At 37.4% G+C, this 72089-nt stretch overlaps 1 protein-coding gene, 1 long non-coding RNA gene and 1 pseudogene across 5 annotated transcripts in view; 1 reads left to right on the top strand and 2 right to left on the bottom strand.

Moving 5' to 3' along the window:
• Positions 1-3483, bottom strand: part of LOC139975702 (solute carrier family 22 member 13-like) — a 26116-nt gene extending 22633 nt beyond the window's left edge. Inside the window, exon 1 of the mRNA XM_071983803.1 lies at positions 2377-3483. Coding sequence (XP_071839904.1) covers positions 2377-2781 — 405 coding nt within the window. The 5' untranslated portion in view covers positions 2782-3483. The remainder of the gene's footprint in view (positions 1-2376) is intronic.
• A 37630-nt stretch (positions 3484-41113) lies between these two features.
• LOC139975707 (uncharacterized) lies at positions 41114-56775 on the top strand. Of its 4 annotated transcripts, none has more exons than XR_011795854.1 (8): positions 41114-44759; positions 46173-48444; positions 48845-48951; positions 49708-49929; positions 52600-53492; positions 54049-54638; positions 55525-55740; positions 56458-56775. It is a non-coding gene; the product is annotated as an uncharacterized lncRNA (long non-coding RNA). The 4 variants fall into 4 exon arrangements; XR_011795856.1 differs by having other exon boundaries at positions 46173-48951; positions 52600-52844; positions 53378-53492; XR_011795855.1 differs by having other exon boundaries at positions 46173-48951; positions 53378-53492.
• A 2868-nt stretch (positions 56776-59643) lies between these two features.
• On the bottom strand, positions 59644-59720 carry LOC139976581 (U2 spliceosomal RNA; annotated as a pseudogene).
• Positions 59721-72089: the final 12369 nt, after the last annotated feature.

The raw sequence follows: 72089 nt of genomic DNA, 5'->3' as shown, positions 1-72089 counted from the left end.
TCAGATTTGCAACTCAGTCTACCGAAAGTAAACTTGTGAACTGTGTGCCCCGTACTGATGTTTTCAGCCACTTTTTGTCCCAGGTCTCTTTTTTTTCTGGAAACTATTTTCCGTCAGGAAAAACATGATATCGTTTTCCCTTCCATGATCCCCTTTCTTGATTACAAAACCAAATGGTTGGAACTCCGGCAATTTGCACCAACTTTCGAACAATGTCCGAGAGCAAGTGTAGACTGAATTCATATGCAGAGAGGGGAAACGTTAAACTATCGATGTGACTCGCTGACGTCATTTATGAAGCGCCCTCGTTATTGAAATTAACATAATGGCCGCATTCACAGTATGTGTGGAAAAGAAAGAGATCGAAAATTCCTGGAAATTCGGGGAAGGTAGTTTTGAATAGTTATTTCACAGAGGGTGTAAAGAATATAGGTCCCTACTAAGAGGTCGGTGCAAAACCCAAGGTTTACTTCTCCTTCATGGTAAAGTTAGACCATGCATTTCTATGTAGCAGCCCTATAGCTTAAAAGATGGCACCAAAAGGCTTAATATAATAAAGAATGATATTTGACCACCCACCTTATTACATTTAGAAAAACGTGTCGCGGAGAAATTAGAAACTGCCTTTTGCCGAGAGGAGTGAAAAATATGCAAAAGGAAAATTTGTGAAACCACTGAGGTGTAATGACATCTCCAATCGTCTCACTGTGTTGATGTTCCTATGTGGTTCAATCAAGTCTAATGGACGGATATACATATAACGACTAGTATATCCCAGATCCGCAATTTGCAATTAGCCTAGCAAAGCATTGGGTATCAGATAAAATATAACATACTCCATATAATTACCCACATGTCTTCCACAATAAAGTAATGGGCAATTTTGCTTTTACGTGGCCCTGCTCTGCGGGATCCAAAACGCCAAACGGCACTACTCAACCATCCCATTCTAACGACCAAAACTCAAGTCATGCGAGCCAAAAAGTAAATAAGTCAAGTGAGCAATTGTCACTAAGTACCGGCTTGCAGAAGTTCTTTTTACGTGACCCGCCCTGTGGTACCCAAAACGTCACGGCCAAACGGCACTGACTTCCCCTTCCCCCCAAAACGAAACTCACAACTCAAGCAAGAAAAATCGCCCAACGCCCAGCGGAGATAAACAGCCCCCACCTTCCACCCGAACACTTAAAAAGGCTACAAACGGACGACCAGCCAGCAGCGAAACAAAACAAACCAGCACACCAGCGCCCGAAGAAGGCAGCCCCAGATTATCGGCGAAATCACTTTCAACCTGCAGGCGAATGGCATACTTGACCGCCTCTGTGACTGTCTGCCAAGGGGATATTCTTCCCCTAAAAACGATATCACACCTATTCCTCCAAATATGTTTTTTCCTTCTTCAAAGTAACAGAGATACAAATAATACGGCGGAAAACACCAACGATTAAACAAACAGTAACAAATTCCTACCTTATCTTCATGATATTTTGAAATCATATAGATGAAATTCAATGGCACGCTATCTGATCCATTCGTTTCAGATGTGCTGGTCTTAATCTTTTTTTTTGTAACATGTACTGGTTATCTTTTCCTAACATGTTGGTAGCAAGTCTGAAATTTGTTAAACGAAAGGCACCGCCCATGGACAATCGATAGGTTTCATACAGAATTCAAGCATTTCTCGCATTTAGTAAAACTTTCTTTGCTGTGTGTGTGTGTGGACATTTTGATATTAGGCTGTGAAGGTGTGATGTTATTTTCGATAAATTGGGTATCATGTTCATTTGCAGTATGCTGATTATTTTCTTGACATTGTAAAAACGGATAACGTTCTTGAACAATTCTTTCTTGAATAATTGAAAATCGAACTTTTCACGCCTTCTGTTGCAAGATGGACGTAGTTACAGTGTTTATCACGAAGAGCACTACAGTTTAGCATTCAAGTGCACGCGATGGCATGGTCGTGCGTATGGGTGTGTGGCTGGGGGTGGGGGGGGGGAGGGTGGGTGAGTTAGGGGTGGTCAATCAGGTTGTTTAGACTGAGCCGTGTTTTTCAGTTTTGGTTAGAATTGTTTGTATGTGTTGTTTTGAGAACAGCGAGCAAGACGAGCGAGTTAACAAAAACTAAAAAAAGTTACAATGCAAATTCCTGTATTCATAACAACTGTTTGCTCACAACAAAAATACTACATATTGCATGAGACTGGCTCAGACATTAATATAGAATTACATCTTAAGTACATCTACAATGAGGTGGAATCATGGAAACGTTATCAATTAACTATATTCACTAAAAGCCTTCATAGAAATAAAATAATGTTAACACTAGGAACACCATCTTTAGATTACAATATGATTAGTATAGAATATACTTACATCCTGAACAATAGTACTCGGAAATGTACTTCGATCGTACTCCCATCCTTCATCACACGGGATCACATTCAGCTTCGTGACGTCATCACCAAGATCTATCGCTGTTTGGAGGTCGATACCACTGACGTTGTATTTCGTACATTGTTCGTAACTCGTGTCATTGTCTACCATGGGAATGGACAGAGCTTTCTTAAAGTCCTCACAGTTTAAATCAGCATCGTCGATGTCAGTCGGACAATCTTCGTTCACCCAAGATTGACACCAGTGATCGCTCTTTCCGGCGGTAAATACTTGGATATAGAGGTGTGTAGTATTTATGAGAACCATGAAACTAACCAGAAGTAGGAAACATTTTTGGTACCGGCCGAAGTGGCCTACCACTTTTAGAAGTGCCTCAAAATCCATCTTATCGAGAAAATATCACCTTCTTACGAATCTACCAAGTGGTCTCTGTTGTTGTTGCCCAAAGCGTATCTGAAATAAGACTGAGTCTCATTCAATGGTTCCTATGATTTAAATGTAGTAAAATAAAAACTGTGTCAAAGTTGTGGCGCTATTGCTCTTTTCAGCTTTTGCTTAAATTTCTAACTGCGTTGAAGTTGCTGTTATCTAATGAAAATAGGGGTATTCGTGGTGTTGTTTCAGATAAGCATGAATTTATGTATGGTGTTATCAAAGGATTGTCGGTATCTAGACTTCCACGTATCAATGTGACTTGTGTATTAAGCTATACAACGCAGTTAAATCACATCTTTTACCATTTCAACTATCATATTTATAGCAGGAGTTTCCTTCGCCAGCTTTACAGGAAACCTTCCGATTTTTTTAAACTATAGATTTCTTATCGTTATTATTTCTTATTTTCGATCAGAAAACTGGTCCCGCGCAAGTATTTGTGTGTGTACATCTGGGTTAGATACGTGCAGAATATCCACTTCGCCGTTGGCGATGACCGATGGAACAAGACACTCGCTCTGTATAAGTAGTTCAACAGCAAGTAGTTCAACAGCATGACGTCACTTTTTTCGGTCCATTTGTAAGTATGCCCTCACTGTTAGATAGAAACCTTTGTTACTCCAATTACGTAGAATCCATAAGGCGAGTATTAACATCGAAGCATAAGTTTGTTTTTAAAAAAGGAAGAAAATAATGATAATAACGATAATGATAACGATAACGATAACAATAACAAGTATCAAGAGAAAAAACGATAACAGCTAAAGCAATAGAAATATATATTTGGCATATCATATTTGAATTCCCGGAAAGCCATGTGTCCCAAATTTATTGACAATATTTACCAGGAAACAACCAGAAGTGAATGTATGCTGTTCACAGGATGGTAATCAATTCCGAATCCGAATCGTTTATTTACAAGCATATATTATAGCAACCAGGCTCATAGTTTTCTTTGCGTTATTGTTTGACATATAAGTTCTTTATTCCCTATAAGTTACAACTTATGAGACAGTACAATCATGAATTATTATACATTGGTTTGTACTTAATAAACGGGAACCAAAACGTCACTGCCAAACGGCACTGAATAAACCAACCCCCTCTCAAAACAAAACTTACAACTCAAGCAAGCGAAAAAAAGGCCCACAGTGACAAACAACCCCCACCACCCTCCCGTAGAAGGCAGCCACAGATAAACCGCGAAAATCACCTGCAACCTGAAAGCGAATGTCACACTTCACCGCCTCCAGGATTGCCTGCCTATGGGAAAATCTTGCCTTGGGTTGTTGGGGGTTTGTCTCTGCTGGTTGGTGGGCGTATTTACTTTTTGGCTTGCTTGGCTTGAGTTTTGTTTGTCAGAGTGGGCTGCTTGGGTAGTGCCGTTTGGCCGTGACGTTTTGGATCCCGCAGGGCGGGTCACGTCAAAAGCACAGTTCTGACTGAGTCTAACTGAACGAAAAGAAACCAAGAATAAATTAAGAGAGACACATATGTACAGACAGTCCATTTGAACAGCAAGGAGCAGTAATATCTGTACATCTTAATGTGTTAGAAGTTTTGTTTCCATTTCAGTTAGCTTCTGAAGAAGATCCTGCTAGGATTGAAACGTGGCACGACCCTCTAATATTTTCATATGTACATGCACACACTGTTTGTTGTAGATAAGCAGTTTGATTTGTTTTTTTTTCCTCTCACTTTGAAATAAAATTTGAAGGTCTGGGAGGAAAATGCTCCCATATAATACACGAAACCTTTGCTCTAAGTCAACAAAAAATTCTCCTTTCCGTGTTTATAATTGTAACTTCATAAAGCGAAGAACACAGAAAAACACTTATAATACACTTACAGGTACTTATAATGCAGTGAACAACCGTAAGACATACATTTTGATCATTTCTCTGGCATAATAAACAACAGGCACGGACCCAGGAGTGGGTGGGGTGTAAATCTTTCCTCACCCTTTTACAAACCCACTCTCACACACACAACACTTACCGCGCCGCAACATCCTCTGGGTGCACGGAGGGCTCAACCTGGAAAGGGTAGGTAGGAGCAAACCTACAAGTACCACACCTTACAGGCCTTCGATTGTTCTGTAACAAAAGACAATGTATTTCTACAATGTATCCATCAATCATCATACGATTCCCATGTATGATTCACAGCAAAAGTGAATGGATAGAAACGTACTGATCTATATAATGTATATATACGGTGATATTACGCTCCACCGAATCTATATTGTTACACGCATCCAACCATGGAACTTCACAGCGATTTCATACCCATTAAATTGAGGTGATTATCACGCTAAAATGAACATACAGATTGCCAACTTGGCTTTGCTCGTGATTTCCCGACATTGTTGCCAGTTTGTATACTTAACCGTATTATAACTATAACTGTTACGGTAGAAGTGAAGAAGAATAAAAGTGAGTGTGGGGTAATATCTGTACAATAAGCATTGGAGTGATCGAGCTGACAGCAATGTTTTATCTTTTTAGTTGTTGTAAATATGCATATATCACATACAGGCTTCTCGGCCTTTTGGCTAAGATCATGTGTATCTGTATCCCTCTCGAGGGGAATGGTGATGCACACCCGACGATGATCACACAGTCACAGTCCCGATGCAAGGGGACTGGGGTTGTGAGCGGATCAGTTGTTCGGTAGTTTGGTTTTCGTGCCCAGGTTCTTTCCTGGGCGACTTTTTCTTAAAAAGTATATCTCATACAGAAGAGTTAGGTGATGCCTTCATTACAAGAAACCTTGCACTGTTTTAATTCTTAACTTTGTGTAGTTCTACAAACAATCCTATAATGAAGTTACAATAGAGGAGACTGAGTTTTGTAGATTCTATTATGATTTGCATTGTTTAATCGCACCCTTACCAAATGATTCTCCTCAATTCAATGAAAACTTGCAACCCCATCACGAATTGTACAAGACGTTTGTAATTTCGTATCGATTTTACCGCTATCCCCAGTGACATATTCATTCCTATTTGCATGTCTGAAACAGTTTGGCAAATCAGGACCGTATGTATGGCACTGTATAGGCAACGTTAATAAAGGGGGCTCGTCCAGTGAAGTATCATACACTAATTATTTTTATGTAAGGTACATACAACCGAGGATCTGTTGGTTAGTTTCGAGTAAATTTGTTACGGATGCATCCTTACATTCATGCAGACAACCACCCATTCATGCGTCCATCCATCTATTTATCCAATTATCTCTGTATCAATCGATCCATCGATCCGTCCGTCCGTCCGTCCGTCCGTCCGTCCGTCCGTCCGTCCGTCCGTCCGTCCGTCCGTCCGTCCGTCCAATCAACAGAAAATGACATTTTAATGCAGATTATTTCAGACGAGAGGAAATATATATATATATGCCTCTTACCGTCTATTTACACGAAAACTTATATATCCTTACAGGTACAAATACTTTTTTGCACAAGGCAATAAAAGGTCTTTGCTCATGATAAACATCTCGTCTAGCAGAATACCGATTAGGAGTATACATATTACAAAGGCAGATATTACCCTGTGGATACTTGAAAAGAATGCAAACCAATCGTACCGAATGGTCCGTCTCCACCCTAGTGGCACAACCCGCCTGAAGGTGCCAGAAGAATGACCATGGCACAGGATGAAGACGAACCAAACGAAGCATGTAGCGCAACACCCCACTCATAAGCCCATGGAGGCTAGGGACATCCGCGCCTTGTTTAATATTGGATCAACGATCGATAGTATACACCATGCCAATACAGGCCGAGAGTGGAAAGGTGTTTAATTTCAACAGAGATTTGTTACAGCGCCCTCGACTGACCATGGCAACAGTCAGACGATTTGGTAGAATGATACTGCTATTTACGAAAAAATGAATTACACCCATATGAAGCAACGTCCTTTTGTGTTTTTTTAAATGTTTGAGTGGGTGGTTGGGGGTTTGCCTCTGCAGGTCGGTGGGCGTATTTACTTTTTTTTGGCTCGCTTGAGTTTTGTTTCTGAATGGGATGGTTGAGTGCTTTTTACGTGACCCGTCATACGGGATACAAAACGTCACGGCCAAACGGCACTACCAAACCATCCCATTCTTACAAACGAACCTCAGGTCAAGCGAGCCAAAAAAGTACATACGCTCACCGACCTGCAGAGACAAAACGCCCAACCCCCCACTGAAATATTAAAAAACTACAAAAGGACGACCAGCACGCAGCGAAACAAAACACCCTTCCCCAGCACACCACCGTCCAAAAAAGGCAGCCCTAGATAAACGGCGAAAATCGCCTTCGACCTGAAGGCGAATGGGATGGTTGAGTAGTGCCGTTGGACCGTAACGTTTTGGATCACGCAGGGCGCGTCACGTAAATAGCACGCAGTCCTTCATTTGAGAGCTGAAACGTTAGCTATTCGTGAAGGCATTTAGCCAAGAAAGTCGCAACTTATCGTCATTTGTAGACAAGCCCCTTTACTCACGGGTTAACAAATATTCTACGCTACTCTTTGAAATTCTAACGTCACTGTAGTGTAAATTAGCATCAGTTGAGTCAGCTAATCGCACCAATCATGCTCTTTAAGTTGCAAGCAACACCCACGAGCATAAAGAAAAATACAAATTTTATTTAGTAACATGTACAAAATTGTTGTTGCTTTTGGCACTTGTCACAAGAGAGTAATCGAGCGCATTGATAGCGACCCTTAGTTGAATTTATTACCTTAAAGGTCAGAAATGATTACGTTAATTGTTTGTCACTATCTGATAACAATACAGGGGCATCGGAGCCGGACCAATATTCACGGCGCAAAAAAAAATATAAAAAAAATAAAAAAGTAGGACTAAGAAAAAAAATGGCAAAAAATAAAGAACCAAAATGAAACATACTTCAAAAATGTGTTTCAGAAGTTTAATCGGGCTAAATGTGACTACTCTGGCATGGCAGGGGTCTTGTTTTCAAGCTCGGGAAGTGCCATTTCCTGCAATCTGAGAGGCATTTTTGCAAAATTTTCTTCATAACGCCAACCATGGTGGCGCGTAGCGTAGTTTGGTCTACCAAACGTCCCCCGATAATTATGATAGATGGCCACACTCTGATCTGCCGTACCAATCCAAAATAGCTTCCAACGCCCCTGCAATAAAGTCTGTCATTAATTGTAGTTATATTTTGCATTCCTCGTATCAAGACCAAGACCTCTAACACGACAATAGCACAGTCATGTAATTGCATGTCACACCCGTATACAGAAATTTGTGCAATTGAAACAGTTGCTCTCGGAGCGTTAAGGCGGACTAAATACGCGTCGGTTTGGGAAATTCCACCCAATATACATGGCTTGATCAGTTTGTGCTCTGACTAAGAGACAGCCGTCATTATAAACTGAAGTGTGTTGTAACACCGTAACACACGTTGAAATATGGACGAAATAATTGGCGAAACCTGAGTGGTTAGTCCAGTCAATCTATATATGCATAGGATAGTATGTCCTTCTCAGTAGCAACTGGCCATAAATTATAGCACATCAGTTTTATCTGATTATTTGATACCCTCCTAAACCAGTTTTACATGATAAAGCCATGAGAATCGACAGGGACGTTGTATACAATGAGTCATGCACAGGTCCCCTGTTAGACACCTGAATGAAGAAAGGTAATTAAATAAGTCAAAGGAATTGAACATATTATCCTTATAGAATATTAACAGATTAATAATAACACTCTGGATTAATCGTTTCATATGTTTAAAAATGAAACACATTTAACACAAATCAAGATATAATATAAAATTTTAACAGCTGAAATGACGTAACAAATCGTGATTGATTAATAATGGACTATTGTCATGAACAAGATTTTCCACTTCAAACCACGTGATATTCATAGGGTGGTTTCGGCTATTATTATTAAATAGTAGAAAACTGTTCTGGGTTGGCGGGACGGGAGGCAGGGGTTGGGAGAGACAAATCCCCCACCCCCATGGAGGGAGCAGGAGTAACTTCACAATTCACTTCTCTAGCGCGGGATATACATTTCACATCGTTGTTGGATCGTTCGGCCGGACCATTGAATTGTAGAAGATAAGCTAGGCAACCAAATGGTCGGTTTTAAAGGAATTGTCTGGTGGAAGATTTTGATACATTGTCCTTGTAGTTATTATTTTTCTCTTCTAACCATGTAAAAAATGTCCCCATTCGACGTTTTCTGCTTGTAGAATTCTGGTTTTCAAATTCACCAGTTTCTCACCAAAAGTACCGTTTGTTCGAACGCTTCAATATGGTGATTGACGTAGTGCTTGCAGGTAGGCAAAACAGGCGACTTGAAGATAGCACTCCCATTTCCGCAACAAATACACTCTCACGTGTTGGATTGCCTAACTCACTGATATAACGTACATACTCGAGAACGTATATCCTACGATGCCCAGATGGTGTACTTGTATAGCGTTGCACATAATACACTCACACTCAAATCACAGTTCATAAACTGTTCTTCGAAATCGCTGAAATAAATTTCAAGGATCAAATTCAGGATCAAATTAACAGTAAAAGGAAACTTGAAAAGTACTTGTTACACCGAAAGATGAAACTTGGCGGAATCGTTTTCAGAGCAGAATGTAGCATCGAGAAGCTAAGGCTTTGCAGAACTGTCCGATTGTAAACGTTAGAGTAGCCTATACGCGCTAACATTCTTCGCGCTGGAGCTGGATAGCGCGATGTATAAACAACGAAGAGTCTGCTGTTAAAACTTATCTTGTGTTACAGAAAGAACACGAAACCACTGATCTACTACATATATGGCGGTTTAAGGAGTTTTTTAAATCATATCTAATTTATAAGAAATTTCACCGGAAAATTATGGAAGAAATTTATCGGAATCGTTGTCAGAGCAGAATGTAGCACTGAGAAGCTTAAGCTTCGCAGAACTGTCCGATTGTCAACGTTAGAGTATAGCCTGTATGCGAACATTCTTCTCGTTGGAGCTGGATAGCGCAATGTATAGACTAAACAACGAAGAGTTCGCTGTTAAAATTTACCTTGTGTTACACAAAGACCACGGAACCATCGATCTAGTACATGGCGGCTTAAGGAGTTTTGGAAAACATATCTAATTTCTAAGAAATTTCACCGGAAATTAAGGAAGAAATTTATCTGCATACAAACGCGGTTTTTGTTTTGATTACCGTATAGGTACTGTGCGGAGGGTGGGTTATGTCGAAATCTGCAATAGCATAGCTGACGTCACGTTCTGTACTGTTCAAATCATATTTGAAATGTCTATCCTTAACGATTAAAAAATCGTTTCTCTGTCAAACGCAATATTAGCGTTCTCATACTTTGACAACATGTTTGGAAAATTATTTACTATTTTTTAAGGTAACTTCTTTGGGCCACCAGACAATCCTTTTAAGTCTCATATACATGATAATATTGTTAAACCATCTTGGAAACTGTGGAAAGGAGGAGACACGTTTGAAATATTCTCTAAAATATTATTTGCAATGGATGGCTACAATCACCTGCGTTGCCTACTATGTACGACTGTAAAAAAAGACAATATTTGCTAAAGTCTATGAGGGGTGTCTCACCTTGATTACTTACAATTATCTTATATTGATCGTCAAAGGATTCCGCATTTTAGCCTCAAAGATATGTTTCTGTCTTTAATAGATACGTATAACAACTCATTCAGTTGTGAATCTGGTGGAGTTAGACAGTATCTATGTAAAACTCACGAGACTCGACTATCAATTGCATACTTTACGCTTAACGCATGATTTCTTACAAAAAAAGCAAAGCAGACACAGGGAATTCAATACATGTTTGACTTGCATGTATAAATAAAATCATCCAAGCGATTTACATAGCCTTATATTCATTACGATATCCAGTTAATAGGATATGAAAACACTACAGACATCAGCAGACTTCCTTCTCTCGAAACTACAAGTAAAATTAATTTTAATTGTCACGTAGCAATAATAAACATTGTCAGCCTAGTCATTTTCATTTAGAATCAGCACATATGTTATTCAAATGAAAACACACACATGTGCGCATGCAAGGGTTTTATTAGGAACATCTCCTTGTTTGATTCATAAACAGCGCTCCTCGCGTTACAGACAGATGCGCGAAGTGTTGCAATAAAATTCAACATATTTACTGTGAATAATTGTCAAAATTCCGCGATCTATCGATATGGGATTTGTACCTGTTTTACATTGTTTTCTCATTTTTCTGATCACTTTTTCATTTTCCGAAGATATTGATTGTGATTATCACTGTCAAGATGGCCCTACAGTAAATTCAACAGACTGTTATGTGGTAGTAGGCTGTGACTTATCGTTTCCAAATATTTCATTTTCATATATATATATATATATATATTTAGATTTGAACTTCACCGAGCTGGCTACCGACGATGCTGTTCCTCGAGCTCCGTTTCTTTACTCTGGAATGTTCTGGTTGTATGAGGATCATACTTATGATCGTTATCTATTCCAAGCTGAATACCTTTATTGTGGATATCCGGATTGCTTTTTTACCTTTACTTTCTCAATCCTAAATATCCAACTAGACGATGCTGGAACTTATCAAGTTGACATAAAGCCTACACACAGCGACTGGACTGTCGGCCCGACTGTATTGCAACACACATACCGTCTATTTGGTAAGTTCTGCCTAACATTGATCTACTCATACCTATTTTATGTATGACTAAAAGCCGTCGAGTGGTAAAGACATATGTTCAGAGTAAACAAAACCATTGAAACATCTGGCAAAACGTTACTGTAAATTTTAAAATTCTTTACATGCATTGATGAAAGAAGTTATTTTGATTGAAAAAAAAAACGGACTGAAATATCCAAGTGATTAGCTGTTCGCGAAATAATAAACAACAGTAATAAGAAAAATCTTATTTATTCGTTAACAAGGATGACATCATGTGTCTTTTCGTTTTCATATGAGTCCACGAGCCTGTTGCATTTAAACTGTGATGAAGTAACGCTAACTATAATTCGATGCGGATGATCGAGAACCATGGATATATTAATTCACCTGGATGTGTAATATAAGCCAACAAAAGAAAAACAGAATAGTAAATCCGGATTGTTTTTGTTAATACCTCATATGGAAGATGTTATTTTAGCAGTCAATTAATGATGTGTTGTTATCTACACTGTTGCATTACATTTTGAATTCACTCGTCAGGTCACCACAGCAGATTAAAGTGGAATGCTCACGAATTCAGTTTTGTTAAATTTTTCACGTGAGATCGTCATCACTTTCAGGTACAGTCATTCCGTTAATGATGAATGTATCACTTTAAAATGATGAAGATAATGTATATGTGCTTATGCTCTGCCAGTGCTTCATTTCAAGCTCCACGTTGCATTCTCATCTTCTGTTTTTCTCGGTCTAACTCAGTATGAAAGTATATCAATGACATTAGTTACATACTAAAACTTGATTTGATGTTACTGGAGGGTACTGTTTCAAAAGCCACGTAAAAGCATTAAATTAATAGCGAGAGCACAAAAGGACAACAAACGATTCATACACACATACTTACCCTTATAAAAATATTTTTGTCATTAAATAACAATGTTATATTAAAATCATTAGCCTACTTCTTAGCTAATATAACTGCTCAAATTAAATAGAAACACAAAGCGATGTTTAAAATTCGAAACACACTCGTACATGCATGTTGTCATGTTGGAAATATATTTTTCAGTCATGCACAGTTGGAAGCAAATTAACGCATGCGCATTGTAACAATGATCACTTTCTATCTCTCATAAGAGTTTGCAAATACACGTAGGCACAAACGCACGCCTGCGACGTTGGACAACTTTAAAAGTCGTTAGTTATTAAAAAATGGATGGTCTCATTGTTTCAAAGTTCTTTCATCTTATCAACTTCTTGGTATTATATACTTGTAACGTAATCGGTTGTAAATATCACTGCACAGAAGGACAAACAGTAAATTCAAAGGAATGTTACGCTATGCTAGCTTGTGACTTCTCGTTCCCGGATATTGCTGTTAACACAGATCATATTAAAGTGGATATATATAGTAGATATATATATGGTTTACGAGTAGCGATGAACTTTACCGGACGTACTAATGGAGAAGTTCCCTCTAAAGGGACTTACTCCTACAACGGTATACAAAGAAGGCAGAATCAGACAGTCAATCGATATTTATTTAAAGTAAAAGTAGACTATATCGAGGAAGATCTATCCTACTTCTACTGGCCTGAAGTTACTAAGGTTGATTTCTCTTTCTCTATCTTAAACCTTCAACGACAGGATGCTGGTACTTATCATCTGTCATTGACTGATGATAACTCTCCGTATGCTCTTTACTCTCATCACACCTATAATCTCTTTACAGTCTACCAGCCTCCTACATCTCTTATTTGTCAAGGCCCCTCCTCATCCCCATCTGGCTCCTACCACGTATCTATATCGTGTTCAATAACAAACGGGTTTCCACCGATAAATCTGGAAATGATTGAGCCCTATGGCTGTGATTTTCAAAAACATTACACGGATGAAAACGGTATTCAAGAGCTTTCTGTTGACATTACGTCTTGTGATGAGAACTCAACTGTTGGATGCATCGCTACCCAGGAAACGATGGCGTTCCTTTCCACACCGCAGTATTCGGACAGATGTGAATTTAACATCTCTAAAAGTAATCCAGGTAAGTCTTTTGTCATTTATTACTAACCGTGTACGCAAATGCTTTGAAAGAAAAAACTTGTCTATTCATCATTCTTAAAGTCATCGCCTAACAAACAATACCCCACCCCCTTCGAAAATGTTTCAGACGAGCAATTTCCGAATACTAAATCGCACCAAAGAAAGCAATGTACTTTTGTAACTGCTAGTATCCTGTTATCGTTAAAGTACACAATTTAATCCAATATGAGTTTTAGCTCTTTCAAAGTGTTTCCTTGCCTCCTGATGTACCTGTCTTTGCCTGGTTCATATTTGTGAACTTTCAACGCTATCGTACAAACACACATGTACTTTAGTACAGTGATGCAGGGAAGTCTTGCTGTGTTGATAAATAGTCTTCATAATGTTATTTAAAAAAACTTTGCACTGCATGCAGTGGCGAATATAACTACATTAGAACATGTGCTAGTTATATTACATGGAAGACGGCACCATTGCATGATTCACATAGGCTTTTGACATAAGAGCCAATGAAAAGTTAGCAAGAATTGATATAACGAGGGCACTACCTATAGTCTTTAAAGAATGGTGTAGTGGCTTAGTTGAAGCAACATGTTCTTGTAAGGAAATTGGACTGTTGTTATTTCAGTGGGTTTTGGTAACTATCGAATCTGTGAAGATATAGGGTGAACATGGTAAATTATCCACAAGAAAAAGTCCTAAATGGCACAGCTACTTTAAAGTAGCGCGCGGGTCCTCGAGAACTACATTCATATAAATCAAATGATGAATCGCCTTGATTAATTCACAATGTTGAATATACTAATACGCACTCAGTCTGTGCGAAATTATTAAAGATAGCATCAGTGCTTTCTAATCTCGTTTTGTGGCATCTCAAAAACTCGATAAATATTACATTGATTTCATATGGAAACAGGAATTTTATATAGAGTATATATGAGTGGTTGAAAGGTTCTTCAGGGAGTATTACTATTAACACTTTTTGCTTAATGCTTAAGATGAAAGTGTATTCATCTTAGTCACGCATTTAGGTGTAGGTGTCTACAATGTAACGTAACATTGTGGAAGCATTCGTCAATTATTCATAGCTAATTAAGGTAGAATGCTCACGGAGTTATGTTAAGTCTGATATTGCATGTGAGAGCGACAGTTTTCTTTACATTCAGTCCGTGTATTTTGTTATACGAATGCAACACTTAAATATTATGACTTAACGTAATATTGCTATATTTCGTTTCTAGCCCAACATATGTGTCGGTAATCTTTAAGTGGCAATAACCTTTCTTTTAAAATAAAGGTAAAATAGGGAATGTTCGCTGCAAAGTCAATAAATATTTACTTAACTTAATGTTGAATATTGAGGAGGATTACTCGTGATAATGCCCTTGAGTTCAACCTTCAACCTTCAACGAGACGATTTTTGTACTTTATCGTCTACCACTGACTGATGATAACTCCCGTATACTCTTTACACTCATTACATATATAAATTCTTTACAGTCTACCAGCCTCCTACACCTCTTGTTTGTGAAGGCCCCTCCTCATCTCCATCTGCATCATACCACGTCGTCCTATCTTGTTCAATAACAGACGGGTATCCACCGATAAATCTGGAAGTAATCAAACCCGAGGGCTGTGATTATCAGAAATATTACACAGATAATAACGGAACTAAAGAGCTTTCAGTGTACGTTACTTCTTGTGATCAGAACTCAACCATCGGATGCATCGCTACCCAGGAACCGTTTGAGTCCCAAACTACATCACAGTACGATGACAGATGTGAATTTAACATCTCTAGAACCGATCAAGGTAAGTCATTACTCATATTTGTATTTTATGAAGATTGTAAGAATGTTATTTGAACGGGAAAGATATATCTTAAAGAAAAGCGCCTGACCTTTAGAAACACTGATAGCAGACACTATCTTAACCCACTTTCCGAATACTAAAGGAAACAAGACAAAACAACACAGTTTATGTAGCATACTTAAGTGTAAAACTGGTATAAAATATTTTTACGCGTGTTTTTATTTCTCCAGTTTCTCTGACCTTAGGTATAGTGGGGAGACGTAGAGGTCCTGTTCCTGAGTCACCATAGTTGTGAAACTCATTCAAGACGCGAATTTACTTATTCACATTGTTGTACCTATTATTTGCAAGTTTAGGGGAGCAAAACCTAAGCAAATTGTTGGTAGTCCCATGTTACAAATTGCATAATCTGGAGAATTATTTTTAGTATGGTGTCATGGTGTCATCGCGTACGCTAAACTTGTAATGAAAGACGGCATCCCAGGATTCATAGCTGAATTTAAAATATGAGCATATATAGAAGATACTCTTGATAACCTTTTAGAATACATAAGCTTGATGGTGATTCTCATGACGTAAAATGTAAAAAGTGGTGACCTAACAGATGGTTCCACGTTCCTGTGAGGAGGGCCAAGACGTAATGCTCTCGTGGGGTTTGTTGTGAGATGGACGAGGGAAGATGTGAGTAAGATTCACCACAGCTTTAAAGGGATGTACTACTCCCAAAATAATTAAAATATAGGTAAGAAATAATATGGACTTAAAGGAAGCTGTATATAAAAACATTTTTTTTTAATGTCAGTGTTTGTGTAGGATGTTTATAATCCAAAATACTTGCAACCAAATCCATGGCACTGTCATCTCAAGCACTACACTGTAAATTTTAATTAGTCATATACACATGCCAAAATGGTCAAATGACTAATTTTGCATTAGTCAAAATTTTTGACTAATTTCATCAGTCATATGACTAATTAAAATGGCTAAAGACCAATGAAAGTTAGTCATTGTCCAAAATAGTGACGAAGCATAATTAGTCAATGGGAATCACGAAATTTGATTTCAAAGCTTTATTTGTTATTTTTGGTCTTCAAGGTTTTTTGATATTTACTTACAAACATCTTCCGCGCCACAATATGGATGAATATTAAAAAATTGTTTATAAAATCACCAATAATTAAAAACCAAAGGAATAATGGGTATGCTATTTAACAATTTTCGGTTAAGTGTAAACTCTAAGATCTCATAAGAAAAATGTCCACTAATTTTTTGGGGAAATTGATAATTACTTATGGCAAAAACCTTAATTAGGTTAAGGCGATATTCCAGCACCGGTACTAAAACGTCTTCGTCATTTGACTAATTTAGAATTCACAAATGACGTCAAATATACGTAGCCGCGCGTGCGCACTCTGCAAGCGCCAGGCCTCTAGCTCTTGATGATTCCGACGCCATATTTGATACTGCAGTAAGAAATTCTGGAGCCGAGAAAATGTCTGCAATCGCAAGGTGGGTGTATCTTATTTCTTTACTAAGTTGTGATTTAATTGCAAGTTATTCTTTATTTAGTATTTTAGAATAGATAGTTAAATTGATGACAAGTAAATTACCAGTTTTTAGTTCCGCTTAGCAACAACGAACGTTGGTCGTTCTAGCCTAACGTTATGCCATATGCATGATATGTGCAGGATACCTCATACTCATAGGCCTAACGTTATTCAATAGGCTATGATGTGCACAAAAATTTATCTGTGTTTATTTCTGTAAAGTTAATTCTCAGAACCATAAAATGTTAACCTGAGTAGGGCTTAGCTTATTTACTGTTCAAATCGATGAAATTGTCTGACTGAAAGTAACGGTGAGCAACGTTATAACTACGGTGGTCGGCACTAGGCGGGCCCGACCAGCACGGAGGATTTCCGCCCACCACTCCGGATGAAAAACACTGCTTCCGACCGGCACTAATTTCACATAAAAAACTGCTTAAAACGTAACTATTTGTGAATAAAAGTGTTACTTGCATTAATATTTCCGTCCTTAATCTTGTTTTATTTGCAATTGTACAAGAATCATGTTTTTGCAAGGACAATTTTTCTGAATGTTTAAGATTTAAAAATCTAAAAAAACTGACACCAAATCACAATCTAACTTCTTGTACACGTGCACATTAGCATGAACCAGAGCCTAACATACAGGAAGGCTGTAATCCTACTTGTGAAGAACAGGACCTAAACTCCCTAGCTAGGTGAAAAAAAAATCGGTTTGCTGTAGGGCAATTTTCGCACTCCAGCATATCTGTACTTTTTTTTAGCCAGCTAAAGCGTAAACATCCATTTTCATATCATGTATCACTGGATTGGGGGTTTACAGCAATTGGTCATGTTTTCTCTAAAGGGTGTATTACAATAACGTTTCTGGGAAAGTTTGTCCAGTACACGTGTCATGATCATACTGGGGCTGAGCTATACAGCAGCTTGAAGGTCCCCTGCTTCATACACTGCAATACGATGTGGTGAATTGAACTGAAACTGTTTCGCAAATAAGCTTGCATACAATTTTCACCGAATAGTCACTTATATCTCTAACCCTATGGCAGCCTAACAACACACTAGGTCAATGGGGGAAATCAAGCCTAACCATATGTTTATTCGCCGAACCTGTGACACAGTAGGCTGGCACTAAAATTTTCCATGGTTTAGAGGGCTGTACTACTATTATGCAGATATTAACGTTATGGTCAATGGTCTTTGTAGTTAGCATATATGTGTGGCGTAGCTTAATTGTTTTGTTTGACTTTTGGTATGTCAACATGGGTTTTCTGTAGTTCTTGGGGGCATATTTTTAATGCAAATGGCTAATTCACATTTTCAATTGTAGTTGCGTACCACTCGTTGAACAAGGCTAACAATGTACTAGGCGCAGATAAAGGCTATACTTATATGCTGTTTTTACCAGACTTTCGAGTAGCCCATTGTCACAATCTTGGCTAAGAAATTTTATTTATGAGGTTTGATAACATGGAAGATTTGCAAGAATTATATATAGTATTGACTCTCGGACATTTGGTAGTGGCGGATTTTAGTGTATAAGGCAATTGTATTAATGTTTTGAGGGAGATAACATTGGGCTATATATATCATTAAAAAATGCCAGATTTCTACAGTTTCGAGTGAAATTCAATAAACCAATGCGAATTGTATCCATCGATATTTGGATTAGTCTCATTCTGTTGGTGTATGTAAGAAACAAAAAGTGAATTCATCAATCCCGTTAACGCATTTGAAAATCAAGGGCACTACGGTCAATGGCAGGTCGTTCCTACTAGGCAGAAACCGTACTGAGCCCTATATTTGTTATCCAAAATTTAAATTCTTTTAAAGTATTATATACTTTTTTGGGTCAACTATGCTGTTTATACTTTTTTTTGGCAATTGCACTTTTTATGCCAATTAAGATCTCTAGTGATGTCAAGAGTGAAGAATTCCTAAACACTTCCTGATAAATTTGAATTTTTTAGTGATTTTTCAGAATGCTGTTGGGTGTGATCATGTCGAGTGCCAAATCATGCCACAGTAATGACTGTTTCTGCCTTCATGATATTGTGGGAAAATGTCAATGATGTAATGGCTTCGAATAAGGAGAAATTACATGACTGAACAGCATTGGCAATTTGGCACTCAGACTGTGACACCACAGAAATATTGAAATTTTAGCTGCTCCTGCACTAACACCCACTAGAAGTAACCATATTCAACTTGATTTTTTCCCTCACAACCAATAATGTAAATATCAGTGATTGGTGTGCAAGTAGGTTTATTTGTCAAACCCTGAAATTGATATTTCTGTATATTTATTTCCAACAGGTAAAATATTTATTTCCAACAGGTATGCAAAGAAGATTTGATTATAGCTCCATGGTTGTATAGGAAGGTCTTTACATCTGTACTTAAGGTGTGCCAGTCGATGAAGAGAAAGGATGAGGTCTTTTCCTGGGTAGTTGATGAGATGCAAGGGCAACGAGATGAGCAGAGTAAGAAGGGTACATTCCATTATTTGGTTATTTATTAATATACAGTGAGGAAGTGTTGAATGACTTATCTCTTTGATTTAATAGAGCTCAAGTCGGGAATGGTTTAAAGATTCAGGTAACATGGAATTAGAGGAGGGACTTAACCATTAGATGTAATGTTGCACGGTTAACCAGTATTTGAAGAAAAAAATATTGGTAATTACCAGTTCAAGCAAGGTACGATACCACAAAAATGAAAGGACCGAAGTACTATCAGTGGTAATACTTATAAAATAGTGTAACTGGTGATAGTATGTATTACACATACACTATATCACATAGTTCTGAAGACAAAGTATGTAGCTTATTTATCTTTTTTGGGAACTCAAGTATTTCTGTGCAAACACTGTATTATTGAGTGTCATTTTCGTCAGTACAACTAGTACTTGTTTTCAACAGTACCATGCAATTTCACTCAGATGGGTTTATCAGCACGAAAGCAAGCATCAAATAGTGGATCCTAAATAATTGAAGCAGACATTTTGCCTGTCATGTTTATGACACACATGTTTATGATTGCTTGTGTGGTGCTTCCCGGGTCAGTAGCCTAGTAAAAAGGAATCCTGATCAATGAAGGGAGACTATTTTGCTGTCATTTTGTACAGGTTATATCAGCAGAGCTCTCACAAGGTTTATAATAGTTACATTGTTATGAATTGCAATTAAGTCCTGGTTAGGAGCCATGTTATGAATGTATGAAGTCCACGAAGCGGCTATCCTGAGGTTTGTCCGATTTAACAAGAACACAAGGTGCTGCAGAACAATAAAGACGAAGTGTTATTCAGAAACATTAAAATTTCAATGTATAAGAGAAGTAATCAACTTTATGTGGGTATCATTGTCATTGTACACATCTAATTATAATTCTTTTTATTTTGTCAACAGATGCCACTGCTGTAGCGGCTGTGCTTGGTATTCCATTGCTGTCGAAGGAGAAAATAAAAAGCTTCCTGATATTGCTGATGAAAGTGTAAGAACATATTTAACCCTTCAAATTCCATGGGATCTTGTCATAATTGATTTGCAAGTACACTTTTCAAAAAATTAAAACTAGACTTTACCGTTTTGCTACAGTACAGGACTGTTGGTATCATTTTTTTCAGAAAATGACACTTTTTTATGGGGGGTGGTTAATATTGAATACTGCCCTCCACCACTAAAGGGCAGTCCGGACAAAGGGGAAAAAGCTCCCCTTTACAGTGTTGGATATATATATATATATATTTCACTTGGGAACAATGGCAGTTTTTTGACAAAATATGAATAAAAATTAGACAAACTTGGCATAAAATCCAACAAAGTTTGCTTGAAATTCTGATGCAACCTCAAAAGCCAAAAAAGGGTCAAGTACCAAAAAATGGAAATTTTGTGTTTCTAGGATCAAGGGCATGTAGTGTGGGGGAAACTTCTGCCAGCCATGTTAAGTCCGCCATTCAGTGGGGTGGGGTGCTGGGGAACTGTATGAGGTTCTTGTTGTATCCGCCACTGTGTGCCCTTTTTCAACACAAAGTGCCCCTTTCGTGGGTATTTGTCCCCTGCCCTATTCCCATGTAGGCGTCCCTGTTTGTACATTCTTTTACCAAAAGAATATATGTAGATGCCTTTATGATCTGTAGATAGCCCCTTATGTTTTTATTTGTGATATATATGGTCAATTTCATTTAAACTTAGCATGGTGGTGTTGGTATAAACATTTGCCATTTTAATTTGTTCAAATTAATTTTCATGAGTAGACAGGGATAGCAATGAATTTCCTACAAAACGCTTGTAAATCTCATGAGAAGTAATGTGATGGGTGTTAAACCATAATTAATAGCCAGTTTGAATTTCATCTTGAAAGCAAATGTTTTTTAATGGTATTTGGAAACAACAGTTGGCACTAATTGAAGGTGAAGAGTTGGTCTCTGAAAATGTAGGCCATGTGACCATACCTTTGACGCATAAGGAACAGCTGTGCAAAAAAATATGACCTGTAAAACTGTTCATAATCTAAGCACATTAGTATTATAAATTTCTTATCATTATATGTGTGGGGTGTATGGTTTTGGCAGATTGTTTTGGGATTTTATTGTTACTTTTGAATTGTCCAGGGTTAGTGTTAGAACTAACTTTTAACAGAGAAAACAAATTTTCCAAATTTAAATGCAGTTTGATTGGCTGGGATGTATTTCACTTGTCTTGAAACTACATGCAGCTAGAAACAGCCATTTTGCTTAAAATCACACTTGAATGGGAATTTAAAAAAGTGGTGTAGAAAGCCAAAATATTTTAGGTTCAAGTAGGGTGACTAAAAGCCACATTGATACCAATAATCACCTGTATCATTCCATACCATGTAAAATATTATGGTGTATTTTCTTGCTTATAGAATGAAGACCCCAAGCCTCTACATCAGGGGAAATGGTGCCACTTATGGAGAATCAACCTGCTTTACAAATATTTGTTGATGGGGAAGAAGTTGGATCTTGCAGTCTGTTGAAATTCGGATTTGTCTTCATACATTGCGCCATTTTACGTTTTTCGACTTAGCTTAACCCACTGTTTGAAAGAAGACCATGGTATTCATTCAGAAAATCATCTTAAGCATTAATGACAATTTTAAGTTAGTCCTTTCCATTTTAAGTGTGTTGGAGAGGGTTAATCAAAACCTCTAGGTGTAAAAACAAGAATAGACATCTGACCGTTGTCGTTTGTCTGCTGTTAAAACGAAATTATCATACTTTTAAACTAGTTGATACTTAAAATGTAATTCATAATAAGAATTAAATATTTAGCCCTCTACATCAAGGGAAATGGTCCCACTTGTGCAGAATAAACCCACTTTACAATATTTGATGGGGAAGAAGTTGGCTCTAGCAGTTGGTTGATTTCAGCTCTGTCAGCATACATATCATACTATGTTTTCAACTTGGCTTATCCCACTGTTTGTAAGAAGACCATGGTCTTCATCAAGAAAACCATCCAGTATTTTTCTGGTCAACTTCACACTTGTTGTGTAGCAGTACATTTTAAAGCAAGGAATTGAGTCATGACATGACATGTTTTTAATAGAACTTTGACTTTTCAGTTCTTATTAAAATTTATTTGTCCATTATGAATGAGTGGACATACTGCTGTATAATTTTTATATCAATATATTGTATATCAATCTTCTGACACAATTTGGTGATTGGGACAGCCATTTGGGACCAACTTGTTTATAATATTTGCATCCCTTGAAACAGTTCTCTGAAAATATTGGCTTAATCTGACAAAGTTTTTTTTTAATGATTGAACCATGGGAGAAATATCACCCCATTCTAGCTGTAACATTCCTATTGAGGCTTTCCATGTATGCTTTTCAAGATATGTTATAGCAATAAATGAGTCTGGTAAAATAAAGCCATGATTTCTGTATTTTTTTTTTCAAACATACCTTTTCAACCTTGGAATAGGATTTCCTTCATTTACCCCAAAAGATTGCCCAATTTTTTTTTTCTGGGAGCGGGGAGGGGGTCGGATTGTATTAGCAACAGCCAGCAGGCACCCTGAGTGAAACATACAGATTTGATGCACACGAAGATCTCCACACAAACTGGAGGCCCAAAACATCCGCTAAAGTGAAATCAAAATTGTGATGAATGGCGCATTAGTCTGATGACTAATGAATAACAGGTCAATTGATGTGCAGGACTAATTTTGGAAGTCACCAGACTAATTGAATGGTCATATGACTATGATATATTAGTCACTTGACTAGTTTGGCATATTAGTCATATGACTAATCTTTGCTGGTTAGTCATTTGACTAATTTTAATTAGGCGTATGAAGCACTGTGCAGGACTAATTTTAATTAGTCAATTTGACTAACTTAGATTAACAGTGTATCATTGCAGCACATCTAACAGTTTCGCTGCGTGCTGGTCGACCGTTTGTCAAGACGTACTTTTTAAGAAAAAGTCGCCCGGGAAAGAACCTGGGCGCGAAAACCAAACTACAGAACGACTGATCCGCTCTCAACCCCAGTCCCCTTGCATCGGGACTGTGATCGTCGTTGGGTGTGCATCACCATTCCTACAAAGGGATCGGATACTACACATGATCTTAGCCAAAAGGCTGTTCGGTAAAAACTAAGTGATGGTTGTTCCTCCGCTTCCACGGGCGTATATGTGAGCTCCGTGGCATTTTGCATTAATGTATTTTTTTATAGCGGCATCAATGAACCCCACGTTTGACACTTGCGCAGAGGTTTGAAAAATCTTCTCTACGACGACGAGCTTTGGCTACACAGTACTCCACAGCATATCGAATGATGCGCAACTTGACATCTTCCCACCAGCCTGTTAAAGACATAAATGCCTGCTTCAAGGTACAACATCCCATGTACCTGTATTCTAATCCATGTCTTTCCCCTAAGATATGACAATAAACTTTTCACAATCCCTTCCCACGGGGAAGATGGAAGAATAAACTTAGCTACCACAGCATCATTATCGGAATACGGGCAACTTATAATGTCACAATTAGAAACCCCTGTAAGCATCAGACCCATTTGGTCTTACCCAAGATAATTTATGACCTCTAAGGTTAAGACACCTCAAAGCATTTACCAAACGACGATACGATATGAAACTATCCAACCGACAAGGAAATGTAGGCAAACTTGAACATTGTGAGTGATTAACCTTATCAACTCTTGTATCGGCCTCCCAATTAAACTCTCAGACGACGACACAAGGTGCAATTAAAAATTGCGAGCAATTAAGCGTATCAACTCTTGTATCGACCTCCCAATTAAAATCTCCCACCACGACACAAGGTACACTGCCAGGTAAAAGATGGCATAGTGTCAAAAAGTCCTCTTTCGGATAAGAACGTAAGGTAATGTTTCCTTATGGGTATTTTAACAGTACGCATACTAAGCGACCTCGGTGATCGGTCTCAACCCTGATGATACGGCCACTCAGACGTGGAGGAATCAAAACGATCGCACCACAGAATGAGGCCGTAGGCAAATTTAAAGGAAGCACGAAGGCCACCACCCAACCATAGATACATAATCGGCATTATCTTCAAGTACCGTATGCAGTTTCCTGAAAGCAAACGTAGTCAACATCAATATACTTACAATATTGAAATACTAACACCCTCACATTTGACTATGACGATGACTCCAACCGTTTCACGCGGGTTCGTTCCCCTACTTGATGCCGACCTTCAGGTTAGGCTCCCAAACTCATAAAACCGATCCATTCCATATGGGGATCCGCAATTGTCGGGGAGGGGTAAGTGACAACAGGAATTTCCACAAGGGCTGTGGAAGGGCGAGTAACAGCACGGGACCCATCGGCACCAAACATACAGGGGTCACCTGAACCTCCACCTTTGTAAATTGAAGCAGAGCAGGTCCCATTGCTTGCTGCTCCTCGCGTTTTCGCCATGCTATATATGACAAGGGGCAGGCGCGAAAAACATGACCCTCCTTTCCATACAGCAAGCAAACTACCTACCCAAACTACCGCCCATTGTTATTGCTGAAGTCATCTGCCTCATGACCAGTTCCACTCTGATCTAAACAGCATAACCATAAAGAAATGTAATTTTTCGCGGAATATTGCTTTCTAGTTTAGAAGAGTTGGTTTAAAAATTCTTAAACAATTCTAACACAAATTAAAGCATTTCAAACCTTATTGAAACAAACACAAAACCAAAACCCAAAAACTTGGTCACGTGATTTTAGTTTCATATCAATTAGTTATAAATGACGATCTGGTACTTTGCCTAAAATCGATCGCATTCGTTTGTCCAAGGAAGAGCGTTGTGGGTAAACAACATTTCAACATTTACTTGGTTTGTGGTTATTCTGCATTGGCAAATTACTTCTTTTATTCTTCAGAAAAACTTAGTTAGCGTTTCGGGATAGATCGCTTTTTTAATTAACAGTAACTGGGGCGCCCCAAAGTTCAGCAATCATGCTAATTGCAGGAGAGAGTCGATAACCACATAGATCACACATTGAACGACGTACTTAAGGGCAAACGGAATATGAAATGCGACATTTCTATTTGGTGGGTGGGAGGGGGGGGGGGGCGATTGGTACACAGGGTAACATCTGATGTGAGGTGGTGTGAAATTCGCCATTTAATATATGTGAATGTGTGCGGGAGTAAAGTAAAGTTTCTTTAGAAACGTGTGGAGTTTTATTTCAACGGATTATGAGAGTAACAATTTATCAATTGATTATGCAATGGTTCATATTACGTTGTCGGCGTCCATGATGAATGAGCCAGGGGTCGGAAAATGGAGCATTTTTGTCTGCAGATATACGATTTGTAAGAAGCATAACCCTATAATAATCAATATCATCATGTGAGCCCTTTTCCATGTAAATAGGTTAGCGGAGTTTACACAACATTTAAGTAAACTGGATGATACATATCTACTAACTGCAAAATGAAAAAAAAATCAGTTTGACGAAACCTTGAATTGAGACTGCATTGAGAGCTAAGCAAAGCAATCTAGTTTATCACATTTTATTAAGATAGTAAATATACTTCACAAACAAATATTATTTATGAAACAATTTTTTCATGTCGAAGAACATTCACCCATTTGCCGTGAATTTAATCCACTTACGTAATATGGTTGCTGATATTAACATATTTGTATATTTTAATGTCATCTCTACAGACACGAACAACATAATGAGGTTGGTGATGATCGTAATTGCTGTAGTACTCGTCCTGTCTGTGATAAGCATCGTATATTTCTACAGGTAAGCAAAGTAATACGTTATAGATCGACAGAAATATAGTTCAACTGTGAATGAAACTACACACAATTTCATTCATAGAAGGCCTTGTGTCTACGTATCGTTTTTAACCTTTAAAATAGGAATAAATGGTAAATTGCTATTTTATTTATTTTGGCGTTGATTATCCAGAATAAATATGAAATGTGTAGACAGAGTTTCCTACTGGAACCAAATGTGTTTGAAAACTTAGACACCTATGCAGAGAAAGAAAGTATCGTACTTTTCCATGAACGAAATATATAAAAACATACTTCTTCCAATTCCTAATTTGGGTCATTTTCGCTAAATTTAACCTTTCGGTTGATAGGCCATCAACTATTTCATTACATTCTATTAAATATAGCATTACTATCTTTTAAATATAATATCTTATAAATAAAATGCGATAAAATAAATATCTGTGCTTAAAGCAGTTGTCTGAATTGAATACAATTAACACATCAATAACTCAACGATGACATCAAATGTTAACATCTATTAACAATATGGTTGGATTGGTAAAATTTAATTTCAATTTTAAAATCGAAAATTTTGACCTGGTCTCAAAGTTGGGAAACTACTTCACCCAAAAGTTGTTACGTATGTATCCAATAATAGTGGTTAAATAATTCGTAATTTTTCTTGTTCTTGGGCAATCCGTTACTCAGTTTGGGGGAGTGGTGGGAGATGTGGGTGGGGGGGGGGGGCTTCATTAGATTATCCGTCGTTCTTCCATAAATGTTCGTTTTTTCAATCCCAAAATTTCAACTAGAAAGCAATATACTGACAGCGCGGAATTAAAATTTTCTATTTTATTCCTCGAAATTGTCGTGTAAATGCGTTATTTTTCCAAGAATAATGATTGTAATTTTCTATTGTCAAGATGGAACAACTGTCGGATCTAAATATTGTTATTCGATTGTCTTTCCGTTGCACAGCTTGGTCTTTCTATATATTTCCTTTTCGTATAAATATTATATAGTATTATATAAAACAGAGTTGAACTCCACCGGTATATCCCAGACCAGAACATATCTGCCCGCCTTCTGTCTATAATAGGATGCTCTTTCCGCTATGGATCATAGATTCAAGTAGATACTTACACTGAGATTATCAATCGAACATTTGCAATCCTACAATCCGACGATGCTTTATGCGATTTGGAGGGGAGATTATATACCAAACTTCCATGCTAGAGACATTTTCCGCAAATTGATTTGACTTGTTGTCAATGGCTTTACTTTATATCAACAATATGTTGTTTGGTTGTATATGTCACTCCGCCGTTTCAAATATTTCCTTTTCATAAAAAAATATTTGATAGAACTTGCAATGGATTAGTGTTGAAACTCATGGGAATGACTACTTCCGGATACAAATCTGACCTTAGTGTTGCGTACAATCGGAGACACGAAAGTAGATTATTCATTGTATTTGGTATTTTCATTCATAACCTTTAACTGGAACGCGACATTGCAAAGTAAGTCGTCTGCAGGAACGGCTGTAACTCGCAGCTTAAATGTGAAATAATATATTTCGAAGTAAATTCTTGCAAATGTAGTGACCTATTACCTTTTTTTCTGTTTCATTCTCCGTCATGTTGCTGCTTTTCCTGATTTATATTTTTATTGGCAAGATTTACCAGCTTTCAGTTCAACCTTTTCTTATTCGATTGTAGGACATTACTCTTCTCTGATGTTCTTCTTCACAAAAGTCAGACAAGAATTGAACCGTCCTTACATACATATACAATGGAATACACTTTTCTATATGGATACTGGATAAAATCTCTATTTTGTTCAAGTATATACTCACAAGGATATCAACAACTGTAATGTCATGATATTATTTTTTTTCCAATCCAAAACCTTAAACAGGAACGCAGCACTGCAACAATAATTTGTATCGTATAAAGGAGTCAAAGATAGATTGAACTAGAATTTGCCTTAATGTAGATTTGCCATAAATATTATATAGTACTTTGATTATATTTGAAAATCACCGAGATAATTACAGACCGGTTACATATCTGTTTGTTCTTTCGTGTACAATGAAATGTTCCTTTCGATCTGGATGATAACTTCAATCGATATTTATTCCAAGTAGATATTCACACTGAGAATATCAGTCAAACGTTCATGATTTGTTTTCATGTAGGAAATGAGACAAAATATTTCATTCTCTGTTACTAACGCACAACATGAACACATTTGATGATTCATCGAACTGAAATCTATCAATATGGATGGTTTACCTTTCCTGTCTTCCTCTTCGTAATGCTCCTGCTAGCGAAACTTTCCGCATGCTGATTGTGTATCTGTGTTTTCTGTGTATTATAGGATGCCTTTACAAATATTTCCTTTTCGTAAAAATATTATATAGTACTTTGATAAGTGTTCAAACTCATGGGGACGACTCACAGCGGAGACAAATTTGGCCGTAATATTGCGTACAATCAGCTGTTTGTGGATATGTATCATAGATTCAAGCGTTAAACATTCCAAGTAGAATAATCACATACAGATTATCCATCGTAAGTTCATGATTTGTTTCAATCCTAATTAAACTAAGATTTCATAATGAAAAGATTTTCCATTTTCTGGTTTAGATTTTTTTTCCCTGCTAACGACATTGTATTGTCAAGGAGGACCAACTATCAAATCAACAGTTTGTCCTTTGGTTGTAGGAGATGAGCTTTTCTTTCCATTTTAATATTATATAGTACTTAGATTAGAATTAATCGAATTTGGGTAGTTCAATCCTAATCTTTTAACAGGACGGGTCATTGTAAAAAAAAGCTAGCGGCAAACATCGTTAACGCACAGCTTAAAGACAGTTGAATATATATTAAGACGAAATCGTTCAATGTAGTGATTTTACATTTTCTATATTATTCCTCGTAATGTTCCTGCTAGTGTCGTTTTCCAAAGGGAACTGATTGTAATTTTTATAGTGCAGATGGATCAATTATCAGGTCAACCTGTTCTTATTCGAAGTTTTCTTCTTCATATAAAGATCATATAGATGTACTTAGATTTGAGTGGAATGTTACCGAGCTGTGTCACACCGGAGACATATCTGTCCGTACGTTTTTGTACGATGGGATGCTTTTTCAGATATGGATTCAATCGCTATTTATTTCAAGTAGATACTCACACGGAGGTTTTCCAGCCCTAAACATTGTACAGGAACGCGACATTGCAACATTAATCTGAGGTAGTTAACATACCGTGTAAATGCAGTTGGAGATGTTTGTAATCTGGTATAATTCGTCGAAATGTTCCTGATAATGTATTTTCCTGAGGGCACTGAATGGATTTTTTTTGTCAAGATGAACCGACTTTCAGATGAAATATTGTTTTTGGTTGTGAGATATTTGGAGTGTGGGATATTTGACTTATATATAAATATTATTTAGTACTACGATTAGAGTTGAACGTCACCGAGCATGTACCTTAACGGTGACATATCTTTCGTACCATTTTCTGATGGATCATGGATTCAATAGTTACTAATACCAAAGCAGAGTAATAAAAACGGAGATTGTCCTTTGTACATATAGAATTTGGGTTTTTCAATCCTAAACTTTTAACTGGAAAGTGACATTGCAGAATGTCTGCGGAGAGTTAACGAACCGCTTAAAAACAGTTGCATATATGTTGAAGTGAATTGAGTGGCAATCCTCGTTAAGGAAAAACACTACAGTGCACATCTTCTTTATTGTTGCCGGATGTATTAGGGTCCACGAGTATACAATCATATAAATTGAATAATAATAATATTAAGCTGTTTGAGTACATATTACGTTGAGCAGCAGTCATCACTACGCCTCTCTCGAAGTATATTGGATGTGACTATTACCTTGTGAACGTTGGCAATAGGATGTTCAACATATTGTAAAGTGAATCGTGTCTTGCCTTATAGCATTTCATATGTAAGATTCCCGTAGACTGTTATACCAGATGAAACATTGACCAAAGGTAGATTTTACGTATAAAAAGTGAACCCGTATCAAATGATACGTGTATGTTTGAATTTTGTTAGTATCTTTGATCAGTGAGAAACATGCGTTAATAAAGCCTCTGAATATTGTTCACATACTTATTTTGATTGAATCTTGGGTGTATTGAAGACTTCTCTCTGATGTCATTTTTATAGGACTTGAGATCTGCTTGAAGAGAAGAAGCACTTTAGACTAAGTACACACATGTTAACGAACGTCAATGTCATGTATTCCACCCAGTCATTGACATGTGAGTGTACTATTAACTTTAATATGAGAGATAGAGAGAAAAAAAACAATGTCGATCATTTATTAACAGAGGGGAAAGTAAAAATCTACTCAGTTACAATAGTCTATTGTTACCTAGGTAAGTGAAAGTTTAAAGTCATTCTGTGTCATATTCGTTTATCGAAAACACCTCTTCATGAGATTTCATAATGCTGATTTGAACAATGTTTCTATTCTTACGCAACTGGCATTGTGTGGGTATTTCTATTCTTTTACAAATTAATAATTGTAATATGGCAATTGTAATACAACGCTTAATTTTTCCGAGAAGTTTCTTAATAATACCTTACTGAAATGTCAATTGCTATGCTGTCACAAAAAACAAGGAAATGAATATTAAGCACCAAACTACAGAAGGTCAAGTGAAGACCATGCATGTTTAAAATATACACCAGGCGAACGGTTCAGATAGTCATACATATTGTAGGCCAAACACTTTAACTCTATAATTATACTTTCATATCGGCCTTCAAGTATGCTGTAAACGATTTTGAGTTTTGTAATCTTTGACAGAAATGAAAAGAAATTTGTCCTACCCGGTATTTCAATGAAAAAGGTGGAGTTTATCGTCTAACCATTCTTGAATTTCTTTCTATAGTAAGTCTGAATAAACCAGGTCATAAAACTACGTTTGATACATAACGATAATCGATTACATTCTGGACAACTCTATAAGGTCACATTAATTACAAGAGACAAAGTAAAAACCAATAGTCACCTGAAGTTATATTTATTTAATCGAATGTAAATAATATAAAATGCAACTGTGCTGAACGACATTATTCAACTGTTTAATGATTATTAATGGAAACCAACATTTCGAAATTAAGTATATCACATGGCAAGATAATTACACAAGGCAAATTATATCATTTAATATAAATATTCCATTAAAAACAGATCCAAATGGTAGAATACTTACACTTGACGATTACGAATGTTTTTGTTTTTATTAATTGTGGCCTTATTTTCCTATATTATAGTTAAGAGTTTGTAAATGTTTCCATGGTTCTTGAAATATCATTTTGAGTATTCGAGTAGGCTCTATAGAAAATTGTTGGAGTTTCAATATTTTTATATTTTATTATATATAATCATTTCAGCGTTTGTGATCATATTTTGCTTTAAGAGACGTTTGTTGGTTTCGTCTGGCTAGACAATAACTTGTAAGATATATCAAATTATTAATCTTTTCGAAGGATAGACTGTAGTCTGTGTATTCTTAACGATTCCAAATGTGCTAATACTTCTTCTCTCGGTTCTGTACATATCCCTTTGAGCGCTCTCTGATTTTTTGATATTAAGTTTCTTTATTTATTGGTACTTTTTAAGAAAAGTCACCCAAGAAAGTACATAGGCACGAAAATCATTGGCGATTGGGTGATGGACTGTGCCCAAGGACCGGCTGTGACAGCTGAGAGAGTACCGCTCATGTTTTTTGGCATTGTTGCTTTGTAGTAAACTTATGGGAGTGGTTCCAGACCTGGACCGACCGTGTTACGGGAGACCGTTCATGGTCGGTAGGACAGGGCTTTATTTTATATGGGGTAGACCCTCCAGTTTGTTCGGTTGCTGTGTTGCACCGCATTATTTTTGTTTGATGTATTGTGAAAAAACATGTTTGGCGGAATAGATGTAATGTGGTTTTTAGGGGGAAATTTGCCAGTTGGCAGGCAGTCCTGGAGGTGGTGAATTCTGACATTCGCCTTCAAATTGAAGGCGATTTTCGCCGTTTATCTGGGGCTGCCTTTTTCGGACGGTGGTGTGCTGGGGAGGGGTTTTCGTTTCGCTGCGTACGGGTCGTCCTTTTGTGGGTTTATTAATGTTTGAGTGGGGGTTGGGCGTTTTGTCTCTGCAGGTCGGCGGACGTATGTTTTATTGGCTCGCTTGACCTAAGTTTCGTTTGTCAGAATGGGATGGTTCGGTAGTGCCGTTTGGCCGTGACGTTTTGTATCCCGCAAAGCGGGTCACGTAAAAAGCACGAAAACCAAACTACCGAACGACTGATGCGTTCTCAACCCCAGTTCTCTTTCATCGAGACTCTAAAAAGGGTACAGGTACTACACATGATCGTAGCCAAAGGCCGATTATTGGTTCTAGATATATTGAAGGTGTTTAAGAGGTAGAGGTTGTGGATCTTTTCCTGTTGGTGTTTGAGATACTGTGAAGTCTTGTTTTAGAGGTACTTCGTATACGCTAACTGCGCTTTCTCCTCTCGAAAGGTGTTTTTGCCTTTTTTGTTAGGTTCTGTGGTGGGTTTCTTTTTCGCCGTCACTGGCCCGGATCCTTTTCCAATGACCGGCCAAAGGCGACACGCCCTTCTGGGGTCTATACTCAGACTGGTGACTCACTTCGTTGAATCAAAGACGAGGGTGGGCCACATGTTCTGCTGAACAAGGCCCCCTCTGTGTTATACCCACCATTGTTTCGTTCAATGCTCGCCCCTGTGTGCCCGTCGGATTGCCAAACCGCCATCTCTCCAGATGTGTGGCGGTCTGTGTGTTGTAAGTCACTAGATAGCCGTCTCCGGGACTTGGCGTGGAGGATTGCACATGGGGTCCTCATCACTAACCATTTTCGCCTAGTCAGGGGCGATTAGGTGATGGGATTTGTCTCCGTGTGGGCTGTAAAGCAATCGAGACTATGCAACACCTTTTGCTGGAGTGTCCTTTGTTTTCGATGGGGACGTCTGAAGGGCAGAGGATGTTGTCCCCCTCGTGCAAAGTGACAGGTTGCGCATGGAGGCGGACCATGCACGGCTTCCCGACTCTGCCTTACGTAGACGCTGGCGCAAGCCTGTCGTCTACCATCGGGACGGCGTTCACAGGATGAAATTTGAAGTGAGTAAAAGTTGGTAGGTGTGGGGGTTGTGTGGTCGTTACATAATATAGGTTGGTTTTTATTTTTTCTGTTTCTGGTTTGGGGTTGGCTTTTTGGGGCCGGTTTGTAGTGTTTTATTTGTTTTGCTTCTGTTGGCCTTTGGGTCCGTGTCCTTTTCGCGTCACGTTGAACGCTGCGTTAGTGAGAGATTTGTGTTTGTGGGTTTCAGTTGTTGTTTTACAGACTGGGATTGTTTTTAGTTCTGTTGACCGTTGGTCCGCATAAAGCACGTATACGGTAACAGTTTTCTCAAGGAAGTCTTAACAATATTGTTTTTGTAGCTTTAGTTAGTCATCATAAGTTATTTGGGTTTTGATATCATCACATTGCTTTCAACGGTTCTGGATGTAACGTTGCGGTATTTGTCTTTTAAATTCTAATTTATGTAGCGTATTGGCGGTCTAGATATATTGCTTGGTATTTGTCAATTTAGAATAATTGTATCATAGTGGTGTTTAAATTAGTTAAACTTATTTGAAAACTTCATCTTTACACCATTTTGTGCTTTTTTTGTGACCCGCCATGCGGGATACAAAACGTCACGGCCAAACGGCACTACCGAACCATTTTTGCACAAATTTTGATGTACCGCATTGTGCAAAAGTCTAAATAATTTTTCCTGTCACGGACAACTATTTTTTTTGTAGATGATCAGTATGCGGCTGGCACGTTGTTTACAAATATTCTGTATAAAGCAGGATCACCTAATATAAACTTCCCAAAGTATGACCAGAGTTCCTTCAGTTATACACATCTTTTATCAGTAGTCAAGCTCACCTGGTACTTACTGAGGTTCCAATTTGGTCTTTTCATATCAACCGTACCCTTGCCTCTAGGTTCTTATCTCATCGAGCACTTTTTAGAACCCGCATGAACTACCCTCGAGACACTCGTATGGTACTTTAAACACTGCTCATTTTATGGAATTTATAATTAACAAGAGCATTTAATTGGTAAGATGTACAGGTTACTCGCCGCAAGTCTCATCTGATATCCGCCATATAGCACTTAATATGAAACATCTAAGATCACTCGGAAAAAGCTGGTATCCACAGTAGCACTTCACTTTTTGCTTAACCAAAACATCTATAGTTTTTACTGGAATAGTTACGGTATTAAGTAAGGTAAACTTATGGTGCTTGGCATTCTAAATTTCAAAATTCCGTGCGAGGATCTTCCGGAAAAAAACCAGACTACAACACCGTGATAGATTATTACACAAATACAGGAATGCAACAATTTCAAGTGGGCACGGTTTTAAACCTTTACTCACTGTGTTTCGTCCAGTGAAAGATAGTAAAAGAGACCTATATATAAAATGACTGTAATACTATATGAGGGTATACATCTAGGTAGCCAACAGTCGACCAACACATGTGTAATGAGAAGAAGAGAAACAGTTGCTAGTTCTCAAGTTGTTGTAATAAAGTGTTATTCATGATACGCACAGTCACGACCACATACATCTCCATATTCACATAAGCCATCCATTCAATTATTTTTTCTAAAACAGAAGGCCGGTCAGCCTACAGGTTCACCAAACCCTTCGGTTACTGTGTCACAAATACAGCAGGGTACAACGGGTGAGGCACTTCGGACTGATACATACAGCGATCTAGTTGTGTTTCATTTGAAGAACTTTAATTATGTTACTGCATATCGACCTATTAATGGTATGTCTTTTGTTTTATTTTCTCATTAAAGCATTCATGATCTTGGGATAAGAGATATGACCTCGATGAGCTTACTTGCGAATCACGAACTGTTCTTTTTACGTGCAAAGGAAACGGACACGGACCAAAGGTCAGCAGAACCAAAAACAATCCCAATCTGTAAAACAACCACCACAAGCGAATCAAGAACTTGCTCAAGTTTAATCTCGATGTCAACCGTATAAGGATATCGTTATTACAGAAGTAAAGTATTCTGATTCATAGGTGGAGGTAAACAGTCACCTCTTCTCTCACTTTTAACCTTACATCAACATATAAAACTAGTTATTAGCATTATTGCGCTTAGACATAGTTCATAGTTTAAAAATGCCTTAGAATGCTTTCAACTACAAATGGGCCTTAATCATCTCTTACCTTTCTGGAGCCGCCCCAATAAATAGTTGGATATTCCTTGCGCTTCACACGGGAACATATCAAATGTGACCGTCATTGTGAGGAAGCAGCTCTTCTTGAGAGTTGATGTTGGGGTAGAAAGTGATATTGTAAGAAATGAGATGGCTAATTCAACTAGCTCTACGACTTTGAATGTAAGAATGTTGTAAAAAAGTAGTAGCTCTGGAAGGCTTGACTCATTAAAATAATAATGTATTGTCAAACTAAGTAACGCTGAGACATTATTAATTTTTTTTTTAAGATTGAAAATGAAAGTCTGAAAAAAATGGGTGATAGAAGCTTGGGTAGTATTATAGGATTAGTAGGGAGAAATGAACATGTTATTTCCTCTTGAAAATGAGGGCGATGTTTAAGTTTAACTACACTTTATTTGTTCGGAATGAAATAATTGACGGCACTTGCCATGCCATGCTGTGACATATTTGAAATAATACAAATAGAAAGTTTTCTGATTGATATGATGTTCCTCGTGGAACTGAATATTTTGCAGACATCAGTAGAATAGGGAAACGATTCAGGGTATTGATCAGGTGAAATGTTTCTTATAGAACCTTAATGTATTGACGCGCCGCAGCTGTTTCAATCTCTAATAATATTAAAAAAGGTTCTCTGAGCTTTCTAATACCTGTTTTTGACGTCCCTGTGGGCTTTTAGAGGATATAACTGCACCCGTTTTTGAATGTCTCCTTTCATAGACCATAGAGCCCTTTCGAGGGCACACGCAAATATTTACAGCAGAAATGGGAATTCTAAAACAACCATTCACGAGGTATCGTAGTGCGTGTAAGCATCTGCAATCACACCAATATTAAAAAAATATATATAAAAGTTAAAGATATACAATTGGATCTTAGTAACCCATCCAAATAATACTTAATACAAGCGTTTTGCCTTTAAACAGCAATTTATTCTTTCGTTCTTTCTACGCCTTCCAATATACTTTGTTGACGCCCAACTTTATAATGCAATACTTTTACTAACAATTTCTACACTGCTTCTCCCATATACCTTTTTGCATACCAAAAATTGTATGAAGGGTCAAAGGGTTATGAAAACTGTTATTGGCTACAGCTAAGGATAATGGTTTATATCAAGTTGACAGGGAGATGAGTTATATGGGGGAGCTCTATCTAATTATTCTAATTATTTCTATGCCATTTTTTGTTTTCGCCCTCGATGTTTAGCAGTACTACTTCAGCATAACAATATTAAAATGAAACTTTCAATCATTTTTAGAGAGATCTTGTTTGTTAACAAATTTAAATTGATTTCGATCAATAATGTTTACAGGTGAACTAAAAGATAACAAAATGTCTAATATCTGAAGAACAAGTACGGTTATATGCAGTGACATGTCGGAGAAATGGCAAAGAAATAAAGGGCTTCAATTTTAAGACAGTGGCAATGAATCATCTAATCAAAGAAAAGTTTGACTGCCTGGTTAATAATTATGTGATTTTCAAATACAGCCGTTGATGTCGCAAATATTACGTTTTTTCGAAGTATTTTAGTGACATGAAAGAATAACAGTCACTTACAAAATGTATTCTGTGATGTCGCTTGTAAATGAAAAGTGATATATCTATAATATGTAATATTAATCTATGACTTGAACAGTATCTAATCATAGTCGAAAGAACCGGTTTTGATCAATGCTTCCATCTTCTGACATCTGTCATCTTATTTAGACATCCTCAAGTGCTGGGATAATCTCCCGAAAACTTGAAGAGTGAGACTTGTAATTTGCCTCAGAGGTACCCATTTGAGAAAGTAAGTGAATACAGTGAAAGTGAAAGGAAATAAAGTGAAGGTTTGTAGCTGGAATAGAAAAATATAGGTGGTGAATGTACTACAAAAAAAAATCAACCGTGAATATTCGCGGAAGTTCGAGTCACTCCAAGATTAATGTATGTCGTCCATTTACAGAGTTTTCGACAATTGACAATTCATAATCATGGATGTTAAATATGAATGTTAGAGACTGACTTCAGTGAGCTTGCGGCATTGCTAAGTCGAGAAGGCTTCTTCGCGAGTTCCTGCTTGCAGGAGGATCTAAAATACATACATACATAACCCATGCTATTTTTTTCTCAAAGAAATCTCAAATGTCCTATACTGGCACTCTCATCAAATAGCTTCCCCCTGACACTAAAGTCAACCAGCCGATACTCATATATAGTACAGGTGTCCCCAGTAGTTACTGTACTAGCTATGTGTTTGAAGTAACGGAGGTACGGTACCGCTTGTTCATACCTCTCTTTACATAACGCGAATTCGAGAACGAAGAAAGGCCATCTTCGGGTATACCAATAGGCCTACTTATAACAAAAAAAAAGACTGGACGCGATTTCCTTTTCGAATCGCGTATTTAAAAACTCGCACTGAATGGTTGGTACGGCAATTACTGGTCATGTCCCACAACCGTTCATCACTAATTACTAAATTAAAAAAAAAATATATTGGGTACATCAAACAGTATGTTAATTGATTGAGGTGACAAAGGGCTGCTACAAAAGTTTAAAAGGAGAACATGTAGAAAAGATGTCCCCAGCGAGCATGTAATAGAAGAGAATCAAAGGAGTCATAATTGAATAAAAGGAAGAAATAACAATTCTTTGAATGCAAATATGACCTCGCCCAGGTCTGTAAGCCAGAAAAAAAGACAAGTAAAACAGAAAAGGAAACGTTTAATAGTTAGATAACGGCAGAGGTTGGTAACAAATTCTAAAGTTAGATATAGTTTGTACATAATTGAGAGGACCACTCTAATAGTCTGACTTTTGACAGAATTAATACAACACATACGAGGCTGTATGCTAATAATTCTAACTTAGTGGGGTATGTACGTTAAACGGTGCATCCATCGGTTCGAAACCGATTGTTGTGGGTTTAACTTTACTGTGCTGTTACGTAATCCAAAACGTCACATCACGTCCTAAAACTCACTAAAAACCACACCTTATCAGTGCAGTAACTAAAACTATCATCAACAAACAATTACTCCACACCAACCAAAACACTGAATTGAATACAAAAGTAAAAGCGTTCGGCACCCCTCCCCCCTTCCCCTCCTACCACAGACCCTCCATTCCCACTAAGCCCGAATCCGAGCAAACAGGTCTGGAAGAGCCGACAAACCGATCGTAATTGTTTATGCTTTTTACGTGCAAAGAAAACGGACACGGACCAAAGGTCAACAAAACCAAAAACAATCCCAGTCTGTTAAACCCTAGGTTCTCAACCTTTTTCTATCCAGGGACCCCTTGAGATAAACTGAAATATTTGGAGGACCCCCGGACAGTGACCACCGGCCTGGGGGAGGGGTATAAGGGGAGGGGTGTCCCTCTTTTGATTTTTTTTCAATATTTGAGGGTTAGATGCGAAATGGTGCATTATTTTGTGACTTTTGAAGTAAATTTATGTTCAAGAATTTATGTTTAGAAATGCATTTTTCTGGGCCTGGAATGCAGTTTTCCTAGACCTGCAAGTATTGCTAGGCATAGGCCTACTTGGAAATTCTAACTTTTAAATTATATATTTCCCAATTTAATTTTAATTTGGAAGCGATGAGTTGTCAGATACAAACTGGTTGATTCTGCATGAGGTCAGGAGAATTATGGGTTTTCTTTGTCAGAGATAGCTGCAAATGGCACCGTTTTTTGTGTCAAATCCAAGTTAGTTATAACTTTTCCTCCACCAAAGCCTTATAACTACCGCGCTTCGCTGTGTCAACAGTGAGCAACGCATCATAGTTATTGCTCTGCATATTAGGATGTATAGTGTGCAGTTAAGTTGTACACAACACTCGGGTGGCATGTTATCCATACCTCACCGAATGAATACCAATGAGAAACTATATTACTTGTTTTCATCGGGGGAACGCACGATTCAACATTTATCGACTACTGACGATACGGTCTGATCATCAGGGTCCGACGTATTGACGGCTAGCCTATCCTAGATTTCTAGAGGCATACATACTTCTTCCTTCGACTATATCTCTCATTCCATTTTTCACGAACTTCTTCGGCTTTCGCGGACCCTTATTTTTTTCACGGACCCCTATTTTTTCACGGACCCCCTGCGGACCCCTTTGACCTCACGGACCCCCAAATAAATTTCACGGACCCCCTAGGGGTCCGCGGACCCCAGGTTGAGTAACCTGGTGTTAAACAACCACCAAAACCCAACCGAAATCCCACAAACAGAAACCTCTCACCAACCCACAAACGTATACAATGCAGCGTTCAACGTAACGTGAAAAGGACACGGACCAAAAGGCCAACAAAACCAAAACAACAAAGCTCTACAAACCGGCCCCAAAAAGCTAACTCCAAACCACAATTGTTTGTAATTTTACTGTGGGCTACGCCATCTCATTCATCACCAAGCAATCTTGCAATGACCAATCATCGATACTGAAAAATATTCTTCTCGATACAATGAAATAACGACACGATGTTTGATATCCAGTAATGGAGATCTTAGCCAAAAGACCGAGAAGCGATTCTATTCATAAGTTGGCATTTTGACGACGAATACCAACGTGATCAGTTGTTGTGTTGCACGTAACTGGACAACACGAGAAATGTTGTATTTTCACTATTTGTCGGGTTATACTAACACAGTTAGTTTGCAACTCGTCTGTTCCATCAGGACCACCGTAACTATATTATTTGTTTGCATTTTTATATAATTTGCGACAGATATCTGTCAATGAAAGTTGGTCAGGTGTTTAAGGTCATTCAAATGCCAAGAAATATACAAGAGCGAGAGATGAAGATCCACTGGAAAAAAAATTGTCATCTGTAATATATGATATGATAACAATAGAATACTTGATTTGAAATGTAGAACTGTATACACAGAAATATTATCAATGGCCGAATAAGAATATTGATTACTACATGAACAGTTAAACACTAGTTATTTTAATAAGTGTATAGGAGACGAACCCCTACTATACAAGAACATTTAAGAACGCATTGTCAATAAACTCTTTATCACCTTATGAAATAGGGGGTAAGAATTTAATAATGGTGCTTTTTACGTGCAAAGAAAAACGGACACGGACCAAAGGTCAACAAAACCAAAACAATCCCAGTCTGTTAAACAACCACCATAAACCCAACTGAAAACCCACAAACAGAAATCTCTCACTCACCCACAAATGTATACAATGTAGCGTTCAACGTGACATGAAAAGGACACGGACCCAAAGGCCAACAGAACCAAAACAATAAAGCTCTACAAACCAGCCCCAAAAAGCCAACTCCAAACCACAAACAGAACCCCCCAACCCATATTATGTAACGACCACACAACCCCACCCCCCCACCCCCCACACACACACCTGACAACTAACCCACTCCGAAACTTCATCCGGGGTACGCCGTCCCGATGGTAGACAACAGGCCTGCGCATTACCTGCGAAGTTTTCCCAATATGGGTCTTTTCAAGCCCCTAACAGTATTCCCCCTTTTCTTACGAGGGAGCAGAGTTCTTAACTCCTCGTCAACCTTGATCAAGCGGACCTCCCTGTCAGGAACAGGAGGTCCACTAGCGACCATCGTGTCCGGTATAGCGGAAGCGGTTGCGGGTAGGGTGGAAGGGCCGCTCGAGTCAATGAGATCAGTGGCCTGTTTCGTCTCATCAAACCAATCGGAGGACTCCTTAGCCACAACTAATAATGCTGTACTGGAGTCCTCCATTGGCGAGTCAGAATCTGGGCCACTTAATGTCTCTTGGGCCGGTTGACTCGGGGCCCGACTAATATCACCGATAGCGGGCGTAGCTACAGGTAAACCAGTACAAGCGGCATCCTGCTCCGCTAGTACCATCTCTGCCGTTTTGTCCTGCTCTGCCTCAGTGGGCAGGCTGACGGTCTCGGCAAGTTCGATCAAGGACGAGGTGGGACACGAAAGGAGCAACGAAGCCTCCACCGGGCGCTAGTGTCGGACACTGGGGCGATAAGAGGTGCATCAGGTGTTACGGTGTGAAAGGCCGGGACGGGGACCTCTTCAACCAAGCTCGTAGCCACTCTCGCGGCGTATGAGCGGTCTGGGCATAAACGAGCGACATGGCCCGTTTTCCCACACGAGTTACCTACGATATCCCCTTTACACTCGGCCAGGGTATGCCCAACCTGTAAACAGCGACTGCATCGCTTGTTCGGGCACAACCTGGCCTCATGCCCTTCCAGCTCACACCTCCAACAAGTGCGAGGCTGGCCCGGGTATGCAATGTGGGCCCTGTGCCCATTAGCCTACACGGTAGAGGGGATATCGGACTTGAGTTGTACTCTAACTCGTCTGGCCCCGGTCTTTACACCTTACATTCAAGGAATTCCGGCTCCTCGTAGCCGGTTACTTTCCCAAAACGCCCCAGTGTCCGCACAACAGTCTGTTCAGACATGTCCAGAGGGAGATGAAGGACTGTCACCCACACCGAACTGTCATACGGTGTGACCTTCAGTCCCTCAACTCCCTCCAACACATGGACGCCTCGGACGCGGGCAGCCTCCGAGGTAAACCGTACATCAAAACAATTCCTACCCCGGAGAGGTTTACGCTGAAGCGCGTCAACCTCTCCAGGGACCTTTAAACCAACAGAACGCAAAACTGTAAAAAACTTGTCCGGGGACGACCTTAGCCTCCCTCGAAAAACTCAACAATACGATTTTGCTGTCACGGCGAGCCGCCATGACAGCTAGGGGTGTGGCAAAGCCACGCACTTATACAAAACCAAAACGAAACAAACCCAAAACACACAAACTACACTAAAACAAACTGCAAACTAATGAAGGCCAACGTAAAAACACAAAGGTTTGGTCAACGAAAGGTGGAGAGCAGCCGAAAACACGTCCGCACTCCACGAGAACATATAAGTATAAGAATTTAATAATTCATTTGTTTTGTAGTGGTACAGCGCCATCTGAGACTAAATACTAATGAGTACCGGTAACTAGTTTCAGTTTTAATTAGTAGTAACGTATGGATTAGCATAAATATCTTTGTTCGATAAAACTAAATAGTTACAAAGATATCACATGTGACTTTACGATACGGATGATGCAGTGATACCCACCCCCTCTTACCGCTCACGCAACGAAGATATACAAGTCCAAAATTACCCGAAGATTTACATAAATATATGTAGATATGTTTCGAATTGGTTTAAAAATATTTAGCACACTAATATTGTATGATCTACTTTGATTGAAGTTTTTTCGCGAAGGAATTAATCGATAACATCGCACAGTGATAGTTTCGTACAGGGTGCATCACACATGTGCTGTAGGCCCATTTGTATAATAACTGTGCACACAGTTCAGTGACGGTAATATATCATACTGTGCATTATACTTTTTTTTTGCGTATATTCATTCAAGACTCGTGAACTCGCGTCGTGAGGTTGATTTAAGTGTAGGCTTACCCATTCCACGAAACGAATTCCGAATTCAATAGAACGGCTCACGAATTTTGGATAACATAAACACGAACCCAATAGAATGTAGAGTATGTATCATTAGTGCTTTTTATGTGACCCGCCCTGCGGAATCCAAAACGTCACGGCCAAACGGCACTACCCAACCATCCCATTCTAACAAACAAAAACTCAAGTCAAGCGAGCCAAAAAAGTAAATACGCCCACCGACCTGCAGAGGCAGACCCCCAACCACCCATTCAATGAAAATCGTCTTCAACCTGATAGTGAATGTCACACTTCACCGCCTCCAGGAGTGCCTGCCAACTGGCAAATTTTCCCTTATTAAACACTTTATCGCATCTATCTCTCCAAATTATTTTTTCCCTTCAAAATAGCACAAACACAAGTATGTATGTATCATAAGTAAGGTCAACATGTCATTCAAACATTAAAAGTAATGTAAGGGCGTTTGAAGGAAAACCCCGTAACTAGATTTAATTAAGTGTCAGTGTAAAACTCAGTGTATGTCTTCGAACATAGAAGCGATGGCCATTATTGATGCTGACGTAACGAGGAAGCTAATTTTCCTTAGCACGGCATGTAATCCACAGCGTTGTTGGATCATACCACTGTGTTATTGATTTATTAGAAAATAACACTAGGCAACCAACATAATGATGTACTAAATTTGGAGAAACTACCGATCTTATTGGATAATACACATGGAATTTCATGACTAAAATATTTCAAGATGGCTAAAATTGCATGCTTAAAACGCCTGACGGGTAATGTGGTCCACAAATGGATATTGGGAAAATCTATGGAGTCTCAGTTTGAAAATTGCAGTCTTATTTTGAGTAATGATCGGTCTCAAATATGTGTGGTAAGTACTACTCCTTCAGTGTTGAACCGAGTTGAGTGAAATATAATTTATTTAAATATCACCACTTGACCATGTTGCATATCTTTTATAAGCTTAAGATACAAAACATGTTTGAACTGCATGTTAAAATAAAATTCTAAAATTTGTCAATTTCGGTATATCACCACAGACATCAGCAGACTACATCAGCAAAAATGGCTTAAACATTATTAAAACTAAAGTTTCAAATGAATTCACTGTGACGTAACTATAGGGATATCCTTTCATTAGCATCCTGATCAGTTTCATTTTGTATTCAATTGAAATCACCCACACGTGTGCGAATGTGCAGGCAGTACTTGAGAACGACTCTCTGTTTTGATTGATAAACAGCGCTCATCGCTTTGCAGACATTTGCGAACAGTTTTGCATTGACTGCGGTTACTACATATATCATAATTACTGTTTATAATTGTAACTCTACCGCAATATATCGATATGGATTTTTTGTCTACTTTATATTATTCTTTTATTTTTCTTATCACGTTGTCTTTTTCTGAGGACATTGGATGTGATTATCACTGTAAAAATGGACCTATAGTAAATTCAACAGACTGTTATGCGGTTGAAGGCTGTGACTTTTCATTTCCAAGTATTTCATTTTCATATGTATATATATATATACTTAGATTACATTTGAATTTTACCGAACTGGCTACCGATGATGCTGTTCCTCGAGCTCCCTTTCTTTATTCTGGTACGTTCCGGTGGAATGAACACCATACTTATGATCGCTATCTTTTCCAAGTTGAATACCTGCTCTGGCATCCATTGGGGGAGTGTGACGATTTTTCGTTCCGAATCCGAGACATTCAACCGGGAGATGCTGGAACATATCATATTAACCTAACAGAGATTTACTATGACGGGACTGACAGTCCAATCCTCTTACAACACACATACCGTCTGTTTGGTAAGCTGCCCCATGGATATCATAGATTTTCCGGAGCTAGACTATTGGATGAAAGTAGGAAAGACAAATGGCAATGACATGGACAATTTTATCTTCCCTTTGATTCAATCTCGATGAATTATGTTATCGTAGTATTTGAATGCTATCCGTGAAGAATGAAATTAATTTAGAGTTAGCGAAATCGTTCTGTTTAAATACGCATGTGAATTTCCATGGGGTACATATTGGGGGAAGAGAGTTGCACTGGAAAGAAAGAATAATGCATAGCTCATATTGAATTAATATATTGTAAGATGAGGCTTACTGAGTAAGCCGTTAAATTAGTGGTCCTTTAAATTCATATCACTGCTTCTCTGTAAACCTCATATATTCCTCAAGTCGGTTCACAGAGAAGCCCGATATGAAAAACTTACATTTAGCTCTGCAAAATATGTAATATATACTTTCATGTCGTCTTTAGAACAAGCTATGTACCATGTATTTTGTTAATTAATTAATTTTTATTATCCATGAACTTTTATCCTCCTTGTTGAGTCATAAAAGGTCAATAAAGACTATATTTGATTTTACTTAGGCCTAACATAAATGAGGTAATATATCTACAACTTGTCAAGAATAAAAGACAATTGTCATGAAGGAATGTCTCAGGAGAGAGAAAGCGAGAGAGAGAAAGTGAATTTGACGAGTAATTATTAAAATATAGAAATATATTCATTTAAAAGGATATACAAGGCTCTCAATGCTATGCTATTGGTATGCTATTTTCAGCCATGCGCAATTGAAGTTAAAGATACGCATGCGTTAAAAGTATGCTTTCAAGGATAATTATACATGTAGAGTATTACAAACATACAGTTACGGGCGCAAGTCTCCGACGCGAGGGAACTTTAAAAGTTGTTAAGATGGAAGGATTTTTTGTTTCTTCGTTCTTTGTTCTTGGCATCTCTCTGGGATCATGTTATTGTGACGTCACTGATTGTAATTCTCACTGCATAGATAGAGAAGCAGTACTTCCAAAAGAATGTTACGCTTTTGTAGGATGTGACTTCTCGTTCCCGGATATTCATATTAATGAAGACTACATTATATTATATATGTATAAACTTTATATACATGTATACGGTTTACGAGTGGCAATGAACTTTACCAGTCGTACTACCGGAGAAGTTTTTTCTAAAGGAATCTTCTCATACAACGGAATACAGCGACGACTGAATCAGACAGTAAATCGATATTTATTTCAAGTTATGCTAGAATATCTGTCGTACTACGGCACTAATGTTACTAAGGCTGATTTTTCGTTCTCCATCTTAAACCTTCAACGAGAGGATGCTGGTACTTATCATCTGTCATTGACTGATTCTTACTCCCCATATACTCTTTACTATCATCACACCTATCATCTCTTTACAGTCTACCAGCCTTCTACACCTCTTGTTTGTCAAGGCCCCTCCTCATCCCCTTCTGGTTCCTACCACGTAACTATATCTTGTTCAATAACAAACGGGTTTCCACCGATAAATCTGGAAATGATTGAGCCCGACGGCTGTGATTTTCAGAAACATTACACAGATGATAACGGTATTCAAGAGCTTTCTATTAACGTCATGTCTTGTGATCAGAACTCAACCGTTGGATGCATCGCTACTCAGGAACAGCTGGAGTTCTTTTCTACACCGCAGTATTCTGGCCGATGTGAGTTTAACATCTCTAAAAGTAATCCAGGTGAGTTTTTTGTCATTTTTATTATCAACCGTGTACGCAAATGCTATGAAAGAGAAAAGTGTCTATTCATCATTTGTATAGCCATCGGTTAACATATAAATATACCCCACCCCAAGAAGAAAAGAATTGTTCAAATTTAACAAACTATCCAAGCCCAATTTCTGAATACTAAACCGCACCAACAGAAGCTTTTACTTTTATAACTGCTTATTCCCCGTTAATGTTGAAGTATCCAATTTTAATCCAAAATGACTTTAAGCTCAGTGTTTCCTTGCACACGTTGCTCCGAAGTCGGTGGGCTGGTGGGTATGGTTAAGGGACTTCTTGTTTTTGATCCCAAGCTCCATTTTACAGGCGCCTCCTGATATTCCTGTCCTGTCATTGCCAGGTTCATTTTTGCAAACGTTCAACGCTAACGTACAAAAACACGTGAACTTTCTTCAAGTGATATTTATTGATAAGTACAGTGATACAAAGAAGCCTTGTTATGTTGTTTAATAGTCTTCAATTTTAAGAAAAGGAGACCTGCACGCAGTTGTGGATATAGCTACATTAGAACATGTGATAGTTATAACCATGGAAGACGGCACCATTGCATGATTCACATAAGGTTTTGACCTTAGAGCCTCAAGTAGTTTGAAGAAAATATTAGAATAAAATAAAACTGTTAGCAAACAGCTTATCCACTAGAGAGCCTGTGTGGGAGCATGTGTAAAAGTAAGTTGGCCTGACGTTCGATTCTAGCAGGATCTTCTTCAAAGGCCTAATGACAAGTATTCGGACAAATATTAGGACAAATATAAGGAAATACTTATAACCTTTGTGTGGTGACCTAGTTGAGGCAGCATATTTTTGTAATTAAAAGTGGACTGTTGTTTCCGTTTTGGTGTATGTCGAATGGGTGAAGATGTAGTGTGGGCTGATGGTAGATTTAAATAGTGGAATAAGCGACATTGCTTGCCCTACGTTCACTATGTGAAACATTCTGTCATATTCAGTTCACATCCGTTTTTTTTTTAAGAGAACCAACGACATCTCTGCACAACCTTGTCATTGTGACATTCACTTTTCAGGTTGAAGGCGATTTTCGTTTCATTTTTTTAAGATTTCACGCAGTATTTCATTGAAATATAAATGAGATTTCGTTTCATTAACATTTAAAAGTTACGTACAGCGTCAGAGAATTATTTCGCATAACCATCGTTTGGTTTATATTTACCTGCATATACACACATTACTGTCATATAGTCATATAGTTTGCAAATGGAAACTATGAAGAGATAACTCGTACATTTGTTATCATCATCCATTCTCTGAGAGTAACAAATGGTAAGCTGAACATTGAAAGGATAAGCGAGAAAAATAAACATTGGTTCTTTACCTTCTACAATCCACACTCCGAAGGCAGATTAACAGGAATTGAGAAATACTTATATTATTTCACTGAATACTGTGACCAAAGTATTTTATTTTCCTGTGTTAACACTTCCGTGCATGCGCACGATCCTTAACCTCTTCTAGAATACCTTCTGTCTACTATTGGTTTCTATCGAAAGAAGACTTCACTGCAAAGTTAGTCGGCGGTCGTTATAAAGCACAGCGTAAACATTGTTAAAGACGACACTGCAGAGTTAGACAGCGGTGTTCGTAACGTACATGATAATCATTGTTAACAAATGGAGATTTTACAATTTTTTATTTTATTTGTCGTAATGTCCCAGTAAATGTCATTGTCTGAGTGTATCGATTGTAATTTTAATTGTCAAGATGGACCAGCTATCAGATTGACAGGTTTTTATTCTGTTGTAGGATGTGACTTTGCCTTCTGAGATATTTCCTTTTCATATAAATATGAATTATATATATATACTACGATTTCAGTTGAACTTCACTGAGATGGCCCACATCGGAGTGACATCTGCCCGTACTTTTGCTGAAACTGAGCTGTTATGGTCAAATGGTGAGCATATAGTAAATCAATATTTATTTTAATTACTCACTTGAAAATTATTCATCGCATTTTTATGATTTGGGTTTTACAGTTCTAAACCTCCAACCAGAAGATGCTGGAACTTACCATGTGCCATGGGTCGATTATGATCATAATATTATACATGCTACTCTCCTGCAGCATACTTACCGTCTGTTTACAGTTTATCATCCTCCTTCACCTCACCTTTGTGACATGAAAACTCTTACTTCAGAATAATAATTTTTACTTTGAACTGACATGTTCAAGACCAGACAAATATATCCAGTTGTAGAGTTGCTTGTTATTGAAAAGAGGGAAATTTGAGAAACACTATTATTCACTTAAAGGTAACATTTAATGTGTTTAAAATTTATATTACTTCGTGTAGTGGTAATTCAACAGTTGGCTTTGTTGCTACTCGGGGACACTTGGACTTCATGTCCATCACCAGTTACTCTAATAGTTGTGCTTGGGAAGTTCCAAAGACATATCCAGGTAAGACAAACTGTTATCTGCTTCAAGCGTTTCTAGGTCACCGGTGCTTTCAATGTATTATTCATACCTCGTTCATGTTTTTAGTGGCAAAACACGTGCTTTTATATAAACAGGCAGGAGTGGGCTGGGGATAATACCAAAACTATTGGCTCAGTAAAATGGGTTGCAGTCATAAATTGCTTAACACTCTTTAAATTATATTTCGTGGGAGAGTGATACTTTTGGCATCCTGGTTGGAATACTTTCTCCGTCGATAGGGCTGGTAATAGTACCTCATAAACTTGAAGGCTACTTTAAGTTTTAAATTTATGCACACTCCTCGTCGGCTTACAAAAGAGACGGTGTCTTGTAATGTTGTTGTTCGTTTTTCATGCAGTCCACAACTTAGTATCACGCACAAAATCAATTCCGTCTCATTAAATATATGAAAAGTATTCTAAGGTCAAGGTTGCCTTGCCTCACAACATTTTCGTATTTCAGTGTTTTTATCCCCCACAGACTCAAGTATCAAATACGTTTACTATCGATGTACGCATAAACAGTGAATTCCTAACAAGATAATTATTAAAGTACAGTAAAACGCTCTCAGGTGTTTCTACTTATCCTATATCATAGACTGATGATAACTCGCGTATACACTTTACTCTCATCACATCTAACAACTCTTTACATTATACCAGCCTTCTACACCTTATTTGTCAAGGCCTCTCCTCATCTCCATCCTATAACACGTCGCTCTATCTTGTTCAATAACAGACGGGTTTCCACCGATAAATCTGGAAATAATCCAATGCGAGGGCTGTGATTATCAGAAACATTACACAGCTAATAACGGACTAAAGAGCTTTTAGTCTACGTTACTTATTGTGATCAGAACTCAACCATTGGATGCATCTGTACCCAGGAACAGTTGAAGTCCCTTTCTACATCACAGTGTGCTGACAGATGTGAATTTAACATTCTCCAGAACCGATCAAGGTAAGTCATTACTTTAAGTCATTACGTTATTTGAACGGGAAAATGTATCTTAAAGAAAACAAGACAGCGACATTCTTTATGAAAATTTCTAGTTCAGTATTTGCATATTTTATTGCTGTAACATTCATTAGTGTAATATTAACACTAACATTATAACTGGTATTTTGTGTCACGAATATAAGTTTAATGTTATAACGATCAATGAATACAATCATCACATAATAAACACCTTTGAATTCAAAGTTAATAAAGTTGATATAAACTGTAAAAGATTATTGCAAAGAATGGTTATAAAGGTCATTCGTGAGAAAATGTACTTGCCACTTTTTTTTAAACTTACCATGCTTTCAATTGTGAAAGTAAAACATAGAAGTGTAATTTCTCTTCTGTTTTTCCTACATACAGGCTAACGATTTGAATAGTTGCTTTGATTCGTGAAAAAAATCACTTCCTTAATTGCTTTGTTTTTAATCTTTCAATGTCAAACAATGTTCAATAACGAAACAAAGCACACACTATTTTTATGATACTCTCATTAATAAGTTTAGTGATTAACGACTGTCTCGGATAAACAGAGATTTTTGTTGTTGTAGGGATTCTTTTCAACACATTCCAGACAGCTCGGTAGTTACGAAAGGAATAACAATAAAATAAGTATGTTTATGCCATTGCGAGTTTCGCAGTGGCTGTTAAATGCATTTAAAAACTTAAACCCTTATGCGGAGGAAGAAAGTATTGTGTTTTTTCATGAACAAAATATATGAAGACATGCTTCATCCAATTCCTAATTTGTTTAATTTGTGCCAAATATAACTTCTTCTCTTGATAGGTCATCAACTACTTCAAAATAAGATCAACGTTGCTGTTATTACATCACATTTAAAAAATAATGATTTATTTGATAGTAATACTATTTTTGAAACCATTAAATAAGTGCTATAACATATATACTTGTGCTTAAGACATCTATTTAAGTTATATATTTTTTTTTCAATGCCATTATTTATTTAAATTCTATTAACAATGTGGTTGATTAGGTTGGATAAGTAAAATTATAATTATAATTTAAAGTTTGTTTGTGTACCGTGACATGTAGTCATTACAGAATACAGAACAGAATTTAAAAAAAGAGAAAACGGTCGAAATGGACTGGAGAAATCACAATCTATAAATTTGTTAATAAAAACAACTACACTCCGTTCAGATTCTGTAACTGGAAAATATTCATGCCTGACGACAAACAACAGTTCATCATATTTTTCTAAAAAGCGCTTCTTTTTTTACTCTCATTCTCCCATTACAGCGCCCTCTAAACCCGGGGCACGTATCCTCCCTTGTCCCCCCCCAGATACGCCACTGGCATGTCGTGCCTTTGATCAGCCCAAACGGCTGCGTAAGCTGAAAGTGAGAAACAGGCGTCAAGAAGTTTCAAAATATTGTTTTACTGATTTAATTGAACTATGGGTGTATTGTAGACACCTCTCTGATGTAACAGAGGTTCACAAGAAATAGTGTCATGTTTAATGGACTTTCGATTTGCTTGTGTAATAAACACAACTTAAATTGTGAACATTTCCAATGCCAGTTATGAGAAAAAAGACTTTCAATATATTTAAAATGAGTATGCTCTGAATTATGAAAGTAAAACCAGGAAGCAGATTAGGTGTCTATTTTACCTTTCCTACGAAAACAAGTTACCCAAAACTGTTTCGACCAAGAAATGAAATCACTTCCTTCATTTATTCTACACAAGATCAAACAATATTCGAAAAAGAAACAATGAATATTCACCTGACTTTTTTATCATTGAATCGAATATAAAAGACAAAACTATAACTATGCTGAACTAATATTTAAATTGTTAAATGAAAATGAATGGCAACCACCATTTCAAAATTAAGTGTATCATACGACAAGATAATCAGAGAAGACTAAATGATAGCATTTATCATATAATATATCTTTAAAAACCGATCCTTATGGTTGAATACTGACATTTGACAATTACAAGTATTTTCCGTCGTTATGTATATTATAGTTAAGGGTTTGTAAACGTCTCGGTGGTTCTGGAAATATCATTTTTAGTAATTGTGCTAGACAATATAGACAATCGTTTGGTGTTGAAATGTTTTTCTTTTTTCATCATTTCTGATCATATTTTGCTTTAAGAGACTTTTCTTGGTATCGTCTGGCTAGCCATTAAGGTCAAAGAGATTTCAAATTATTGATTATTCCGTAGGACAGAATGAGTATTCTTCACGATTCATGCCGTTACTTCTTCCCTCGGTCCTGTACATATCCTTTTGAGTGCTTTCTGATTTTGTGATATTAGTTTTTTTTTTATTGATTCAAGATATAGTGTAGGTGTTTAAAAGGTTGTGGATCTCTTCCTACTGGTGTTTGGGACAATGTGATGTCGTGTTTTAAAGAACGAGTTTACGCTGTAACCAAGCAAAGTTCATTATTTTATGTTTTAGCGCTGTTTGCGTTCATAATTAGTTATTTGGGTTTTGCTTTTATCATATTGTTTTCAAAGATTCTGGATGTATCGTTTGTATTTGTGATTCAAATTCATGTAGCGTATTGCGGTCTGGATAGATTGCTTAGTATTTGTCAATCTATATGCATTGTTTCATAATGGTGTTTAAATTAGTTAAATTAATTTTACAGATGATCAGTATGCGGTAGGCGCATTATTTACAGATATGCTATAGAAAGCAGGATCAACTTTCAAAAGCATGACCCAACTACCAGCGGTAGAACTCATCTTATATCAATTCTCCGTAATGATCACCGATTCCCTTGACTGTAGGTTCATATTTCATCGGGCACTTCGCGGACCTCTCATGAAGTAACCTCGTGGTACCTTCAACACTCATTTTATTGAAGTTATAACAAAGACAATCTTCTCATTGGTAAGGTGTACAGGTTACTCGCCGTAAGTGTCCTCTGATATCCGCCGTATAGCACTTATCCACCCTAGCATTTCACTCTGTGCTAACCAAAACGCCTCGTTTTACCTGGAATAGCTACGGTTTTAAGAATCTACTTTAAATAAAAGTTAACTTACGGTGGTTGACAGATAAGATAAACTTCAAATCTTAGTAAGAGGATCTTCAGGAAAAAAGTCAGACTACAAAACCGTGACAGATTAAAGCACAAATATCAAGCATCCCACTTGCTTTTGTTTTGTTACTTATGATTTCATTGAACTGAAATACACAGCAATTTTGGTGAATTTATCGCGAAAAGAAAAGAACGAACGTTTCTTCACAATTCTACGCACTTTTTTTCTTCCATTGAAGTAGAGTAAAAAGAGAGTAATAAATATAATGACTGTAATACTATATGAGGGTGTACATCTAGGTAGTCTACAGTCAACCAACACTTGTGTATTCAGAAGAATATGTATAATATTATGTTCTCTTTTTCCACATGACACGCACAGCCACGACGACATACATCCCCACGTTGACACACACTATACGATCCGCCTACTGGTTCACCAACTCCTCCGGCCCAAACGCCATCCCCTGGCTACGCTGATATTAAATGCTTCAAACGTGAGTCTCCATTACGTCCTACTCATCTTTATCTTACTTTTCTGGTCTTTAATATTTTGTATGTCTCTATTAAAATCACACAGAAGTCTCTGCGATGTGTGGTTTGTCTATTTCCCAGCCTAATGACGCTTATACATTCAGCATTCAGCGGATCTAATTCACTTGAAATGGTTGGCTTAGGTTCTACGAACTGTCTTTTGTATCACAAATTTACACCATATTAGAACAATATAGGTAATAATATAAAGTGTAATCATTTAAATAAATATCATTTATTCAAAGTAGAGAGCGAGGGCAACTCACACGCAAACACCTCATGAACATGATCAAGGCATGCTCAATAAATGCGTATTGAACAGGCTTTAAATGTTTTCATGTTGGTGTTACAGTGTCACATATTTTGTGTTCAAAGATATGTAACGGGTGAGATGAACAAGCACTTCGTACTGATTGATAAGCGATCTAACTGTGTTTCATCTCGAAGAACCTTAATCATGTTACTGCTTGTCGAACTATTAATTATATTTCTTTCTTTCTTTCTTTTTCCTCGTTGAAGCATTCATCATCTTTCTTCGGGATCGGCAATATGACATCGGTGAGCTTACTTAAGAGTCAAGAACTGTAGAAGACTTGCTCTAATTTAAGTTCTATATCGATCTCAGTGGATATTGTTATCACAGCAGCTGATTCATAAGTGTTCACCACTTCACTGAAAAAGTAAACTAGTCAATATTGCCACGGACTAACGTTAAATTAGTTTGTAACGTTAGTCAATGCACACGGACTAGCAAAAATCTTCGTTTCATCACTGCTTCTTAGTCATTTTACACTGACTAAGGAAAATATAATCGCAGCTTAGTCGGTGGCGACGGACTAAGGTATTTTAACCCATGGACTAAGAACGACACGGACACCCGATTTACGCCATAGTCGTAGCTTAGTCGGTGTCGACGGACTAATGTATTTTAACCCAATTCGATTCAATTCACTTTCGAAACCGAGAGGCAACGGCAGCTTGCTGGGCTTGGCATAGTTTCATACGATCACTCTTAGCAACTTTCAACCGTAAATCACCCAAGAAGGTCTTTAGAAGAATGGAGGTATTAACTGCCATCATCGGCCTACCTGTTATTACTTTTATTGAAGGTAAAATTAAAGTTAATTGTTAGGCCACTGGCACTAGTACTGTATTATGGTTAGTGTTACGCTACGCAGTACGTGTAACCGTTGTTACGCTGGCGTTTCGCAATACACAAGTGCAATGACAGTGAGTAGCCTATAGGCTTCTACTGGGTACTGTAGTGCATTCTCAACACTAAAGTGTGCATTCAAAACACTAATTAACAATGTGTTATGTATGTATTGGGCTAGATTGAGCAGTGGCACATAATCTTCTAATTTATTCCCAAACAAATGCTGGGACTATAAGTCTCAATAGTTTATTTGAAGTCTATACTCATTTGGTAAAGATTTCCTGTAATTTCCCATGTGAATCTAAATCGGTAGGCTATGTGATATTGAATAAGCAAGGCTAGACCTTCAAACTTACAGTCACAGTAGGCTGAACAAATTATGTTGGCTAGTCACCGGTATTATATACTACAGTACTACTAGTAAAACTAAATCAAAACGACCGAAAGACAAACTTAGTGTAACAAAGTACTGATTCTTCTCTAGCCTAGGTCTAAACAGGCTTCTTATGTGAGCAAGCAAAATAACAACTAAAAACGATTAAGCCTATAAATAAATTGGCTCAGTGCATTTGTGTTTCTAAAATTTTATATTGTTATAGATCATAAAACAAACAAAGATTTAGCCCATGTTTTATTATCTCTGTATTCTGGGCATTTGATTCTGGTTGCAATGGTGATGACACTCTGGTTCAAATGTTTAGCTTTATACAGTCTGCTTCAAACTTTGGGATTGTTTTTTGAGACTATAGTGGAAGCAAATCTCACATAACTTTGTAGTGACAACTTTCTTTAATTTTTTTTTTTCAAATGATGAATACTTTGCTGTTTCTTTTTTCCAGGAAGAATTGAAAAGCCAAATATCCAAGTCAAGGGTGAGGTTTCCTGTGAAGTACGACACTAGTGTGGAGGCAACAACAGAAGAGGAGAACTGTGTTATATATGGCTTAAACACTTGTTTTAAGATGATATATTGGTACCCTTCGCAGAACTAAAGAGTTTATCCGATAGTCCAAAAAGCAAAGGAACAAGTACCATAGAGAAAAGAAGATGGAAGAGTGAGTTTAACTATTGTACCCAACTGTTTAATGATATTAAAGATACTTTTCATAACCTGTTTTAAAAAAAAACAGTCTTGTATATCATTTAGCAATTTAGCAATTTAGCAATAGCAATTTTAAAGTCACCTAATAGCTAACCTATATCAGCTTTCATGGTAACCACATCAAAGTAAGTACACTGTGTCAGTAATGGCCCCAAGAGCAACAAATGGCCATCGCCAGTAATTATTGGTAGTGGGGTACCCCTGCCAGTGATCAATAATTGACCCCTCACGGCTGACCTAGGTCAGCTCATGAGGTAACCACTCGAAACCTACTTTAAAATTGCTCTCCCAGCCACACCCACCACAGCCGGTTTGCCAGTCGTCTGGTTTCATATACAGGAATGCACTGTGAACATTGTGATGTACAAGGCAATTGGTTACCTTCCCAGCTAACCAAACCCTCTGGGCTCCCGGTCTATTGGGATCATTATTAACATGATTAACATGATTATTAAGCTTTGAAAAATAACTTGGTGTTATGCTGTGCAAAGCTAATAATTATTTGGTAAAGCTGCTATTCCTGGCTTATAATTTGAGGGACCTAGATTTAAATGTATACCTACCAATTTGTTATAACATTTTAATGTAAATGTATGTTTATGATAATGTGAGTTATCATGTGCTATATCTGTATCTGTGCTTACACGTATATCATATTTTCTGTTCACAGGTCAATAATGGTGCAGATTTTTCTGAAGACAAGTGGGAGGCCATTTCTAGTTAAGAGAAAACTCTTTTTCGCGAAGACTTAACTGGTGTCGATTTGGGGTACCATTTTAAAACGAAAGTCGTAAGGAACTCTTGCCCAAGATTCAACTTTGCATTATTGTGCAGCACTGTTTGATCCATTAACTTGTCTTAACTTTGTTGGAATAAAATGATATTTTCAGATTTTTGTTTACAGTGATTTTTTCTTCATCTGTCGAAAGTCAGCTTTTGTAGACATCAGAAGTTTTATCAGAAATAAATATTGCCAACGTACACATTATTTGTGTTTCTTCTGCTCTCTTTTCTTTCAGTGATTCTAGTCAGTGAAACTAGTCGGGTTTAATTCTTTCAGTGATTCTAGTCAGTGCAACTAGTCAGTCGATACCGACTAAGAAAGGTTAGTCGGGAGAGGCACCATCAATTCCTCAGATTGCACAATTTTCCATAAGGATGCTGCCAACATACCCACCGCCTACATGGGAGGCATCGACCGAAGGGCAATCCATTTCCTTTAGAAAAAAACATGGATTCGCCTCAATTAATAGTTTGATATCGCTTACGAGGCACACGGGAACATGAAATGAAACCATCTTTGTGAGGCAGCAGCTTTTCTTGAGAGATTATGTTGGGGTAGAAAGTGATATTATAATACATGAGAGGGCCAACTCAACTGGCTGACCAACTTTGAAAATAAGAACGTTGTAAAAGAGCAGGAATTTGTGAAGACGTGACTGTTGTAAAATAACAATATTGCTTAAAGTTAGCGACGTTAAAACATTATTAATATTCTTTTAAGATGGTATAAAACGATCAATCAAACGAAATGGAAGATAGAAGGTTGGTTACAGTAGGAAATATAGGAGGGGGTAACATTCCATTTTTCACACAACATACAATAAGTCGTTTAACTCGATGAAGCAAGAAATAATATAGATCCTTTTATTCAAAGATATTTAAAAGATACTGTGAAACATGCCGTCGAATTTGTTCATTACATCTTCCTATAAGTAACTGTGAGGTATTAAAAAGAAATGTTAAAATACTAATAGAAATCAACAACGTGTATAATCAATGTCTTTAAATACGCATATTATAATAAGATTGGCCAATGGTAAGGAGAGCATGTTACTTATCGTTCACAAATATTAGGTACTTGTTTTGGGTACGTGAAAACTATCTTTAATTAACTTTGTAAGAATAGCACAACGGACCTTACTTTAATGTCAAAATACAAGCATCATTTCACATTTAGGAGCTCAAAGACAGATTGTCATTTAGAAACAAGAGATAACTTTCTCTTGAATGTGAGGGCGACATTTCAGTTTCATAGACCTTATTTAAAAAAGCTAGAGCCCTTGCAATGATTTTTATCTATAAGAATCGAATATAAATGTCTTTGGCAATGCTTCCATCGCCTGGTAACATCTTGGTGCTGGGATAATCTCCCGAAAACGTACGACAAGTATGGAATGTGTTTTTCGAGTCTCAGACATACCGTCTGGGGCGGTGGATTAATACACTAGTCCCTCAACCGCCAAGGTTTTTAGTTGCGTAAAATGAATAGAAAAGTAAAGGTGGTAAAAAGAGTAAACAAATTTGGACGGCGAATATTTGCCCATAAGAATGAACCGTAATGACTGTCATCTCTTATACTCCTATATCTCATCAAAATGGCAGCCCCCGACACTGAATTCAACCCATATGTCTCCTAAATAGAACAATTGTTCACTAAAGTAATCCATGTTTGCTGAAAGTCATTTCCATACACACAGTATGGAAATACCATTAGGGGATTAGTGCATTGGATATGCAGCGTTAACCTTCCCCTCGCCACCGTCGGAACTGTGTAGAAAGGAGTGGATGAGACGAATCGACGGTAACTTAAAATAACAACCTGATTAATTCAGATAATCAACCCGGTATCCCTTCAGTTACACAAACAAAAGATAGTCGCTAGTTTTGGTCAATTTGTACTGCGGTATTGACCGTTAAAACTCAGTACAATTCAAGTTTTTAATCTAATTCAATTTAATTTCAATCACTTAATCAATAAAAACGAAGACATAAGCTTACTCAAAAGAGAGAACATGAATATAGATAAAAATAAATTAATAAAATTATGCAGGGTACATCAAATTATATGGTAATTGATTGAGGTGACTAGGGCTGCTGAGAAAGATTAAAGGAAAAATGTAGAGGAGAATAAAAAAATGAAGAAGAAATAAAGTATTCTTTGAATGCAAAAATGACCTCGCCCCGTCCATCCTACCTACATCACCTACGGCAGTGCAAACCACGCTACAGCGAGCCAGAAAAAAATTAACTACTATAGTATACTATCTTATGTACATAATAAGGGGACCAGACTAATAGCTTTCAGATATTAGGAACTTAGAAACATCGTAAGATATCCAAAATGTGTTCATCATGAACGACTTTGGTCAGAACTATCGCAACTCATACGAGGCCAAGCTTCCCGGCCTATATGCTGATATCCTCACTTAGGGAGTATTTACGTAATATGGTACTCCCAGTGGTTCGGAACCGATTGTTATTGGTTGTAACTTTACTGTGCTGCTTACGTGATCCGCCCAGAGGAATTGAAAACGTCACGGCTTAAATGCTTTCAACACCAAACCCTACCCGTACTTTAACTAAACCATCAGCAATAAAGAATTACCACATACATCCAACTGAACCCCCCACCCCCCCCTTGGTCACACCGAACTGAACACGAATCATCTACAAAAGTAAAAACGGTCGGACCGTCCGTAGGCCTCTATTACCCAAAACAGAATAACAACGGCCCTTGGAAACAGGTCTCGACAAGCCGACAAACTGATTATAACTGGTTGTTATTTTACTGCAGGCTACGCCATCTCATTCACCGCCAAGCAATCTTGCAATTAGTTTTGTTAAATTGAACAATCATCGATACCGAACCATATTCTTCTCGATACAGGCGAATTGTACACACCTCGACAAATTAGTATATGTCTGCCTAGTTGACAAGCTATTCTATGCATACTTTGTAAGAAAAGTCACCCAGGAGAGAACCTGGGCACGAAAACCAAACTACCAAACTACCGAACGACTGATCAGCTCTCAACCCCAGTCCCCTTGCATCGAGACTGACTGTGTGATCATCGTCGGGTGTGTATCACCATTCCCCTCGAAAGGGAACAGGTACTACACATGATCTTAGCCAAAAGGCCGAGAAGCGAATCTATGCATTGGCATTTTGACGAAGAATCCCAACGTGATCAGTTGTAGTGCTGCAGGTAACTGGGCAACACGCCAAATGTATTTTTCACTAGTTGTCGGGTTATACTTACGCAGTAAGTCTGCAACTCGTCTGTTCAAGGTCATTCCAATGCCAATAGCTGGATGAGATATATAAGAGAGACAGATAAAGACATTCCACCCGAGAAATTTGTCCTCTGTAATATATGCTCATAACAATCGATCTCCTACTTGAAAGGAACAAGAACATTCAATAACACATACTCTATCTACTCTTATCACCTAAAGAAATATGCAGTTAGAATTATATAACTTCCTCTGTTATTTGGTGGTACAGCCTCATCTGAAACTAAATGCCTATGAACATGGTTACTAGACTAGTTTTATTTTTAATTAATTAATTGTATTTTATTGATTAGCATATATAAACAAACTTCGTTCGATCTGACATATCATACTTTGACAACGGTATGGAGTTGTTTCTCATTTAGAAGAAAAAAAATTACAAAGAATAAATGACAGCTATTGCAGTTTAATGGGATTACGGTATAAACTTTGACGTTCTCTTGATGCTTTTTGGCAGTCATCATATGGTGTCCTGTCACAGCCATGCATTTAATTCATTACTGCTTCGTAATGAATTATTTTTCACTTATGAAACCTCGACTTCATGCCATTTAAAATATATACAGAACTGTTTCGGATCACATTGCCATAACAGGCGTTTAAAGTGGCAAATATATTAAAGAGGGGATGTGTGCATGGGAGGGAGAGATTGTGAAGAGGCAGGAGTTTGTTTCTTGCCCCCATTGTTTAGCGCGGCATGTACTTCATGGAGTTGTTGGATCATTCCACTTTGTTATTGAATTATTAGAAAATTGCATTAGGCAACCAACATGGTCAAATTTTTGTTCCATATCCCTCGATCATATCGATTCAATAAACTTGGACAACCTGCAGAACGTTTTGGATAATACACCTTAAATATCACCACTAAACTATTTCAAGATGGTTTTTTATTATCGTAATTTTTTATTCAAAGAGGGAAAAAATCATAATGTAATAAATGTTACCTTTTCCTTTCACATAATAAATTAACTAACTCTATACGAATGACTTGGTCGGAATTAATCAAATATATACGACACAATCTTGGATAAAAGAGACCAAAAAGTGCTATGAGTCAACAATAAATTAAAAAAATATATTACTCATAAATCTAATATGTTGAATACTACGAGTAATAACGGTATGCAATGATGACTTCGTGGAATGTATTCCGGGCGCTCATATGCCTCCAAACATCGGCTAAAAGTTTTTCCAAGGGGAATCTGTCGAGTTTTGCAATCCCATCGTCAGGACCAGCAGACAAAGAAGCCCTTAGTGGCACAACCCGCCTGAGGGTGTCAGAAGAAGGTGCCAGAAGGATGACCGTGCCACAGGATGAAGACGAACCAAACGAAGCTTGTAGCCCAACACCCCACTCATAAGCCCATAGAGGCTAGGGACATCCGCGCCTTATTTAATATTGGATCCTCAACGATCGATAGCATACACCATGTCAATACAGGCCGAGAGTGGGAAGGTGTTTAACTTCAACAGAGATTTGTTACAGCGCCCTCGACTGACCATGGCAACAGTCAGACGATTTGGTAGAATGATACTGCTATTTATGAAAACTTGAATTACACCCATATAAAGCAACGTCCTTTGTGTTTTTTTTTTTTTGAATGTTTGAGTGGGTGGTTGGGGGTTTGCCTCGGTCGGTGGGCATATTTACTTTTTTGGCTCGCTTGACTTTTGAGTTTTGTTTGACAGGATAGGATGGTTGAGTAGTGCCGTTTGGCCGTAACGTTTTGGATCACGAAGGGCGGGTCACGTAAAAAAAACGCAGTCCTTCATTTGAGAGCTTAAAAACGTAGCTATTCGTGAAGTAATTTAGCCAAGAAAGCCGCAACTTTTCGTCATTTGTAGACAAGCCTCTTTACTCACAGGTTAATAAATATTCTACGCTACCATTTGAAATTGTAACGTGGTGTAAATTAGCCTCAGTTGACTCAGCCGAGTCAGCCCGTCGCACTAATCATGTTCTTTACGTTGCAAGCTACACACACACGAGAATAAAGAAAAACACAAAACTTATTTAGTAACATATGTACAAGGATTGTTGTTGCTTTTGGCACTTGTCATAAGAGAAAGAAAGTAATCGAGCGAATTGATAGCGACCCTGAGTTGAATTTGTTACCTTAAAGGTCAGAAATGATTACGTAAAGTGATTGTCACTATCTGATAACAATAAAGTATGTCATTAATTGTAGTTATATTTTCCATTCTTCGTATCAAGACCAACACCCCTAACACGACAGTAGCAAAGTCATGTAATTTTATGTCACAACCATGTACCGAATCTTCCCAATGTACATGGCTCGATCAGTTTGTACTCTGAATAAGAGACAGCCGTCAGTATAAACTGAAGTGTGTTATAACACAGTAACACAAGTTGATATGGACGAAATAATTGGCGAAACCTAAGTGGTTAGTCCAGTCAATACATATATGCATAGGATTGTGTATTTAGTATTTTCTGTATGTAAGTCCTTCTTAGTAGCAACTGGTCATGAATGTAACATATGTGCAGAAATTATAACACATATTATTGTGTACCCACCTTTACCAGCGTTACATGATAAAGCAATGAGAATCGGCAGGGACATTGTATACAATGAGTCATACACAGGTCCCCTATGACACAGCTGAATGAAGAAAGGTAATTGAATAAGTCAGAGGAACTGAACATGTAATCCTTATAGAATATTAACCAATTGATAACACTCTGGATTAATCGTTTTATATGATTTCAAATTAAAACGCATTTAACACAAATCAGGAAATAATATAGAAGCTTACTGTTTTAAATTGTAACATCTGAAATGACGAAACAAAGTTGTGATTGATTAATAATGGACTATTGTCATGAACGAGATCTCTACTTCAAACCACGTGATATTCAAAGGGTTGTTTCGGCTATTATTAAATAGCCATCAAATTCATTGAAAAGTGTTCTGGGTTGGCGGGACATGAGGCAGGGACTGGGCGAGACAACCCCTCCCCCCGGACGCGATTTTTTTCCCCAAACAGGTTTGCAATTGTGTGTAAATAGTCGCTCAGGATTGGTCGGAAAAGTTACGTCATAACAATAGAAACCTTATCCATTCGTTGCAACGAAGATATACCCGTTCAAAATTACCCGCAGCTTTTCGTAAATATATGTAGATGTGTTTGGAATTGGTTTAGACATATTGAGCACACTAGTATTGTATGATCTACTTTGATCGAAGATTTCTGTCAAGGCATTAATCGATAACATCGCACAGTGAAAGTTTCGTACAGGGGTACATAACACATGCGCTGTAGGCCTATATGTATTATAACTGTGTACACAGTGCAGTGACGGAAATATATCATACTGTACACTATACTCTTTTGCGTATATTCATTCAAGACTGTATTCGCGTCGTGAAGTTGATTTTGGTGTAGGCCTACCCATTCCACGAAACGAATTCCGATTTCAATAGAACGGCTGACGAATCTCGGATGACGTAAACACGAACCCGTGTTAGTGTGTAACTCAGTGTATGTCTTCGAACTTCCAAGCGATGGTCATTATTGATGCTGACGTAACGAGCAATCTGATTGGCTGAAAACTCCGTTATTGCAAACCTGTTTGGGGAAAAAATAATTCGCCCGGAAGGGGCCGCAGTAGCGTCACGCACTTCACTTCTCTAGCGCGGGATGCAATCCATATCGTTGTTGGATCATTCGGCCGGAGCATTGAATTGTAGAAGAAAAGCTAGGCAACCAAATAGTCGGTTTTAAGTCTCACATACATGATAATATTATTAAACCATCTTGGAAACAGTGGTAACCAAAATAAAAACATATAAAATATTACAATGGATGCCTACAGTAACCTGCGTTGCCTACTATATACGACTGTAATGAAAGGACAATGTTTGCTAAAGTCTATGAGGGTGTCTCAATTTGATTACTTACAGTTATCTTATATTTAGGGGATAAATACGAGGGGAACCTCTGATGACGTCATCGAGAAGGGCAGCGGACCTCGGCTATCGCCTCGGTCCGCTCAGTCTCCTCGATGACGTCATCATCGGTCTCAAATCAAATTTAAGACCAGGTACCCTCGTTTTTATCCCCATTCATAAATGACACTCACAAATGTTAGAAAACGGCATTTTTTCGCTTACTTCTGCTGATCTGTATTTAATTCTCCTAATGCCTCCCTTGATCTTTTTCCTGAATGACGTAATAGTAACCTCATTGTAAAACAGCATTTTCTTCCGACGAACATTAAGAGTGAAAAAATACGAATGAAGCAGTGTCGTTTGGTCTTAAATTTTTGTAATTTAATCAATTCAAACACTAAAAAATGGAGGCAAATGCAAATTAAATAAGCACAGATGAACAAATTTCTAAAGATAACATTTTAAAACGTTTTTTTACCTACCAGGTCAAATTGCGCAATAAACAGATGCTGAGTTGTGTGTGTTCTGGAAAGTCCGTAAACGCTACAACACAGTTAGGATAGCAACATTGCTTGTTGCTAACATTCTTTTGAGTAGAACTCGTCTATCCCTGGTCGGTTGATGAACCGTTCAAATAAACGTTTACTCGGCCTGAGTATGAGCAGTTTTTGAAGAGGTTCCGAGCTCCATTGTTCGACAGGTGTTCTTGTAGTAACCGCAGTGTTATTGCGAGTCTGAAAGATTGCTAGGCCTAGTCCCTGGTCAGTCATGTCGTTACTGCTAGTAGTAGTAGTAGTGCTAACGTTATTGTTAGGCTTAGCGACAAGGTTTCTACTGTTACTTAAGTCATTCATGTTACTCGAAGTATTTAGCTGGATGATTTAAGAAGTACGTACAGTGTGTATTGAGACTCTATGTGTGTGAAAACATATACAGTACTACTACAGCTGTAACTGATTGAAAGTAGGCTATATATACTGTACAGTGTTCTTTGCAATTTGGAAAATTTCTTTGCCCATAAACATATTTGCATATACTCATGGCATGTCTTCATTTCTTTTAATTATGACTTCATGATTGCCACGGCAACAAACCAGTGTTTGTCTAACATTTCGATCCTGAAGCAATTCTCCTCTCTATACACTCGACCAGTCTTGAATCTCATTCGAGACTGGTCCAGTATACAGAAAGTTGGTTTAGGCATTTATGAATGAGTAATAATCGTTACGATATAAAGTTGTTGAAATATAAAAAAAAATGCGTCAAAGGATTCCTCATTTTAGCAGCAAAGACAACTCATTCAGTGGTAAATCTGGTTAAGTTAGATAGTAACTATGTAAAATTCACGAAACTCGACAATCAATTGCATACTTTAAACGCTTAACGCATCATAATTTCTTACAGAAAATGCAGACACAGGGAATTTAAAACCTCAATTTGACTTGCATGTATAAAATAAAATCATCCGAGCGATTTCAACTGCTTTGAATCCATTTAGATTACACGTTAAAAGGTTATAAAAACACTACAGACATCAGCAGACTTCCTTCTCTCGAAACTACAAGTTAAATCATTTTTTATTGTCACGTAGCCATAAAGAAAAAAATCATTGTCAGCCTGGTCATTTTCATTTTGAATCAGCGCATGTATTATTCAACAAGTGCGCATGCACGGGTTTTACTTAGGAACAACTTCTTGTTTTGATTCATAAACAGCGCTCCTCGCTTTACAGACAGATGCGCGAAGTGTTGCAATAAATTCAACATATTTACTGTGAATAACTGTCACAATACCGCAATCTATCGATATGGGATTTGTACCTGTTTTACATTGTTTCTTCATTTTTCTGATACCTTTTTCATTTTCCGAAGATATTGATTGTGGTTATCACTGTCAAGATGGTCCTACAGTCAATTCAACAGACTGTTATGTGGTTGTTGGCTGTGATTTAACGTTTCCAAATATTTTATTTTCATATATATATATATATACTTAGATTAGATTTGAACTTCACCGAGCTGGCTACCGGTGATGCTGTTCCTCGAGCTCCCTTTCTTTACTCTGGAATGTTCTGGGATTATGAGGATCATACTTATGATCGTTATCTATTCCAAGCTGAACTCCTTTATTGTGACCATGAGGATTGCTTTCATAACTTTAATTTCTCAATCGTAAATATCCAACTAGACGATGCTGGAACTTATCAAGTTGACATAAAGTCTACAACCAGCGACTGGACTGTCGGCCCGACTTTATTGCAACACACATACCGTCTATTTGGTAAGCTCTACCTAACATTTATCTACTCATACCTATCTATGTATGAATAAAAGCCGTCGAGTGTTAGAGACACGTGTTCATAGTAACCAAAATCACTGAAAAATCTGGCCAAACGTTACTGTAAATAAAAAAAAAAACTTTACATGCATAGATGCATGGGCGTCAATCCTTGGTGGACGGGGGAAACGTCCATTCCACATTTTGATGGGTGGGGACACACTATCAAATGTCCCCCCCCCACATTTGGAAAAAGAGTAGTGTCGTGGCTCTATTTGGTTGGGGCTTACAAATCTCAGGATTCATATCTTCGAATATCAATCTATGTTGATAAAGGATGAATTCCGCCCAGATCTCGTGAGTGCTTTTTACGTGACCCGCCCTGCGGGATCCAAAACGTCACGGCCAAACGGCACTATTCACCCATCCCATTCTAACAAAGAAAACTTAAGTCAAGCGATCCAAAAAGTAAAATACGCACACCGACCTGCAGAGACCAATCCCAATAACCCACTCAAACATTACAAAACCACAAAAGGACGTGAGTTGGTACCCTGAGCTCTCCGACAAGCTAAGTCTGCTATTCTTTCGAAGCCAGTTCCAATCGTCGTCGGTTGAAATGGTATAGACAAATATTAAAATCGGATTGACGCCCCTGCATAGATGTAAGAAGTTACTTTGATTGAAAAAGAAAACGGACAGAAATATCCAAGTGATTAGCTGTTCGCGAAATAAAAACATTCGTTAACAAGGATGACATCATGTGTCATTTCGTTTTCTGTAGTGATCTTGAATATATTTCCACATAATAGCGCTACCATTGTATACGGATGGTTATTAGATAAGTTGGGTTAGCGGACCATCAAAATGGAGACTGATGTTCAGTTCTCTGACAAAGTTTTGCCATATTCTTTGAAAACGAATTGAGTTCTAAGTCGGCTTGGACTCTCGCTATCGAGGTGTGCATAGTTAATATAGGTTACCCGATAAAACGGCACAATGAACAATGCGATTAATTACATTCCATAAATGAGTTCATATATAAGGGTGGAAGATTCTACCAAAAAAGCAGTGGAAGGTAAATGAAGGTCTCACCATTTGTAAGTGCGTTTTACTAATCTTCCTACCATATGAGTCCACGAGCCTGTTGCATTTAAACTGTGATTAAGTAACACTAAAAGTAATTTGATGCGGATGATCGAGAACCATGAATATATTAATTCACCTGGATGTGTAATATAAAGCCAACAAAAGAAAAACAGAATAGTAAATCCGGATTTTGTGTTAATACCAGATATGGAAGATGTTATTTTAGCCGTCAATTAATGATGTGTTGTTATATACTCTGTTGCATTACATTTTAAATTCACTCGTCAGTTTTGTTCAATGTTTCACGTGAGAGCGTCATCACTTTCATGTACAGAAAATCCGTTTTTGATGAATGCATTACTTTAAAATGATAAAGATAATGTATATATGCTTATGCTCTGTTAGTGCTTCATTTCAAGCTCCACGTTGCATTATCATTCTCGGTCTAACTCAGTTTGAATTCGTCACATACTAAAACTTGTTTTGACGTTACTGGAGGATACTGTTTCAAAAGCCACGTATAACCATTAAATTAATAGCGAGAGCACAAAAGGACAACAAACGATTCATACACACACACTCACACTTATAACAATATGTTTGTCATTAGATAACAATGTTATATTAAAACCATTAGCCTACTTCTTAGCTAATGTAACTGCTCAAATTAAATAGAAACACAAAGCGATATTTAAAATTCGAAACACACTCGTACATGCATGTTGTCATGTCGGAAATATATTTTCCAGTCATGCTTGTAAGGAAAGTGGATTGTTGTTATTACCGCGGGTGTTGATGGACATCGAATCTGTGAAGATGTAGTGTTGTTTCATGGCAGAATTAAAGAATGGAATGAGCGACATTCGTTTCCCTATGTTTTAAATTAGAAACAACCTACCATCTTCAGTTTACATCCGTGTTTGACGAGAACCACCGAAATTTCGGCAATACATTATTTATAAATATTTACTTTAAATAGTATTATTTTTCTTCCAGCACTCACCATTAACAATTTAACCACATCTGTTTTCTGTATAGCAAAATGAGGCACATTAAAACCCATTATCCTTTTTAAGTAATTGAGTAGTGGATTCTGGTTATATAACGTCACACTCTTTATATTTTATATTTCACATTGCTTCACAACAGCGAATTCTTACATGCTTGAACCTAGATGTACAAATATGACTATCAAATATTATAATATTGGTGATAATGTACTTTGTATAATATTAGTTTGACAATGGTTCAGTCATGTTCGGTTTATTTCATTGGTGACTTTCATACGCAGTGATACACTAGACTAGACTTGACAATACAAGCCTCAAAGGGACAATAAATCTGCCCAACTATTATTTTCATAATTAGTTCCCTTATCGAGGTGTACTTTCAATATTAAATTTTGCACTCTGCATTTGAATCAATGCATTACGAAATATTCAATAATGTGATGAGCTAAATGGACTTCACAAAAACTGTTCTTGTTTTCTATTAAATTAATATGATTATATAGCTTTACAATATTCAATACTGTGCCGGGATGTTATTTATGTTGGTTATCCTTCCAGCAGTGTTAAGTATCTTCATCAAACTAGAAGAAAATGTAAACTCGGAGTGTGCCATTATTCCATCAGCAACAAGAGAAAACCAATGAAAAACAAAGTTGATTATTTTTATTCTTTATAAGACACTACAAAATATGAAAAAAATATTTGTACATGTAGGCAACGTATAATACATTACACGGGGTTTCTTTTGTTTGTTCAACTTATGCAATATTTATTAACATCAGACCCACCCTATGCCCTTAAAAATTCGTACATTAAATATGCTAGTACAGTGTTTTCTTTTGCAAAAGATAACGATCATTGTAATTAAGTCGAATGTCCGTCATCTGCAACTCAGATGACTTATTATAATTTTTTAAGGATAAAATGATAATTGATGTTTTCCTGGATAACAGATAAGACAAGTGCTAACAGTCAGCAAAAATGTATATTACTAACAAACAATTAATATGGTGTTTACTGCGCGTAATAACGGTATGCAATGATCCGGGCTTCGTGGAATGTATTGCGAGCGCCCAACAACTGAGTTCACTAAAATAGAAATACAATATCGAATCATCGTTTTCTTTCCCGTCAAATAAATTTCAAGTCACATGTACAGGAGCCACTTAACAATTTTATTTTGCATTGTTCTATATTTAAATCAGAATCAATAGCCATAAACTAAGTTTATGCTGTAGTATCCGTTACGCGTAAACACGATTTTGATGGTAACTGGTCAAAGGTTGACAAACTAGAGGCATTGACGTCGACAGCCATTGTTGACTCGGGACAGTGTATCACCGGACTACATTTTGAAGGCTTCATTAACCAATTAAATATGTTATGATGATGAAAATAAATTTTATTTCTCGGGTACCCCTCTCCATGTTTGACCTCATTTTAAAATTTCTTTGGATTACATTACAGCTTCATTTATGATGATGATTTTGTTCACATCTGTCCTTAATTCTTTCTAATTTATATTTAAGCATAGCATATGCAGAGCAAGGGTTTGATCACAGTTACCAATTCATTGGCTGAACACGGAAGTCCGTATCCCATCACAAAACTGTGAGAACGGATAATCGAGTGTGTGATATGAAACATTACTTTAAGAGAAAACCTTGAGGGTCAGTTTAAGTATATTGTTCGGTCAATCAATCAATCAGAGACTTAGAAAGGATTTAAATAGTCAAGTCATTGGAGGTGGTACACATTTTTTGTTTATTGCTTTGAATCGAGTAGATTTGTTATAAGAATTACCTTCAACTTGTGTAACTAAAAATAAAATAAGCGACAGAATCCAAAACTATAAGCAAACAAGTTAAATTTGCACGTGGCAATTGCAATTATCAATGTAGCATAATGAAGCTAAAAATTTATCCAAAATGTAGAGGACGTAACTGAAAAAGTTAAATATTATGGAAATAATCTGCAGTCACATATTAAGAAAAGGTGTTCAGGAACTTCTGTCAAAAGTGTGTAACAATAACCATGTTTTTTTCTTTATGAAAAATATCAACTACTTCAAAGGCAACCTCATTCGAATACTCGTGTTTGCAGCTTTTCTGCAGTATTTCATTGAAGTATGAATTAATTTTCGTTTCTTTTAAGTCAACAATAAATAAATTAGACGTACAAAGCACCTTACTATGCAAAGCAAACTCAATGTGCTGTACAAGATAAAAAATAAAATAAAATGAGGCCTAATACATGCATCAATAATACACCAATTTAAACTCTAGTATAATAGTCAACAATATATAAACAAATATGGAAACAATCTATAAAAAGTTAATAAACAGTTAAAAACGGTTTATAGATGACTTTCAAAATAAAAATTGCCAGCAACCTGTTACAACGGTGTGCTCTTATCGCATTTCACAGGTAAAATGGGTCTTTAATGTACGTTTGCGTTTTTGTGTATTTAAACATCAAGTACTATGTGACCATTTTTGGACACTTTGGAAATCGACGTCTCAAATCATGATCTTTCATTGTATGAAAGCCTACCCATTATTATTACTGTTGCAAATAGATTTTTGTGTAATTTTGCAAAGTTTTTCCTACAGTAATATCATTTGATTTCTTTATAAAATAGATAGTCTTCATGGGATTGGAAGATATCGTTATAAATGTTCATGTTTTGGCATTGTAAGTTAATCACCAAAATCTAGGTTAACTTATTATGAAATGGCGAGATATTTTGTTACAGCAATTTATGGTGTAGATAAAGAACCTTAACTTGAAAGTAGATAAAGTACTGATCTGAGAATAACATGGTTATTTTTTGTTGTAAGAAAAGCTACTTAGCCAAGCATCTACGAAACAGCTTTATACAGCATCAGAGGATTACTTCGCATAACTAGGATTGGTGTTATTTTTACCTGTATATAAAAGCATTGCTTTCGTATTATAATTAGTTTTGTGTAACTTTCTGCCTGCGAAAAAAAAACATTACTTGAAAATAAAACTATGCAATAAAATGTCAAAAAGTTACGCTTTTTGATAACAAGATAGCTCGTACGTGTGTGATCATAATTTCTTCCCTGAGAGTAAAGAACAGTAGCCTAATGACAGGAATACTGAGAAATTATGTATTGCTTCTTTGCATTCTACAATTTGAAGGGAAATTAACGAAAATTGAGAATTACGATTCTATGATTTCATTAAAACTGTCAGCGAAATATTTTATTTTACTGTGTTAGCATTGACCGACCTCAGACACGTGGTTATAGCGATATTATATTCTGAACGCTGCGCATGCGCGCGAGCCTGTACCTATTGTAAAATACTTACGATTAGATATTGGTTTCTATCGAAGGAAAGCAGCTGTGAATATGTAGTCAGAGGTTGTTATAACGTACTGCTGTTGATCTGAAATCATAAAAAAGGAGATGTTGCATTTTTCTGTTGTATTCTTCGTAATGTTCTTGTGGACGTCATTTGCCGAGTGTACCCATTGCGATTTTTGTTGTCAATATGGACCAGCCATCAGATCGACATATTTGGAAAAGCAATTTAGCCTACTATGAGGAAGATATACACCAGTTAGTGTTCTACAATAGAAGCTCCCTGATGTCACTTTTAAACCGTTCTAAGAAAACAATGTTTGAAGAACACCAAATAATTGCAAAGTTTCGTTATACGCGGTTTTTATATATTATTAAGACAAATTTCTGTTATAATAATTAGACCTCATGTTTTGTTTTTGGAACTGCAATGTATATGTTAGTATAGCCTATGTAGAACAAGGGTGTGTTCAAAGTCTATCACAAGACTGTGAGAAACGGGTAATCGAGTAGATGGAAAAGAACATAATGCTTTGAAAAAAAACTTAAGATTAGTTCTATTGTTCGCTCGTATTCCCAAACTCTTTTATTGCTAACCAT

Source organism: Apostichopus japonicus, chromosome 11 (genome assembly GCF_037975245.1).
Source record: "Apostichopus japonicus isolate 1M-3 chromosome 11, ASM3797524v1, whole genome shotgun sequence".
Classification (NCBI taxonomy): Eukaryota; Metazoa; Echinodermata; class Holothuroidea; order Aspidochirotida; family Stichopodidae; genus Apostichopus; species Apostichopus japonicus.
The sequence above is the reverse complement of the archived record's forward strand: the minus strand, read 5'-3'. Positions and strand labels throughout refer to the sequence as shown.